At 35.8% G+C, this 72,089-nt stretch overlaps 1 protein-coding gene and 2 pseudogenes across 2 annotated transcripts; 2 read left to right on the forward strand and 1 right to left on the reverse strand.

The window, feature by feature from the left end:
• Positions 1-24,304: 24,304 nt before the first annotated feature.
• LOC102130727 (U6 snRNA-associated Sm-like protein LSm5 pseudogene) lies at positions 24,305-24,575 on the reverse strand (annotated as a pseudogene).
• A 6,728-nt stretch (positions 24,576-31,303) lies between these two features.
• Positions 31,304-53,042, forward strand: AGR3 (anterior gradient 3, protein disulphide isomerase family member). Of its 2 annotated transcripts, XM_005550047.5 has the most exons (9): positions 31,304-31,343; positions 32,529-32,560; positions 33,991-34,126; positions 38,477-38,540; positions 49,780-49,832; positions 50,373-50,449; positions 51,007-51,070; positions 51,850-51,933; positions 52,829-53,042. In XM_005550047.5, the coding sequence occupies exons 3-9, from the start codon at positions 34,021-34,023 to the stop codon at positions 52,876-52,878; spliced, it is 498 nt and encodes a 165-aa protein (XP_005550104.2). In that variant the 5' UTR covers positions 31,304-31,343; positions 32,529-32,560; positions 33,991-34,020; the 3' UTR covers positions 52,879-53,042. The 2 variants fall into 2 exon arrangements, with proteins under 2 accessions (XP_005550104.2, XP_005550105.2); XM_005550048.5 differs by lacking the exon at positions 32,529-32,560.
• Positions 45,935-48,244, forward strand: LOC141409885 (cell cycle checkpoint protein RAD17 pseudogene; annotated as a pseudogene).
• Positions 53,043-72,089: the final 19,047 nt, after the last annotated feature.

Consider the following 72,089-nt stretch of genomic DNA (forward strand, 5'->3'; position numbering starts at 1 on the left):
GTTATCAGGTTAAAATAATGGGTTATTATTTGCAAACCTCATGGTAACCTGAAACCAAAAAACATACAATGGATATACAAAACATAAAAAACCAGAAACTAAATCATATCACCAAAGAAAATCATTTTCACTAGAGGATGACAAGAAAGAAGGAAGAGGAGACCACAAAACAACAAGAAAACAAATAACAAAATAACAGTAGTAAGTCCTTACTTATCAATGATAACATTGAATGCAAATGGACTAAACTCTGTAATCAAAAGACATAGACTGACTGAATGGATGAAAAAACAAGACCCATTGCTCTGTTGCCTGCAAGGAACACACTTTACCTATAAAGACACATATAGACTGAAAATAAAGGGATAGAAAAAGATACTTCATGTCAAAGGAAAGCAAAAAAGAGCAAGAGTTGCTATATTTATATCAGAGAAAACAGATTTCAAAACAAAAGCCATAAGAAGAAGGGGTCACTATATAATGATAAATGGGTCAATTCAGCAAGAGGATATAACAATTTTAAATACATATGCACCCACCACTGGAGCACACAGATATATAAAGGAAATATTAATACAGCTAAAGAGAGAGATAGGCCTCAATACAATAATAGCTAGAGATTTCAACACCACACTTTCAGCTTTGAACAGAACTTCCAGACAAAAAATCAACACAGAAACATCAGTCTTAATCTGTACTACAGACTAAATGGGTCTCAGCTATTTACAGAACATTTCATCCAAGAGCTGCAGAGTACATTCTTTTTCTCAACACATGGATCATTCTCAAGGATAGACCACATGTTAGGTCACAAAATAGGTCTTACAACATTTGAAAAATTGAAATACTATCAAGTACATTCTCTGACCACAATGGAATAAAACTAGAAATTAATAACAAGAGGAATTTTATAAACTATACAAATACATGGAAATTAAACAATATGCTCCTGAATGACCAGTGGGTCAGTTAAGAAATTAAGAAATAAATTGAAAAAATTCTTGAAACAAATGACAATGGAAACCAAGCATACCAAAACGTGTGGGATACAGCAAAAAATAGTACTAAGAGGGAAGTTCATAGCAGTAAGTGCCTACATCAAGAAAAGAGGGAAAGCTTCAAATAAATAACCTAACAATGCATCTTAAAGAACTAGAAAAGTAAGAGCAAACCCAAACCCAAAATTGGTAAACAAGAGTAATAATAAAGATCAGAGCAGAAATAAATGAAATTGAAAAAAACACAAAAGATCAATGAAACAAAAAGTTGGTTTTCTGAAAAGTTAAACAAAATTGACAAACGTTTAGTAAGACTAAATAAGAGAAAAAGAGAGATCTAAATAGGTAAAATCAGAAATGGAAAAGGAAACATTACAACTGATATTGAGGAAGTTCAAAGGATCATTGGTGGTTACTATGAGCAACCATTGTGAAAGACAAATATTGTATGTTATCATTTATATATGGAATCTAAAAATCACAACAATTGAACTCATGGACATAGAGAGCTGCTTATCTTAACTTTTTCTACCATGAAGACATGGGTAAATTTAGCATAGTTTGACAGATGAATAAGACCTACTATTTGATAGCACAACAGGGTAAGTATAGTCAATAATAACTGTACATTTTTAAATAACTTAAAGAGTGTAATTAGATTGCTTGCAACCCAATGGCTAAATGTTTGAGGGGATGGATACTCCATTATTGATGATGTGCTGATTTCATGTCACATACCTGTGTCAAAACATCTCATGTACCCCATAAATATATACACCTATAAAGTACACACAAAAATTAAAAAAACAAATACATAAATAAATAGTTGATGTTTTCTTAAAAAGAAGTAAATGATACCATTCTGTTCTTGCATTCACCTTATCTGAGGGAGCAATTTTATTGCCAGGTGAGAAATTGGCATCTGAAATAAACTATTTTTCTCTTAAAGTCAGAATTTGCAGCACAACAGAGTGATTACAGTCAACAAAAATTTATTGTACATTTAAAAATAAAAGTATAATTGGATGCTTTGCAACAATAAAGAAAGGATAAATGCTTGAGATGATGGATACTCCATATGCCCAGATGATTATTACACATTGTATGCCTGTATCAAAATATCTCATGTACCCCATAAGTATATGCACCTACTATGCACACACAAATTTTTTTAAAAGAATTTGCATTGGTGACACCATTAATCTCTAATTCCATTTGTTTCCAGCAGTGGCTGACCTCTGTTCTAAATTCCTGAAATGACACCTGAGAGCAAGACTTCATGACCATCCACTGAAGATCCCTGAACAAAAATAAAAGCCTTGGGTATCTCATGTCGATCACTCAAATCGGCACCACTTGGTCATTTTTTTCCTCTCTTTGGATATAATCATAGACACAACTACAGAAATTAGAGAATGTCTAAGAAACAAATCAGAGTTAAATTAATAGCCTGTTGAAGAATGAGAGAAATTAGGAATTTATTCCTCGCTTGATTGCCTCTTTGGTTGTAGATGTTGACAAGCGGATATCAATTGTAGTCACATAAGGAAAATTGAAGCTGAAACTGAAAGACAATAATCCAGGTGATCAATTTCTGTACAATCCACCATTCATGGCATCATCAATCCAAAATCCAAAGTGTTACATATTAAAGTGCTGCCTGTTTTGAGATGAGACTTTTTGTCCCCCCAAATAATTAGCTAGTACCACTTTTCTACTAGCAAGAGGCAGAGATAAAGATATTCTCTATTGTCAAACTTGTTTTTCCACGTGGAACTTTGACCTAAAGTTTCAGAATCACTGTTTTCATCAGTCCAGATTTTACTAACTACACCTAGCACTTACGATACTTGCAAGTTGTAGTATTAAGAGCAGAGGCCGCTTCTGATGTCAGTTTTAAACTTTATGAGGAACTTTGTTTCTTAAATATGTGGATCTTGAATATTCTAACTACAGTCTGTCAAACTATGCTAAAATTTACCCAAGACTTCATGGTAAAAAAAAGTTAAGATAAACAAAGTTAAGGAATGATGCTAAAGCTTCAGCCAACCTGCCACCACCAGCACTAGCTTATGAAGATTCAGAAAGACAATGTATGTTTTCAGTACTGTAAGGCACTGAAGTCAAAATCTTATGTAAAACAGCCAACTCTGGTGAGGCACTGAACTGCTTTGGTAAAGACTTTACTAAGTCTTTTTTATTTATTTATTTTTTTTTAGTTCCTTGATATTTATTACCAAATTATTTTTTTTAATTCACCTGTTTTTCTACCTTTTTATTTTTTATTTTCCCATAGGTTACTGGGGTACAGGTGGTATTCGGTTACATAAGTAAGTTCTTTACTGGTGATTTGTGAGATTGTCATGCAACCATCACCCGAGCAGTATACACTGCACCCTATTTGTAGTCTTTTATCCCTTGCCCCCCTCCCACCCTTCCCCCCAAGTCCCCAAAGTCCATCATTCTTATGCCTTTGCATCCTCATAGCTTAGCTCCCACATATCAGTGAGAACATATGATGTTTGGTTTCCATTCCTGAGTTACTTCACTTAGAATAACAGTCTCCAATTTCATCCAGGTTGCTGCAAATGTCATAAATTCATTCCTTTTTATGGCTGAATAGTATTCCATCATGTATATATACCACAGTTTCTTTATTCACTTATTGATTGATGGGCATTTGGGTTGGTTCCACAATTTTGCAATTGTGAATCATGCTGCTATAAACATGTACGTGCAAGTATCTTTTTCATATAATGACTTATTTTCCTCTGAGTAGATACTCAATAATGGGATTGCCAGATCAAATGGCAGTTCTACTTTTAGTTCTTTAAGGAATCTCCACACTGTTTTCCATAGTGGCTGTACCAGTTTACATTTCCACCAGCAGCATAGAAGTGTTCCCTGATCACCACCTCCACGCCAACATCTACTGTTTTTTGATTTTTTGATTATGACCATTCTTCCAGGAGTAAGGTGGTATCACATTGTGGTTTTGATTTGCATTTCCCTGATCATTAGTGATGTTGAGCATTTTTCATATACTTGTTGGTCATTTGTAACTAATAGTGTCTTTGGCCTTTAAATTTGCACCCATATCTTGGCCCTTTGCATTTTTCCACTCTATCAAGAAGAATCAAAGAAATATAAACTCAAGGAAAAGTTCAATAAGAGAAAACAGAGCTAAGCCAGCTACCACAATCTTCCTTGATAAGCCTCTGCCAACAAAAAAGCACCTTGGGCTGTTTTATCATGTCTGCTTCATGTAAACCTCTTGAGAGGAAGAGCCACACTGAACATACCATGAGGAAACAGAAGCTTTTAACCTCCTTGAGCTTCACCAATACATTTCACTCCTTTAGTACAAGAGCCCAGTGAAAATTTCACCCTTAACCCAAGTTGGAAATTTACTCTGCAGGAATAAATTAAGCAAAGAGAGTTTTAAACATCTCAAAGAAAGGGATCAGAATTCAGGGAGGCCAGCAGAACACTGTAAAGGAAGGTAGAGTATAATAGCAAAAGGGTAACTCAAGCTTAGTTTTATTCTCACAGTTGCATCCAGCCAGGCCAAAGAGATTTAGTAAATACATAATAAAATGCCTAGGATAGTATTTTTTTCCCAAAATTTCAATCAGCTTGAGATAATCATTTATACACAAAAAAAAGACCCAGAACAATATCACAAAGTAACTTTGACCTGAAGAACCACTGTAGGAAGAGATCATGCCAATAATGCTTGACCAAAAATGAAAAAATGAACGAGTCTCATCATGTACCAGGGACATTTTGACTAAAAAATTTTAAAGATATTCTTTTCTTATATCTAAGAAAATAACCACATGTGTACATTTATGGAGAAATCTATTATAAACTAGCTGTCAGCACAATTCTTAATAAGTACTTGAAAATTTTAAACCTCAAACATACAAAGAATTACTATAGAGAACAAAAAAAAGTGTGGTGGAAAATATGTGTAAAATCTGTCCAGTATAGATGGCAAGTAAGTAACCTGTGAAACATATTAGCATAGAATAAATGAAATAAGCAAGTAGCACATATGATATTTTTACATAGATTTAAAAGGATGAGGGGAAAAAAACCCAAGAGCATTATTTAGGAATAAGGAGGAAGAGAAAGAGGTAAACATTAACTATGCATAAGGCACAAACCTTCAGTTCTTTTCATAAAGGAGTACCTGTCACAAGATTGGACAACAAGGCAAGTAGACAAATACTGAAACAACTGTTTTTCATGAATTACACAATAGGCAATATGGGAGGCAATTCCTGAGAGGATAAACAATGAAGTGAGTTCGACAATCACCCCAGCTTTTTGCCTGGAGGTAATTTCTGGACCACAGCACAAGGAAGGATCATATTAACAGAGCTGAGGGGAAAAAGATTCAAGTTCAGGGAGACCACGAGGGTTAGAAATTGTGGACCAGAGGAGGGGTTAGGTATAGAAAGGGTTATATACTGAAAGAACTACAGAAATATGCATAAGGTTTTCCTTAAGTCTTTGGCTGAATGCCAATTTACAAACACATAGAGTGACATTCCCGGAGGCCAGAGAAGAACTACTGCTGGGAAATAACAAATATCAAGAATCTGTAAACTAAACAATTCACCGAGTTCACACAGGGCTGGGAATTGTTTGAGTTTCCACCAGTCAGAGTGAAAAGACCTCATTGAACATATGAACATTCACAAGAAAGCCCTTGGGTCACACCTTAATAGTGAGACTAAACTGCCCTAGAATAAAAGCCACACCAGGACCACTTTCAAAAAGCTTAAAAACATAGCCTGTAATAATCAAGACTGTCATGAAAAGATTCTACACACTTTAAATAAACTTGTTGAAAAAATCACTCAAAAACATAAAAATTTAAATATTTGTCATCCAATCAAAAATTACCAAACATGTAAGGAAGCAGAAAATTTAACCACTATACAGGGAAAAAGCCAACCAATATAAACAGATCCAAGAAAGACAGTGATGAAAGAATTTACAAAGAATAATTCTAAACAAGCTTTTATAAATATAAATAGGATATTTTTAAGAATATAAATAAAAACATAAATCTAGTAAAGAGGGAAATAGAAAATATAAAAATAATCAAAGGAAACTGTTGGAGATAAAAAATACAATATCTGAAATAAGAATTTCATGGGTTATGATTAACAGCACATCAGACACTTCAGGAAAAATGATCAACGATAATATATAACAACAGAAACTATGCATCCTGGAGTACAGAGAATAGCACACTGAAAAATGATGAACAGGTTCAGTGACTTCTAAAGAATGCCAAATACATATATATGTATATAATATATTAACATATTCACAAAGTGATAGAAGAGAGACAGGAAAGAAAGTGAAAAAAAAAGTTTAAGATATAATGGCTGAATATTTTTCCAAATTTGGTAAAATTTTGAATTCACATATACAAGAAACTCAATTTATTCCAAGCAGGAAGAACTCAAAGTCAATCACAGCAAGTCAAATTTCTGAAAAATAGTGATAAAGAAAAACATTCTAAAAACCAGACAGAACTAAAGGATTCAATATTTTAAAAAGAATAAATCTAAGTATTGTCATAAATTTTGTGTCAGAAACAATTTAACACAAAAAACAATGTAATGATATCCTATAGCTGAAAGAAAAGAATGTCTATCTAGAACTCTAAATCCAGTTTTAAAGAAACAGTCTTTAAAAACAAAAGGCAAAATAAAGACATTTTTGACAAGTGGGAGTGAAAAGAATTTATCAGCTGCAAACATGCACTCAAGCAAGTAGTTAAGGGCATTCTTCTGGCAAAAGGAAAATGATCACAATGGAAACTTCGTTCTCAAAGACAAAAACCACATGATTATCTCAATAGATACAGAAAAGGCCTTTGACAAAATTCAACAGCCCTTCATGCTAAAAACACTCAATAAATTCGGTATTGATGGAAAGTATCTCAAAATAATAAGAGCTATTTATGACAAACCCACAGCCAATATCATACTGAATGGGCAAAAACTGGAAAAATTCTCTTTGAAAACTGGCACAAGACAGGGATGCCCTCTCTCACCACTCCTATTCAACATAGTGTTGGAAGTTCTGGCTAAGGCAATCAGGCAAGAGAAAGAAATAAAGGGTATTCAGTTAGGAAAAGAAGAAGTCAAATTGTACCTGTTTGCAGATGACATGATTGTATATTTAGAAAACCCCATTGTTTCAGCCCAAAATCTCCTTAAGCTGATAAGCAACTTCAGCAAAGTCTCAGGATACAAAATTAATGTGCAAAAGTCACAAGCATTCTTATACACCAGTAGCAGACAAACAGAGAGCCAAATCATGAATGAACTTCCATTCACAATTGCTTCAAAGAGAATAAAATACCTAGGAATCCAACTTACAAGGGATGTAAAGGACCTCTTCAAGGAGAACTACAAACCACTGCTCAGTAAAATAAGAGGACACAAACAAATGGAAGAACATACCATGCTCATGGATAGGAAGAATCAATATCGTGAAAATGGCCATACTGCCCAAGGTAATTTATAGATTCAATGCCATCCCCATCAAGCTACCAACGACTTTCTTCACAGAATAGGAAAAATCTACTTTAAAGTTCATATGGAACCAAAAAACAGCCCGCATTGCCAAGACAATCCTAAGTCAAAAGAACAAAGCTGGAGGCATCACGCTACCTGACTTCAAACTATACTACAAGGCTACAGTAACCAAAACAGCATGGTACTGGTACCAAAACAGAGATATAGACCAATGGAACAGAACAGAGTCCTCAGAAATAATACCACACATCTACAGTCATCTGATCTTTGACAAACCTGACAAAAACAAGAAATGGGGAAAGGATTCCCTATTTAATAAATGGTGCTGGGAAAATTGGCTAGCCATAAGTAGAAAGCTGAAACTGGATCCTTTCCTTACTCCTTATACGAAAATTAATTCAAGATGGATTAGAGACTTAAGTGTTAGACCTAATACCATAAAAACCCTAGAGGAAAACCTAGGTAATACCATTCAGGACATAGGCATGGGAAAGGACTTCATGTCTAAAACACCAAAAGCAATGGCAACAAAAGCCAAAATTGACAAATGGGATCTCATTAAACTAAAGAGCTTCTGCACAGCAAAAGAAACTACCATCAGAGTGAACAGGCAGCCTACAGAATGGGAGAAAATGTTTGCAATCTACTCATCTGACGAAGGGCTAATATCCAGAACCTACAAAGAACTCAAACAAATTTACAAGAAAAAAACAAACAACCCCATCAAAAAGAGGGCAAAGGATATGAACAGACATTTCTCAAAAGAAGACATTCATACAGCCAACAGACACATGAAAAAATGCTCATCATCACTGGCCATCCGAGAAATGCAAATCAAAACCACAATGAGATACCATCTCACACCAGTTAGAATGGCAATCATTAAAAAGTCAGGAAACAACAGGTGCTGGAGAGGATGTGGAGAAATAGGAACACTTTTATACTGTTGGTGGGATTGTAAACTAGTTCAACCATTATGGAAAACAGTATGGCGATTCCTCAAGGATCTAGAACTAGATGTACCATATGACCCAGCCATCCCATTACTGGGTATATACCCAAAGGATTATAAATCATGCTGCTATAAAGACACATGCACACGTACGTTTATTGCGGCACTATTCACAATAGCAAAGACTTGGAATCAACCCAAATGTCCATCAGTGACAGACTGGATTAAGAAAATGTGGCACATATGCACCATGGAATACTATGCAGCCATAAAAAAAGGATGAGTTTGTGTCCTTTGTAGGGGCATGGATGCAGCTGGAAACCATCATTCTCAGCAAACTATCGCAAGAACAGAAAACCAAACACCACATGTTCTCACTCATAGGTGGGAACTGACAAATGAGATCACTTGGACTCAGGAAGGGGAACATCACACACCAGGGCCTATCATGGGGAGAGGGGAGTGGGGAGGGATTGCATTGGGAGTTATACCTGATGTAAATGACGAGTTGATGGGTGCTGACAAGTTGATGGGTGCAGCACACCAGCATGGCATAAGTATACATACGTAACAAACCTGCATGTTATGCACATGTACCCTAGAACTTAAAGTATAATAATAATTAAAAAACAAACAAACAACAACAACAACAACAAAAGAAAACTTGGTTCTACTCAAAGGAGTGAATAAAGCTTAAAATAGTGTGTAGGAAAACATTTTTTAAAATCTGTTTTAATTTCTCTAAATAGTAATTGACAGTATAAGGCAAAAATAATTCAATGTATTATGGAGTTTAAACACTTAGAAATATAATTCAACACATCTATTCCAACCACTGATAGATCAAGTAGGCAAAATATGAATAAGGACATAGAAAATATGAACACTATCAACCACCCTAATCTAATTAATATTTATAGACCACCTTACCCAAGAATGACAAAACATATATCTTTTTGTTATATATCTGTGATATATATGTATCTATATGTTTATATATTTATATATATACACACTCAAAAAAGAATAAATCTAAGTATTATCACAGTTTTTTGTCAGAAATAATTCAACATATCAAAATGAAATTAAAAATCAATAATAGAAATATACCTTAAAAATTCTCAAAATTTAGAAATTAACACATTTTACCAACCAATGTGTGAAAAAGGAAGAAAAGATGAGAAATTTAGAAAATCTTTTGAACTGAATGAAAATTCTTTTAAAAGGTCAAAATTTGGGGGGATACAGCTAAAAGAGTGTGTAAAGGGAAATCTGTGAATTAAGTGTTTTTATTAGAAAGGAAGATGTGAAATCAGTGTCCAAAACTCCTACCTTAAGAAGTCAGAAAATGAAGAGCAAATTAAATAGAAAGAAATAAAAAATAAGGAAATAATAAAGTATAAACCAGTAAAATATATAACTGAAAATAGAGAAAAATCAATGAAACGTTCAATAAAAAGATTAATGAAATTTATAAACTACAACATAGACTTAGCTAGAAAAAAGCAAGAAACAAGATGCCAATATTAGAGAAAAAGGGACATTATGGCAGAGATTTTAAGCATAAGAAAATAACTTTATGAAAAACTATATTCCAACAAATTTGAATATATACATGACATGGTCAAATTCCTTAAAATATTCAAATTACAACAACTGACCCAAGAAGAAAGAGACAATCTGCATAGAATTATCAATTTAACACAACTGAATTCCATAATCAAAAGTTTTTCATTCCACTTCTGCACATATGGAGTAGAAGAAGTACTTTTTCCTACTATTCCCACTAAGTACAACTAAACAGTCAGGACATTTATATATAAAACTAGCATAAGATGACTCTGAAAGATGGAGAGAAGAAAGCAGACAAGTTAGAGACCTCTGATCTTGAAAAAGATTACGTTCCTGAGTTTTGGGAATTTTTTTTATCCTCTTATATCCCAAACTTAGTGTCAAACAAGGCAGCAACACCACCTGGAGGTGATCAACAAGAAGTTTCATCAAAAGCCAGTTCATGTAACCAAAGAGCAGAAAGGGACAACCTACAAATACAGAACATTTTTAGACAATATCTACTCTACTCCACCAAAATACCATAGAAGAAAAACCCCTACAAATTCACGCTCACTAACACAGGTCAAATAAAGAATCTAGACTCCTATCACTGCCAGGCTGAAAGGAATCACTTCAACTTACCTGTGAGAGCGATGTCAAAGAAGGCCAAGGAGAAACCTGGATTTTTATATTCATGAGGTCACAGTGAGGTCTACTCTCACAGTGTCTGTGAAGACCACACAGGAAGTCTAGACTTTCACACCCACTAGGTCATAAGAAAATACTCTTTTCATTCACCTCCAGGTTAGTGTCAGAAACCTAGTAGAAAGTCGGGACATTCACCGTCACTCAGTGTTAATGAGGTCATCTCCCCTGTGGCCTCAGTGGAGGCTGCATGGGGAAAGTGGCAAAGTCCTCCTATTCTTCTCAGGCAGAGTGGTATTAGCAAGGCATAGTGAGGAGTCAGTACTCCCGCCCTCAGTACCAACTGAGGTCATTTAGGGAAACTGGAATTTCATCTTTCCCTAAAAATAAATGGGCATTATTTCCTAATTCCCTACCCCTACAAGAGTGGAGTCAGAGGAGGACCACTAAAACAGAAAATTTATTAAGATCGTTTCATAACATAACACCAAAAATGTCCAGGTTTCAGTGAATAATCATGCATCATACTAAGACCCAGAAAAATATCAACCTGCATGAAAATAGACAATCAATAGATGACAGAAATATTAAAATTATCTGACAAGGATTTGTAAACAGTGATAATAAAAATCCTGTAATGAGCCATTACAAACATGATAAAAACAAATTTTTTAAAAAAGACAGAAATGAAAGAGAAAGTCTCAATAGATAAATAGAAGCTATTAAAAAATCAAAAGGAAATTTTAGAGCTGAAAAATACAATCACAAAAATTAAAACTAACTAGATGGGATCAACAGCAGAACGGAGAAAACAGAAGAAAGAATCAGTGAACTAGAAGATAGAACAAAAGAAATGACACACTCCAAACAACAAAAAGAAAATCGACTGGCAAAAAATAAACAGAGCTTCAGGGACCTGTGAGACCATAACAAAAGATCTAACATCCATGTCATTGGAATTTTGGAAGAGAAAGAAGGTGAGGCTGGAAAAATATTAAAATAAATAATGGCTAATAAATTTCCAAAAATGTAAATGACAGAAATTCACAGATTCAAGATTCTGAGTGAACCTCAAACAGAAGAAAACCCAGAGAACTCCTCCTAGAGACATATCATAATAAAAAATTCTAAATAACTAAATACAAAGAAAAAAATCTAGAGAGAAAAATTATGCATTACCTAAAGGGAAAAAATATATTGTCAATTAATTTGTGACAACAATTCAAATGACAGCAGATCTATCATCAGAGACTACAGTGGACAACATTTTTCAAGAGCAGAAAGAAAAACGTTATCAATACAAAATTCCATCCAGTGAAAATACCCTTTAAAAATTAGACAGGTAATCAAAATAAGATGAAGAGAAATTGTTGCCAGCAGATCCACCTTAAAGAATGACTAAAGGAAGTTCTTGAAATATAATGGAAATAATAAAAGATAGAATCTGAGAACATCAGGAAGGAAGAACAACAGAATGAGTAAGAATATGAATAAATACAACAGACTTAACTTCTTGAGTTTTCTAAATTATGTTTCAAGGTTGAAGCAAACATTAGAATGCTGAAGTAGTTCTTAATTTATGTAGAGTAAATTTTTAAGATAATTATATTATAAGAAGAGGAAGGTTAAAGGCCATAAATGGAGATTAGTCATTGTCATGACTCAGAGTTGAAAGAGGGAAGAGGATAGGGGTGACTATAAAAGGATAGTATGAGGGAGATTTTTGTGATGATGGAATAGCTCTGTATATTAATAGCATAAAAACTGCACAGAACTATATACACATTTTGTGGCAATACCAGTTTCCTGGCATTGTTATTGTATTGTAGTTAGGTAAGATATAATCAACAAGGAAAACTGCTGAAGGTTACACAGAACCTCTCTGGACTATCTTTGAAATCCCTTGTGAATATATAATTATTTCAAAATAAAAGGTTTTTTTTATTTTAAACTTTCCACAAATAAAACTCTAGGTCCAATTATCTTTATGGTGAATTCTACCACATATTTAAAATAAAGAAATGGAGGCATGTTTGCACAACAAAATAGGTGGAGGCAAGATGACTGATTAGAAAGCTAGGGTCCATGGCACTCACAGAGAGGAAAGAAAAGGGATGAGTGAATTCAGTACCTTCAACTGAGGTATCCACATTCTTTCATAAACAGGCAAGCAGCTGGACCCATGGAGAACAAGGAGAAGCAGGGAGAGGCAGTGGCCTACCCAGGAGTGGCACAGAATCAAGAGAACCTCTACCCCTAGCCAGTGGAGGTGGTAAGTGATCGTGCAACCCTGCCCAGGAAGTCACACTTCCCCTATGGATCTTTGCAATCTGTGAATCAGGAGATCCCCTTGTGAGCCCAGACCACCAGGGCCTTGGGTCGAATACACAGAGCTGTATGGAGTCTTGGCAGAGCAGCCACTCAGGCATGCAGAGACCTAGGAGTTTTACATACTCTGACTCCCAGATCCCTGCCAAGATGGAAAATCCATCAAACAGAAAACACCACCACCAACAACAAAAAAACCCAAAAACCCCATTCAAAGGTCAGCAATTTCAAAAATTGAAGGTAGATAAGCCCGTAAAGATGAGAAATAATCAATGAAAAAAAAGACTGAGGGGGGAGGGGGGAGGGATTGCATTGGGAGTTATACCTGATGTAAATGACGAGTTGATGGGTGCTGACGAGTTGATGGGTGCAGCACGCCAACATGGCACAAGTATACATATGTAACAAACCTGCACGTTATGTTCATGTACCCTAGAACTTAAAGTATACTAATAACAAAACAAAAAAAAAAAGGCTGAAAACTCAAAGAGCCAGAATGCCTCTTCTCCTCCAAATGACCACAACACCTCTCCACCAAGGGCACAGAACTGGGCTGAGGCTGAGATGATTGTATTGACAGAAAGAGGCTTCAGAAGGTGGGTAAAAACAAACTTCACTAAGCTAAAGGAGCATGTTGTAACCCAATGCAAGAAGCTAAGAATCATGATAAAACAATACAGGACCTTATAGTCAGAAAAGCCAGTTTAGAGAGGAACATAACTGAGCTGATGGAGCTGAAAAACACAACACGAGAACTTCACAATGCAATCACAACTATCAATAGCAGAATAGACCAAATGGAGGAAAGAACCTCAGAGCTTGAAGACTATCTTTCTGAAATAAGACAGGCAGATAAGAATAGAGAAAAAAGAATGAAAAGGAAAAAAAGAATGAAAACCTCTGAGAATTATGGGTTACGTAAAGAGACCAAACCTATGACAGATTAGGATACCTGAAACAGACAAGGAAAATGGAACTGAGTTGGAACACATACCTCAGGATATCATTCAGGAGAACTTCCCCAACCTAGCATGACAGGCCAACATTCAAATTCAGGAAATGCAGGAAACCCTAGAAAGATACTTCATGAGAAGATCAACCCCAAGACAAATAATTATCAGATTCTCCAAATTGAAATAGAAGATAAAACATTAAGGGCAGTCAGAGAGAAAGACCAGGTCACATACAAAGGGAAATTCATCAGACTAACGGTGGACCTCTCAGTGGAAACCCTATAAGCCAGAAGAATTAGGGAGCCAATATTCAATATTCTTGAAGAAAATAGTTTCCAACCCAGAATTTTAATCCAGCCAAACTAAACTTCATAAGCAAAAGATAAATAAGATCCTTTTCAGACAAGCAAATGCTGAGGGAATTCATTACCATCAGGCCTGCCTTGCAGGAGCTTCTGAAGGAAGCACTAAATATAGAAAGGAAAAACTGTTACCAGCCACTACAAAAACACACTGAAATACAGAGACCAGTGACACTATGAAGCAATCACAAACAAGTCTGCATAATAACCAGCTAGCATCATAATGGCAGGATCAAAGTCACACTTAACAATACTAACCTTAAATATAAATGAGCTAAATGCCCCCAACTAAAAGACACAGAATAGCAAGCTGGATAAAGAGCCAAGACTCATCAGAATGCTGTCTTCAAGAGACCCATCTCATGTGCAAAGACACACACAGGCTCAAAATAAAGGAATGGAGGAAAATTTACAAAACAAATGGAAAACAGAAAAAAGCAGGGTTTGCAGTCCTAGTTTCTGAAAAAACAAACTTTAAACCAACAAAGATTAAAAAAAGACAAAGAAGGGCATTACATAGTGGTAAAGTGTTCAATTTAACAAGAGGGAACTATCCTAAATATACATGAACCCAATACAGGAGCGCCCAGATTCATAAAGTAAGTTCTTGGAGACCTACAAAGAGACCTAGACTTCCACATAGTAATAATAGGAGACTTTAACACCCCACTGACAATATTAGACAGATCACCAAGACAAAATTAACAAAGGACCTAAATTCAGCTACGGATCAAGTGGACCTGATAGATATCTACAGAACCCTCCACCCAAAAACAACAGAATATGCATTATTCTCATTACAGCATAGCATTTACTCTAAAATTGATCACATAAGCCAAAGTAAAACATGCCTCAGCAAATGTAAAAGAACTGAAATAATAACAAATAGTCTCTCAGACCATAGCATGATCAAATTAGAACTCAAGATTAAGAAATCCACTCAAAATCACACATCTACATGGAAATTGAACAACCTATACCTGAATGACTCTTGGTTAAATAATAAAATTAAGGCAGACATCAAGAAGTTCTTTGAAACTAATGAGAATAAAGAGACAATGTACCGGAATCTCTGGAAAGCAGCTAAATCAGTGTTAAGAGGAAAATTTATAGCACTAAATGTCCACATCAGAAAGCTAGGAAGATCTCAAGTTAACAACCTAACATTTCAACTGAAAGAACTAGAGAATCAAGACCAAACAAACCCTAAAGCTAGCAGAAGACAGGAAGTAACCAAGATCAGAGCCAAACTGAAGGAGATAGAAACACAAAAAAAACCCTTCAAAAAATCAGTGAATCCAGGAGCTTGTTTTTTGAAAATAATAATAATAATAATAAAATAGATAGACCACTAGCCAGACTAATAAAGGAGAAAAGAGAAAAGAATCAAATAAGCACAATCAGAAATAAGAGGAATCTCACCACTGACCCCACAGAAATACAAATAACCATCAGAGAATACTATAAACACCTCTCTGCACATAAACTAGAAAATCTAGAAGAAATGGATAAATTCCTAGACACTCACACTCTCTGAAGACTGAACCAGGAAGAAATTGAATCCCTGAATAGACCAATACCATGTTCCAAAATTGAGGCAGTAGTAAATAGCCTACTAACCAAAAAAGCCCAGGACCAGACAAATTCACAGTGGAATTCTACCAGAGGTACAAAGAAGAGCTGGTACCACTTCTACTGAAATTATTCCAAAAAATCAAAAAGGAGGGACTCCCCACTAAATCATTCTATGAGGCCAGAATCATCCTGATGCCAAAACCTGGCAGAGGTACAACAAAAAAAGAAAACTTCAGGTCAATAACCTTGATGAACATTGATGCAAAAATTGTCAATAAAATACTGGTAAACTGAATCCACAGCATATCAAAAAGCTTATACACCACAATCAAGTTGACCTCATCCCTGGGATGCAAGGTTAGTTCCACATATACAAATCAATAAATGTGATTCATCACATAAATAGGACTAAAGACAAAAACCATATGATTATTTCAATAAATGCAGAAAAGGCCTTCAATAAAATTAAGGATCCCTTTATGTTTAAAACTCTCAATAAACTAGGTATTGAAGGAACATACCTCAAAGTAATAAGATCCATTATTGACAAGCTCATAGTCAATATCATACTGAATGGACAATAGCTGGAAGCATTCCCCTGGAAAATCAACATAAGACAAGGATGCCCTCTCTCATCACTCCTATTCAACAGAGTATTGGAAGTTCTGGCCAGGGAAGAGAAAAGATACAGAGAAAAGATAAAGTGTGTTCAAATAGGAAGTAAGGAAGTCAAATTACCTTTGTTTGCAGATGACATGATCCTATATCTAGAAAACCCCAAAAGTTTCTTAAGCTGATAAGTAACTTAAGTGAAGTCTCAGGATATAAAATCTATGTGCAAAAATTACTAGCATTTCTATACACCAACAACAGGCAAGCAGAGAGCAAAATCATGAATGAACTCCCATGCACAATTGCTACAAAAAGAATAAAATACCTAGGAATACAGCTAACAAAGAAAGTGAAGGACGTCTTCAAGGAGAACTACAAACCACTGCTCAAAGAAATCAGAGGACACAAACAAATGGAAAAACATTCCATGCTCATGGAAAGGAAGAATCAATAGCATTAAAATGGCCATATTGCCCAAAGTAACTTATAGATTTAATGCTATACCCATTAAATTGCCACTGACATTCTTCACAGAATTAGAAAATACTATTTTAAAATTCATATGGAACCAAAAAAGAGCCCAAATAGCTAAGTCAATCCTAAGCAAGAAGAACAAAGCTGGAGACATCATGCTATCCAACTTCAAACTATACTATAATGCTACAGTACCCAAAACACTGGTACTGGTATAAGAACAGACACAGAGACCAATGGAACAGAATAGAGAAATCAGAAATGAGACCACACACCTACAACCATCTGATCTTCTACAAACCTGATAAAAACAAGCAATGGGGAAAGGATTCCCTATTTAATAAACGGTGCGAGAGAACTGGCTAGCCATATGCAAAAAATTGAAATTTGACCCCTTCCTTACACCATACACAAAAATTAACTCAAGATGGATTAAAGACTTAAATATAAAACCTAAAACTATAAAAACCCTAGAAGAAAATCTAGGCAGTACCACTCAGGACAACCATGGGCAAATATTTCATGATGAAAATGCCAAAAGCAATTGCGACAAAAGCCAAAATTGACAAATGAGATCTAATTAAACTAAAGAGCTTCTGCACAGCAAAATAAACTATCATCAGAGTGAACAGGCAACTTACAGAATGGGAGAAATTTTTTGCAGTTTATCCATCTGACAAAGGTCTAGTATCCAGTATCTATAAGGAACTTAAACAAGTTTACAAGGAAAAAAAAATAAAAAACTAAAACTAAAAAGTGAGCAAAGAACATGAACAGACACATTTCAAAAGAAGACATACATACAGCCAACAATCCTTTGGGAAAAAAAAGAAAACTCAGTGACACTGATTATCAGAGAAATGCAAATCAAAACCACAATGAGATACCATCTCATGCCAGTCAGAATGGCTATTATGAAAAAGTCAAAAATTAACAGATGCTGGTGAGTTTGTGGAGAAAAGGGAATCGTTAAACACTGTTGGTGTGAGTATAAATTAGTTCAACCATTGTGGAAGACAGTGTGGCAATTCCTCAAGACCTAAAGAGAGAAATACCATTTGACTCAGCAATACCATTACTGGTTATATACCCAAAGGAATATAAATCATTCTATTATAAAGACACACGCACATGGATGTTCATTGCAGCACTATTCACAATAGCAAAGACATGGAATCAATCTAAATGCCCATCAATAATAAACTGGATAAAGAAAATGTGGCACATATACACCATGAAACACTATGCAGCCACTAAAAAGAATGAGACTATGTCCTTTGCAGGGCCACAGATGGAGCTGGAGGCCTTTACCTTCAGCAAACTAACACAGGAACAGAAAACCAAATACCACATGTTTTCACTTCTAAGTGGGAACTAAATGATGAGAACACATGGATACACAGAGGGGAACAACACACACTGGGGCCTACTGGAGGGTGGAGAATAGGAGAAGGGAGAGGAGAGGGAATAATAACTAAGGCACACTAGGCGTAATACCTGGGTGATGAAATAATCAGTACAAGAAACCCCCATGACACAAGTTTACCTATGTAACAAACCTCCACATGTAACCTTGAACTTAAAATAAAAGTTAAAAAAAATAGAAAAAAAAATCAGAAAAAATAGGTGAGTGGCTAAACAAATTGAGATCTGTTTATATAGTGGAATAAGACTCAGCAATAACAAGGAATGAAATACCGATACATTAAATAACATGGATGAATCTCAAAAATATGGTTAGCATAAGAAGCTAAACACAAAAGACCACATTCTATATAATTTTATTTAGAAAAGACAAAATTAATTATACAGACAGAAAGAAGAGCAGTGGTTGGCTAGGGTTTAGGGTGGGCCATCGACTGCAAAGTGGCACAAGGAAATTTTGGGAACTGATGAAAATATTCTATATCTTGATTGTGCTAGAAGTTACATGAGTGTGTAATTTCTTCAAAAGTCTTAGAAATATAATTTTAAATGGATGCATTTTATTCAAATTAAATATCATTAAAGATGTAAAAGTATACACATATAAGTGTGTGTGTGTATATATATATTGTTTTCTGGATTCAAATCGTGCCACCTTCATTAACATCATAGGTAAGTCAGTCACCCATTGTTGACACTCATTCTGGCTCCTCATGTTTTCTGCCCCATACAGACAAAAGTCATTGCTATTTAAAAATAGCTACTGGCTATTTTGCCCTGTAGTGTCTCAGATATACCAACATGACTTTGAGCACCTTCTTTCTGCTGAGCCTCCTTTCCCATGTGCAACTCAGTCATCATAAGCCTACCATTAGCAGAGAATACTAATGAAGTGGAAAGGGGCAGGATATATGGACATAATGCAGCTCTGGATTTAAGTATTGTAGTCCCTCCTCATTTGCATCCCATCCAAGTTATGTTACTCTTTGCCACTTGCTTCTCACTGTGTTTTGACTCAATAAACCATGTAGTTTGAGGTCTTAATTTGGTCCATGAGACCTTGGATCCTGACTTCTGAAACAGTAGCATAGTTAGAAGCTATCATGGCATCATGGTAATTTCTCATCCTGACAAGACTACAGCCTAACTATATACTGTGAAATCCAAAGATGTACAATGGAATCAACCTTAAGAATTGGAATTTTTAAGACATTGGAACAACAACAAAAAATGCATGTAACAATGAAATAGAAAACCCCTAAGTAAAAGTGGCCAAACAATGAGAAATGGTGGAATTAAACAGTAGAAAAATACAGTTCATTGTGACATCAATATGTGTCAGGTATTGGTGAAACAAGGTCCTTAATCATGATGGTAATCAGTGATTGTTAAAGTTATAGCACCAAATATTAATAACATGTTCATATTTTTAAATTGTATGCTCCATTCATCCTTTTGTCAGTGAACACTTGGCATAATTAAAACAGAGTGGCACAGACACATTGAGACATATATAAGCAGTAGTCCTCTTTCCTTCCATTATAAAAACAGCAGTTTTAATGCATGCAAAGATTAATATAACCCAGATAATTTAGCTGTAAGTTTGGTTCGGAATCACCAAGAAAATGATACAAGTATTCAGAAGAACAGCTTCTGAATACTTCCATTTCTTCTCAATGAGAATAACCAACAGAAAACAAAAATATCAACCAATTGTCAAATAACAATTAGGTAATTACTATGGACTCAGTAATCTAAGCACTGCACATGATGCAAAAACACCTTGAACATGAAAACTGCCTGCTCTTAGGCCCTTGCAATCCAGTCTTTCTTCTTCAACCTATGTACATGAAACAGTTTACATATATTGCATTAATTCTCACGTAGAGCAAAGGAAAAAAATCAAGGTACTTTAAAATAAACTTTGTCACCAGTACTGAGAACCCCACTCCTATCCCCAGTATCAGTCTACTTCCTGGGATCACCAAGGTAATGTAGTTATGTTAGACACGCATCTGCCTTTCTGAATCTTCAGAGCTGTATCCGCCTGTTGATGCCCATCAGAATCAAGGCCTTCATCATAGCTTGAAAATAGATGTAGACATGTAAAGACCAAGCTTCTCTCTGCATATTTCATAATATTTCTCTCCATGTGGGACCTTCCCACCACTAAAGCAATGTAAAAATTAGCAGCTCAGACCATTATCAAGAGGGTAATGAGAATGAACTTTGATACTTGTACTTGGAACCTAAACCAGAGATCTTGTGGGCTCTTGATAAGCCAAGTTATACATACGCAGGCTGATATTCAACCAATAAATACTGGTACAGTCATCCCAGTTATTAATATGTCAAAGTACTTCCCTCAAGAGTTGATAAATAGGTACTACAGCAGTTGTTCCCCATCGGATCCTCCCTACACCCATATGGAGTGCCCTTATTTTCCACTGAAAGCACTAGCCATGACTAGATTTAATTCATTGGTACCTATGCCGCATCAATTGTTAGATATTCTGAATCTATTCCAATAGTGTGTGCCAGTTCACACACATAAAAAGATATATTTAGTACAATATCCCTTGGGAGGATGGACTTTTCAGTTCACCCAGTTGCCTAGCAATAAATGGAAACATTAGTTTGGTCCCCTGCCCTCCAACTGTTTGTAGATATTTTGCTTAAGTAAACAAATGTGAATGTATCTGGTAATTCTACTTTTAACACACAAATACTAGTAACCTGGGGTTCTTCACATCTTTAAGCAAAGAAACTTTGGAAATACCTGATAAAGTATATAATTGAAGAATATTTGAAAGACAACTTAAGTCTTAAGCATTAAGCTCAGAAGAACTAGACTTGGTGATCTGGTCCGTAAAATTCTCATTTAGAACGTGTTAGGAATATTCTGCACTGAAAATCCTTGGGGGCCTCTATCAGTTCTATTATCTATTAGGCGAAGAAATACCAAGATGTGCAAAGTGGTTAGGAGTTTTTCCTAGTCAATGTCTCAGGAAAATGAATGTGGTTGCCATACATATATTAAAATGCTCCTTTTTCCCCCATGGCAAGGTGGATACGCAAATCATGTCACAAGTTCTTATCCAGGAACTTTGCACCACAGTTTAAACACTTCTCTTTCCTCTACCATGTTCAAGTTTCACTTCACTGCTAGGTTGCCCGCTCTGCTTTCCTTTGATTGCAGTGACATCTAACGTCAAAGTCAGAGAGTAGCTCAACTCAGCCCCTGTTGAACTTTCAAATTGACTCTTCAGGTTGTAAACCCACCTCCTTGGCAGACAAACAGTTCACTAGGATAATTTATTGGGCCAATAAAACCATGAACAAAACTGAATTAAACTTGTTTAAAATTGAAATGGAATTAGTACTTGAATCATGAATTTTCAAAACTGGCTCCTATTCATCTTGAGAGAAGTCTACCCTCTAAAAAATCATGTTTTGGGAAAATACCTAATACATCAGCCCATCTTATTGCTAAAAGAGTTTTCTCACTAGTTTCTGGGCTTAGTGGGCTCACTTGAATAATAGTTATATAATAAATAAGAGAAGCTAATATTTATTGGGAACTCATCAGCTATCATTTTTAAAATACTCATTTATTTTCTTTTCCAAAAAGAGGGCAACTTGACCTTTGTATTTGCTGTTTTATCGTCATTAACTACCAAAGAGACCAAAGAGCCTGCTCTAAGGTAGGCCCACATGTTTGGGAAGGTACTGACTGCTGTCACTTTTCATGTTCTCTCACATTTCATCATTACAGCACTTCTGTATGATAAACATTATCATCATTTCTAATTGCATTAGTAATTTGTCTGTGGTCATGGTGGCTACTGAGCAGGATTGGAACCCAGACATCCTAGCCCCAGAATAGAAGGACCACTGGAGGCTGGATGCTCAGGGCAAATGGCCCCATGATCACTTCTCCTCACATAACTAACAAGTCATGACAATTGTTAAGGCAATGACAACATTGTTAGAGGAAGCATCACAAAAGGTGGGATTGAAATCAGTGGCCACACTGTAAGGTAAAGTGTGAAAAGAAAATTCTCTTTTCATGCTCATGCTTGACTGGAGAATCAATTCCTTGTCATGGTCCCCTATAGGCCCACTCCTCCAGATGTGAGAACCTGTCTACTCTGCTTCTGTAGGACTCCCACTCTTAACTACTATGCATACTGCCTTCCTAGTGGAAAGAACACAAAATTTGGATTCAAATGATCTAAGTTTAAGACCAGTCTCTGCTACTTACTGTGAGTTTGGACAAGTCACTCAACCTATGTTAGGTTCAATTTAAAGTAGAGTAAATGGTAGCATTCTGTACAAGATGCCAAACTCAGCCCACATTCTTCTTTTTTGAACATAGAAAGGAAGCAATTATACCCTCTTGAAAATGACAGAAAGAAGTACTTAGTCAAACTGAAAATTCAAGAAATCTAAGACAGCACAGACAAGATCAGAGTGTGAGGACTGACATGTCCATAATCTAATATGTATAAAAGACAGCCTGTAGGGTGTAAGTGAAGGGACACCACCTGCCTCCAACAGGTTTGCAGTGGGGCCTGAAAATAAAGCTAAGTCATGCGATGATTTGTGGGAGAAATTGTTCATTCTGCTGGCATTTCCAGGAAGTGCAATAAAACCTGGAGTCTTCATGCAGTGGGGAGCTACAAAGGCACCCACAGTGTAAACCTGGCAAAGGTGCAGGCTTAGGAAATGAGGTCACTCTGGAGGCTTAATAGCTGGCTACACCCCTTACAGAAGCATCTTATCATACAGATATAAAAACAAGATCTATAGTCATAAACAAAACAATTTGAAGCTAGAAAAGAGGTTTCAAAATGAAAAGTGTGACTGCTAACCTTTTTACTGTAATGGGAACAATAAAGAATAAACTGACTACTACAAGGATCAAATCAGTTAAAAAAAAAAACAACAACAACGAGAAATTCAGGCCTCTGTGGAGGCAGGCTAGAGAGATGCAAATTATAAAAGACACATAGAAAATAATGTCAGATTTCCAATACAGATGGTCCCTGTCTTACTATGGTTTGACTTACAATTTTTCTATTTTATAATGGTGCAAAAGCGATATGCCTTTAGTGGAAATCATACTTTAAATGTTGAATTTTGATCTTTTTCCAGGCTAGTGATATGTAGTAGCAGACTCTCTTGTGCTGGGCAGAGGCAGTGAGCCCCAGCTTCCAGTCAGCCATGCAATCTGGAGGGTAAACCAATACTCTACAGTGCAGTGTGTTGCCAGATGATTTTACCCAGTTGAAGACTAATATAAGTGTTCTGAACATACTTAAGGTAGGCTAGGCTAAGCTATAATATTCAGTAGTTTAGGTATATCAAATGCATTTTCAACTTGCAATATTTTCAACTTATCATGTGCTTATCAAGATGTAACTCCACCATAAGTCGAGGAACATCTCAAATCTGGAAAACAAGTTTTCCAGAAATAAAGAGTTGATCATAATGAAACTCAATAACCAGCTAGATGATAAGAAGAAACACTTCTAGAAACTGAACACAGCCTTGGGTGTTTATAATTAAACACATTTATTGAGTCTTAGGGAAAATTAAGAAGTAGCAATTTATATTTTATAATATCTTGATGAAATTTTTTAACCAAAACACTTCCATTTTAATCTTCAAAGAAACTCTTTTCTTTTTTTCCAAGATAATCATGATTAACTTACAAAAATGGGTATATGCCTTCAAAACATTTCCCTTAATAGGAAACTTAGTTTTATAAGATCTAAACACTAAAAGGCGAAAAAAAAATCTATTTTCTTTTCATTACAAGACAAAACAGAATCCAGCACAAGTCAAGGAAACACATTCATACTTCAGGTCCTCCTCCTCCATGAACCAACATTATTATATTATTTCCATTTAGTGAAATCTGATCTAATTTAGTATTCTTTCTTCTGGGAGGATTTCAAAATCAGTGATATCTTGCAGTACCGTATTGACAAAGTTATCAAATCCTAGAAGAGTATCAACAATTTCTTTATCACTCTTCATCACAATGAGAATTTTTGATTCTTAGATTTGTCTATAAGCTCTAGCAGTAGCAGCTGTAAGGAGCTAGTACTAGTGTTAGCCGCCATACCTGTGATGGAAATGGCCTGGATCTTGATTAACATTTTTTTTTTCTTTGAGACAGAGTCTCGCTCTGTTGCCCATGTTGGAGTGCAGTTGTGCCATCTTGGCTCACTGCAACAGCCGTCTTCCAGGTTCTAGCGATTCTCCTCCCTCAGCCTCCTGAGTAGCTGGGATTACAGGTGTGCACCACCATGCCCAGCTAATTTTTGTATTTTTAATAGAGACTGGATTTTGCCATGTTGGCCAGGCTAGTCTCGAACTCCTAACCTCAGGTGATTTGCCCGCCTCAGCCTCCCAAAGTGCTGGGATTACAGGCGTGAGCCACCACACCTGGCCTTGATTAACATTTTTAATTTTAAGAACAAGCAAATAATTCTACAAGCTTCTGGACAAGAAAAAAAAATAGGTCACACAATAACGACAGATGGTCCTCAAACCTTTCTTCCATGCCAAGTAGAAAATGGTGCACACTAAATAGGCAGAACCCTCAACAGCTGTATCTAAAATGTACTGAACTATGAATAATCTAACATTCACACAAGCTCCCATCCCCAGGAGATGAACAAAAAGGCATTTTAGACTTACAAAGATTAATTAATATCACCAGTGTACGCTTCTTCTAAAATTATACGCACAAAAAAATTTTACCCAGCCTATTAGTAAAGCAAAATAAACAATGATAAAGATACGACATAAAAGAAAAATCAATCAAAAATGAAACTAAATGTCAAAAAAGTTAAATATGTAATTATGAAATAAGCAAATGCTAAATAATATTATCAATTAGGATACTGCCTGATAGCTAAAAGTAACAAAAACTCAGTTGGCTTAAACAATGGGAAGAAAATTTTTTTCTTAGAAAAAACACTAAGATACGACAGCTTCAGGCTGGAGGCTGATTAAAATGGTGATTCTGATATTTAGACACACACACAGGTGCGCGCGCGCACACACACACACACACACAGATTTTCTCCATCTTTCACTCAGGTTCTTTAAGGTACATCAACATGGTTTTTCCTAATCATCCTCATGAAACTACGGTGGGTGTCAGAGTTCAATACACTGCATCCAGATATGACCATATCAGTGGAAAAGGGAGCCATTTTCTTTACATTTATTGATTTTTATTAATGAGAAGAAACTTTCCTTAGATTTCCCCTATTTCATCAGCAAGAATTATATCACATGTTTATGCCTAAATCAACAGTGATTTAGAAAGGGGATCACCACGATTGGGTAAAAATAGACTAGGAGTTCAGCCTCATCACCAATGACATTTGGGATGGATAATTCTTTGTTGGAGGGAGCGATTCTGTTCATTGTTTAAAATCCTCCTTGCTCTCTACCCACTAGATGCCTATAGCACCCTCCCCAATCGCAACACTCAAAAATGTCTCCAGACATTGCCAAATGTCCCCTGGTTAAGAACCACTTAAATACACTAATCAATCTAGCCCCTGAGTCTGGCTATGGGGCCCACCTTAAATATAAAACAGCACAGTAGAAAAGGAAAAGCTGAACCAACTCAGTATGTTTCAGAAAAGAGAGCTATATGAAAGAAAAATAGTCTTAACTAAATAACCAACAATATTTTGTATGGTAATTCTATAAAAACAATATATAGCAATGGCAAAAAATATGAACTTAAAATTCTGTATTAATCAACTAAGAGGGGTCGGGTGTAGTGGCTCACACCTGTAATCTCAGCACTTTGGGAGACTGGCCAACTTAGTGAGACCCTGTCTCTACAAAAAACACAAAAATTAGCTGGGTATGGGTGGCATGTGCTTGTAGTCCCAGCTATTCTGGAGGCTGTGGTGGGAGGATCACTTGAGCGCAGAAGGTAGAGGCTGCAGTGAACTGTGATCATGCCACTGCACTCCAAGTTGAGAAACAGAGTGAGACCGTGTCTCAATAAATAAATAAATAAATAAATAAAATCAAGAGGGAAATGAATGAAGAGTTTTAGCAGGACTAAGGACTGTTAATGTATGGTTTAATCATCAAGCACAGAAAATATCAATTTGTACTTATAAGAATATACAATTTAGTTGACTTTTAAAATTCATCTTTGAAAACTAATTTTCATTGTGGATTTGTGTATACAATATTTAGCCCTAAAGAATAAGATCAACTAGAGGAGCTATATTCTCTTTCAGGAGATAATCTTCTATTAGAATTCTTGAAGCTATCAAAATAAAATGGTTCCCTATGGAAAGACTCATAGTTTCCCTAGAAAGATTCTTTATTCTATGGCTTGGTGCTTTTATGTCTGCAGCTTATGAATATATTTATTCTTTTAGATTAAAACATAACTTTTAAAATGTGGACCATATTATAACACCTTATTTGCCATCTTAAAAAGGTTCTTTATCCTCTAATCTCACGGTACGACCACATCCATATTCTCCAGCCTGTTGAATAGAGCCAAATGCCCCGCACATCACTCAAGAGCCCTACCTCTCTTTCCTCCTCAAATCCAGTGGGTACTCCCTCCTTTCCCTCCTTCGGTTACTCCCTGGCTCTGCTTTCTTCTTCCCATTATCTGTATCTATTCTTCATCTACTTGAGAACTATTTGGAGATCTCACTTCAGATTTACTGTGGCTGCCTCCCAGCTACGCACAATTCGTTTTAATTTTATTCATGTCTTCCAAAACAGGCCCTCCCTGAATTGGGCTGAGGAAACTGGCCAGGCTAGGTCCCTGATCTCCACCATGGGAGGAAAAAATGCTATGCCTGTTTAAGATATAAGAGCATTTTTATGGGAAAAAGTACAAAGTTTATCACCACAAGCTACAGGTAAGAGCCTGATTGAAGGACTTGAATCTCGAATCCAAAAGCTACATGCACAATTCTACTTAATCTTATTTAGCTCACAGGGCAAATACCAAGGAATAAATCTCATTTACATTTATATTGTAAAAATACCACAGGTTTATCAAGTGTTTGGATGTACTACCCTGTAAGTTCAGAGACTTTATGCTTAATGGAAATAAAGCATTATTATTTTGCAACAGGAAGTGTAACTAATTTTGACAGAGCAAGAACCTGTAGGTTACAGACATTGATTATGAGAGGCTTATAAAAACACTATTCATTTAAATGTTTGGTATAAAATTACACTGCTCAGTAACAAATTGTGGAGCTATCTATTCCTGTAATCCAAAGAGTCTTCTTTCTCCAAACCCAATATTTTAAAAAATAACTATTTGCCTCTACAAGATTTAGAAAATAGCGATATATAAATGCTCTCGGCAAGACATTATTCTCTTTCATTTACTGAATAATTTCCAAATACCTGTCCTAATATGGTACAATCTTCAATATTATTACATAAAAAAGAGGTTCAGAAGTATTAATAGAATGGCACCATTTGTGTTAATATACAAATATAAATAGGTAGATAAAGAGATAAATAGATAGATTATTGAGAGATGATAAACAGATAGAGACATGCTTTAACAGAGAGAAAGTATTTCTGGAAGGCTCAGAAAGCAATCATTATTGCCTCAAGAAGACCCATAGACTGGGAAAGAGGAATATCTACTTTCCACTGTCAGCTTTTTAAAATATATATAAATTTTCTTAGTAAGAGACTGATAAACTGAAATACAGACAAACAGATGGACACACACACACACACACACACAAAGTGAATAGGTGATCCTAATCCTTTATTTAACTAATGACTTGTGTGAACAATTAAACTTGTAAAAATATAGAACAATGTCTTCAAAAGAATCAACTCCAAGAGAAAAATAGCTTTTATTATTAAAAGAGTATATAGTTAGACACACTTATATTCTGTTCCTGAATACAATGAAATAGAGAGACCCTACAATTTTGTAGCTTGGAAATTTAATGAAACATTTAAAATAATTATAAGGCAAGATGAATTATTTTACTTGTTTCATCTTGTAAAATTTTCTGTTGAAGAAGATACTCTAAGCAGAGGCTAAAAGACAATATTTGAGATAATATTTCATTAAGATTAAAATTAGAATTAAAACTGTCCTCTGGTGAACTGGACTTTCTCAAATACCACGTAAACCATCAGCTATAGAAAGATTATTTTCTTAATTAAAAATAGGATGTAATATGACCTACAGGAAGAGTAAATTGAAGCTGCTGACAGTTCCAAATCCATTAACCATAAGATTGACTTTGAAGATTATTGCAGGCAATTTTATGAAAAAATAAATATGAGGTCACATTGAAAAAATAAAGACAGTTAATGCCAGAAAAAATACCACCTACCTGGTATCAGATAGGTACAGTTAAGAAAATGATTAACATAAATATATACAAAGAATAATTTGTATAATTTGCCATCATGTACACGAATATACTTTAAATAATTTTACTTTTAAGAATAATCTTTCATAGAACTGTTTGTGATCTATTATACAATAAAACCAATTTTGGCTAACAAATATACATTTCAAAATATTATTTTAAGATGCCATAATTCCAATGACTTATTACCTCCTTTTACTTTCAAAATTGTCCTGGGTTAGAGGACACATTGCATTATCACCCTAGTGGGAGAGACCTAAAGACACTGATCAGCTCAGACATTACAGGATCTAGTTTCACTACCCCACAGGTACTCGACTTCCTGTTTTTCACTCTTATATTTATTTAAATGAATACTATGTGAGAAGTTGAACAGGGATGCAGAATATTTTGAGATTTTTCCATAACCACTCTCAGTCAACAAGAAGTTGAAAGCTTTCCCAGACTTTTCATTATCAGAAATTTAAGGATCATTGCCCAGCCATTTCTTTGCTTTGCAAAGACTGGCTGGATTTAAAATTAAAATTATAGGTCAAGTTTCTTAACTTTCAGCAAGAAGGATTCCATTTGAATAGCATGTTCCAGGGAAGGTTATCTTTGAGAATCCTGTGTAAGGAAGAAAGCATAGTTAGACAAGTACACAAATCAGCAGTACAGTTAAAGAATATACAACCTAGCTACATGAGGTTTCTTTCAGGACCATGGAAAGTTTAATTAGGAAAACAGTAAAATTTTCTATATCGAATGAGAAAATTCATATACCCATCTTCATAGAACAAAATCCAACATTCCTGCTTTTAAGAGATGTAGTTTAAGAATAATGGTTACCTTCTTAACATGGTCAACTCAGCCAAATCCAGCACTACGTCTGAAGTTAAAATACTAGAAGCACACCCCCTTTAACATCAGGAGCAAGACAACCATCACCCCCATTCCTGCACAGTACATTTGTTAATATATTCAGAGCAATTAGACCCTCCCTCACAAAAAAAAAGAAACAAAAAAAAGAGTGAGAGAAGTGAGGGATGGAGGGATGGAGGGATGGAGGGATGGAGGGATGGAGGGGGGAAGGGAGGAAGGGAGGGAGGAAGGAAGGAAAGGAGGAAGGAAGGAAGGAGGGAGGGAGGGAGGGAGGGAGGGAGGGAGGGAGGGAAAGGAAAGGAATTTATAAACAATACCCTGGATTACGCTTCAATAAACATTTTCTGTAAACATTTACTAAAGATAGTAAACATTTTCGGTTTTGCAGATCATACAGTCCCTGTCACAAGCACAGCTGACCCTTAAACAACATAGGTTTGAATCGTGTGGGTTCACATAGAGGAGAATTTTTTTTTAAATAAATACAGTCCTTCATATGAGCAAGTTCTGCATCCACAGCCAAAGTGGATCAAAAATACTGTGTTCACGGGATGCCAAACCTGCACATATGGAGGACCAACTTTTCGTATCTGTGGGTTACGCAGGGCCAGATATGGGACTTAGTGTGCACAGATTTTGGTATCCACTGTCCTGGACTGTACCGGACTTTGCTGTTGCAGTGCAAAAGTAGCCATAGACACTAGTAAGTAAATGCACATGGCTGCATGCCATCCGCCAAATCTCTCTCTATTTATGGACACTGAAAGTGAATTTCATATAACTTTCACATATCACAAAATATGATTATTTTGGTTTTTTTCCCCAACCGTTTAAAAATGTCAAAATCGTTCCTGTTTCCTGGGCTGTGCAAAAAAACAAATCTGATGACATCCTGCCCTACATTATTTTAACAGTAATTAAATAATTACTGTCAATTAATTAAATAGTATCTATTAGATAAATTTAAACTCATCTAATTGCTGTTTTCTATTTTGTGCACAGTAAAGGTTTTATAGAAAAATTGTAAAGAATAATCAAATGATGAAAATGTTCAATTTTAAAACAGAATTATTTCCTTCTCTCTCTCAAAAAAAAAAAAGGACTCAATCTCTTTAGCTGTTAATTATATTCCTGTAAACAGAGTAACCCTTAGGAATTTCTATTTGCTTTCTTTCTAATCTGCAAGCCTCACAGCACTCACATCAAGAACAATGGCATGCACACAGTTCTTAAATTCAGTCCGGTTTCCTTCTTCCTTTTTTTTGTGTGTGTGTGCTGAACTTCAGCCAAACATTAAATTACCTTGGGAAATAAAAAGTAAAAGAGAAAGAACCACAAAGATGGTATTTAACCTCATTTTATGAGGACATTCAATCTGAATTTAGACAAAAAGAAAAGCGCTTTGTTAGTGTGAGAAGCATGAGAACTGGAAAGAAGCACAGAGTTTTTCAGACCAGCCTACTTTCTAAAGTTTGTTTTCCGGTAACTATGCTCTTGTTTCTATGCAGGTGAGGTTGTAGGTCAGGTGTGTGTGTGTGTCTATAAATCCACACCCATTTTTAACCAGAAACATCCAGAGTACATTTCCAACAAGAGCACTGGCCAAGTCAGGTAAGCAAGCAAAGTTTCCAGATTACTTAATCAGTGGTCAAGCTTTGCAATATTTAAATAATCACCTTTTGCTATATAAAAGTGAAGCTTTCAGTAAAGGCTGGGAAAGTGAAATGAATTTTTAATTTTCTTCTTTTACCGAACTGGATTTCCTTTGCTAGTTTCATAGTTTTATCTCTATTTATATTAATGGTATTAGAATAAATTGACATCAACCACAAAAACAACTCTTTAAAAATTATTCTACAAGTATTAATAGCTCTTCTTTATAGTCTTTTAAGTCTTGTTTTATTTTAAAATATAGGTGCTTATAATATCAGTTACTTATGTTAAATTACTTTTGAAAAATAAAATACTAATGTCAGAAAATGCTAATTGACCAATGTTTATACAACCTAATTTCTGGCATATGGTTATATGCCTCCCAAATGCATTTTAAGCTGCTATAGGCCTGTAACCATGCCATATTTATCTGTGTTCCCCCAAGTATCTTAACCTTGCAACTGATTCTAAAGGACCCTCAGCAATTTACAGTGTATGTTACCAAGGAAAGCATTATTTATTCAAAATCTATAATGTACAAGTTGTACTGCTTTGTCACAGAATATATTTAATACCTATTTTATAATTTATCAATGTAAAACCAGAAAACCAAGATTTTTATTTTTTAATTAGAAAGTATTTGACAATAATACATAAATATTTGAAATTTTAAGGAAAAAAATGTTCCCACCTAACTCTAAGCTTGGCAGCTTTAAAATAGCAAAAATGATGAAGTTATGCTTTTTCTTTTTTAAAATGCAGATTCCACCTGCTTGTCTCTGTACCTAACATAGAAAAATCTTTCTAAAGTGCCCTCCAGATTGACTTTTCTTAACTCTTCTTTATATCCAAGATCCCTGGAAGAATTTTAATGAAGTTTTGGACCCTATTCCCATGGAAAAGGAACAGGCAGATAAAATTTTGCACGCAATTTCCAGGGGTTTTGAGCCTTCTGTAGCTCATCCACAGGCCTTCTAGAAGCCTGCTGGATTCAGGTTAAGATCCTGTCCTAGATGGTTACTTCAGTTCCTCCACTGCAACTCCCAACCTGTCTAACTACGGCTGCCTTTGCTGGGTTGGGTTTCATGTTCCAGAGTCAAATGTCCCTGTCCTCTACTAAAATCCACCCTTTCTTTGTTTCAGTCTTTAAAGTACAAGATGACCGAGGCCTTAAGGTACAAGATGACATTCTGAAATGTTTTATGGCTTAATAAGTTATGGAAACTTAAACTGAAATCCTTATCAGGCACCATGATCATTATTTAACAGGGTTTTTATATGCCTGGAAAGAAAGGACGGAAGAGGACGGGAGGGGAAAGGAGGGGAGAGGAGGGGAAAGGAGGGGAGAGGAGGGGAGACGAAAGGAGGCCGGGAGCTGTGGCTCACCCCTGTAATCCCAGCACTTTGGGAGGCTGAAGCAGGTGGATTATTTGAGGTCAGGAGTTTGAGACCAGCCTGGCCAACATGCTGAAACCCCGTCTCTATTAAAAATAGAAAAATTAGCCAGGTGTGGTGGTACACACCTATAACCCCAGCTACTTGGGAGACCAAGGCAGGAGACTCGCTTGGCTAAGGAAATTTTACTATTTTGGTGACAAATTCAATACTAAATAATGTAAGTCAATAGGAAAGACATCTTAAAGGAACTTTAAATAAATGTGAAGGATATCTGTATATTTATTTTATATTTTGAGGTAAAGTTTCAAAACTGCATGCGCCAACCATTTTCAAATGAGTTTTATATGCTAATGCTGTAACTAAACATCTCACAAGTATTACAGACTTCCTGTAATATATTTATCAAGTGGTTTATGACCAGATCCAGATCAGGTCCAACTTTGGACTTTAGTTTTTATCTTAATGCGCAAAGTATAAAAGACTCACATTGAGTTAAGAATCGGTTTGAATTCTAGCTAACCAGGAGAGAATGTAATCATGGCACGTCTACGCTTCTCTATACATATGTCTAATGTATAGTAATATGACAGTATTTTATTTTTATAAAGAGCTGTATTATAAACTGAAGGGCAAAATTCTGATTAATTGTTGAAAGGATGAGAAAGGTAAGAAACTATAAAGGAACTGAAGGACAAGAATCCTCCATATTCTATTTTTCCTCTGATTTCTATTTTAAGCAATATTTGTTCATGTATAATCTTATCTTGGTATAGAGTCAAAATGTTTTGACCTACTAGATACAGGAGAATCAAAAGGCAAAGAATATTTCTGCATGCTAAAAGTCACTTTATAGTTTACAAGACATTAAAAAACATAATCTTATTTGAGTTTCATCTTGGTGGTGTGAACACTACAGGGCGATTCAGAAGCAGGCTTTGTGTGCCCTGAACCAGCTGTCTTTTAATTATACAGCACTATGCCCAGGATGCTCAGAACGTGACTTCTCACCAACTGAGCATGTATTGAGTTGATTAAGTATTTTAAAAATAAAATGTGAATGAAAGTTCTATGTGGTTGGTTATACCATGTCAAACCAAAAAAGCAGAACAGTCTGTCGTCACAGTATTGGTCCAACTCTTAGCAAATATCTTTTAATAATAGCTTGAAGCAACTCACTAGATTCTGAGAATTCCTTTCTGTCATCTAGCTTCTTCTGAGAGATTCTCTAGAAGACACGATGCTACACTCAGCTTTGGCTCTCTGCCTCTTACTCGTCGCAGTTTCTTCCAACCTTGCCATTGCAATAAAGAAGGAAAAGAGGCCTCCTCAGACACTCTCAAGAGGTGCTGTAATCTCATTTTATTTTCTAAACTCAGTCATTTGGATTGCTTTTTAAAATATCTCATGGTCTAATTATAAAATTATAAAACAAATTCAACTAACTGAATGATTTTTGTTGTGTGTGACTTCAAAATGGATTTTTAAAAACAGAAGGAATCAGTTTATTTTAGGCAGTGAATCAAATCAACTAGCAAACAATAACATAAGTTTGCATTATCTTTTGCTAAAATAATGGAGAATTGACTTGCTGCCTATAACTTTGATAGGCAGAGTCCTAGAAAATAATGATTGATTGCTATGTCATATTGGTGTCCTAATAGCAATTTAAGGTTCCTCAAAATTTGCTCCAATTCCCAGTCCTCTATTTCCCAGTCCTCCAAAAAAAAAAATAATAATAATAATTTGGAATGATTTTATATAAGCCTTCCCTGAAAATTATACTGTACCCCAAACCCTGAGAATTTGGGGTACCCAAGTCTTTGCTATATTGACTCTGGAAGACAGTGGTTTTAGACATAATCAAGGATTGCCATTGGCTACATGTTTAGAAAACATTTCTTTTTGTATTTACTGTTTTACTTTGGCCTAAGAAACAAATACATATTCATCTGTAAAGAAACATTTTATAAAAGAAAAAATTCTCAACATTGGTTTCTATATCTCTAAGTAACAGAAGTAGGAACAGAATTATTTGTCCCCACATAGCTGTTCAAAATTATCAGTATTACCACCAAGTACTTGACTATTTGTTTGCTCCATTCACATTACTACTGCAAATAGTGGTCAAGTGCCTTGTAGTAATACTGCTAGTTTTGAATAACCATGTGGGAACAAATAATTCTGTTCCTATCTCTAATATATATATATCATATATTATAATAATAACATATAAATTATATATAATATACAATAGTATACATTTGTTAAAATATATAATAAATTATATATAAATATATGCTATAGTTATAGATATATATTATATAATTTCAAATTCTAAAAGATTGACTTGCTTCCCAAGTACATTCATTTCTTAACAGATGTACTGAGTGCCAGCCAAGTGCTCATCAATGTTTACCTAAGCTAATTAACTCTACTTCAGCTTAACAAGCACACAAACTATATATACAGAAAGTCAATATATTTTTGCAAAAGAGATGAATGAAAAAGTTGAAATATTTTCCTAAACATAACTCTGTCTCTCTATATAAGCATAATTGTTGCAAAACAATGAGCTCAGTAGCCTTAAAGTGCCAAAGACTAAACTAGTTATTGCCCTTAAAGATTTTCCAGGTCTGCATTAAGCAGCACTGTGATAACTGTACCACAAAGCATCAACATTCTGTGTGCTCACTTCTAAATATTTATTTAAAACTCTTGTTGAATGTTTTGAAAAATATATTACATTTGTATGCTCTATTTTAAACAACTTAAAGGTTCTGTTATTTCAATTGATAAGAAACTAATTTAACACAGAAGATTACTGATATTAGCTGAGAACACCATTACTGAGAATTGGTTTATATTTGGCAAAGTCTTTTACCATCTATTGCTACATGGTAAACAACGGAGAGAATGAGGCTCAGAATGAATGAAGATTAAAGGTAGGGGTGAGTGGGAGGAGTTTGGATACAGTACACAGAGTAGCATATGGAGCCCCTTAGAGCACAGGGTAGCACCAGTTAAGTAGAGAAGGAAGTAAGAAGAAAAGGAAGATTAATTAGAAAAAGGTAGTAGAAGATTCAGGGAGAAAAAATACATACGCATACAGTGATCCAAGAAAATCCCAACTTCCTTTGAATCAGAATTGCTGAGTACCTAGTCCAGTGCTTGGCAGATAGTAAATACTTAATAAATATATGTTAGATAAATGAATAAAATCTCAAAAGACAAGAAAACATAGCCAGGGACAGAGATAGGGATAGAATTAGAGTAATGAGCAGAAGCCATGAGGTGCATTTAAACTGTACCAGCTTTGACCTATTGTGATTATAACAGAGTATATAAAAAATTATTATAATGCAATATGGCTTTCCTACAGGGCTTCGGAGAATTTTTTGAGAATAGGGATTATATTGTCTATATTTGTATTCCCACTGCTTTGTGGAGTAAGTGATGCAGCAGATGTTCCTTTACTGTTTGTGGAACCAAATTGAGCAGGAGCAGAGAACAGAAATTTTCCCCACTGCTAATACTCCAGCATTGAATGATATTTGCATCAGAAGAGGGAAAATTAAGCAGATGCCTAGTCTCACTTGCTGTTTTAGAATAACTTTTACTTAACGCAAAATGTGGTGTATAGATATTGCATGTGTTCAACCAAAGTTGGAAAGAGCATCTTTCAGGATTATTACAGAGAGCAAGAGTTCCTGTTAAGATGTGGCATTAAACTAACAAGAGATGTTTTTCAATGTTAAGATTTTAAATCAGGCCAAAAAAAAAAAAAAAAAAACCCAAAAACATTGCTGGTGAGAATATAAAATGATGCAGCCACTTGAGAAAATAACCTGACAGCTCCTCAAAAACCTAAATATAGTGTTACCATTTGTTCGGCAGTTCCGCTCCTAGGTGTATACCCAAGATAAATGAAAACATATACCACTCAAAAACTTGCCTATGTATGTTCACAGTGGCATTATTCATAAAAGAGAAAAAGTGGAAACAACCCAAATATCCATTAACTGATGAACAAATAAAATGTGGTATATCCATACAATGGAATAATATTTGACCATAAAAAAATGAATTAAATAATAATACATGTCACTATATGGATGAACCTTAAAAAGGTTATGCTGAGTGAAAAAATCTAGTCACAAAAGCCTACATATTGTGTGATTCCATTTATATGAAAAGTCCAGCATAAGCAAATCTATAGAGACAGAAAGTAGAGTAGGGGTTTCTTAGGGCTGTGGCAGTTGAAGAAAATGGGGAGGAGGTGATAGCTAAATGGTATAGCGGGTTTTTTTGAGGAGATGAAAATGTTCTAAAATTGATTGTGATGATGGTTACACAACTTCGTGGATATACTGAAAAAAGTATACATTTTCTTTCTCTTTTTTTTTTTTTTTTTTTTTTGAAATGGAGTCTTGCTCTGTTACCCAGGCTGGAGTGCAGTGGTGCAATCTTGGCTCACTGCAACATCCACCTCCCAGGTTCAAGGGATTCTCTTGCCTCAGCCTCCCAAGTAGCTGGGTCTACAGGTGCATGCTACCACACCCAGCTAATTTTTGTATTTTTGTAGAGACGGGGTTTAACCATGTTGGCTAGGCTGGTCTTGAACTCCTGACCTCAAACGATCCACCCACCTCAGCCTCGCAAAGTGCTGGGATTACAGGCATGAGCCACCACACCTGGCCAAAAGTATTCATTTTCAATAGGTGAGTTGTATTGGTGTATTAATTTTATTTCAATAAAGCTGTCACCAGAAAACAAACATGAAAAACAAACAAGCAAAAATCATGGAATCATATTTTTCAAATTATTATCATATTTACCATGACATTAAAGCCAGAAACTGTGGTCTGACAACATTTGAAATGTACGTGAAAATCTGGGCCCAAACTGACTTCCAAATATTGCTAATTTTCACATTAATTCAATCTCTCTCATTGATAGACTGAGACACTTTCTGAAAATACTCAGTAATGTTTTTGGAGGTTCTGTGCATTCTTCTCCTTGATGATCTTATTCTTTAATTGCTAATACACATTCCCAAATAATCATACCATTTCTTTAAGGCTAATGGGTTCTCTCTATATTTATTGCTTTCTGTTTTTTCTCTCCATTCTTTTGGGTGTTTCCAAAACACATGTGTTTTATTATGTCTCTCAGCCATGAAATTCCCACACAAGAATTTTTTCCATGTCAGAATTCAAAGCAAAATTCAGAATTCCTTTATTTCACAATGTATACTGACTTAGAAGAGGTCAGCATCTCTTGGGACCCAAAATAGGAGGGCATTGTAGAGTATAGCCCAAAGGATTCCTAATAATCTTACGAAGTATGCAAAGATGAACTGTTACTTTCCAAACATTCCTAAAGCCAGAGCTTTTACATTATCCAAAGATGTCCTTTCAATCAGCTCTAATCATAACAATATTTATTAAGCACTTACTGGCTTCAAGGCCATGGGCCTCAAGGTTTGAAATACAGTAGCAAAACCTCAGTACTACAACATAAAGGGAAACCACCTCCATATCTAGTGAAAATTGTGGGTCCTCTGCACCATATATCAGCCAACAGCTTAAAGGCTTAGTTAAATATCTGTAGGTAGATATCTGATTATTAGATACCCATTTCAGAGCTCGTCTCTAGTTCTGGGTTACTGCATTGATTTCTCTCTTCTATTTCAGGATGGGGAGATGACATCACTTGGGTACAAACTTATGAAGAAGGTCTCTTTTATGCTCAAAAAAGGTAACATGTCTCTCAGCTCATTTTTTTTCCTTTTATCTGTAGTAGATTCATAATAATTGTACATATTTATGGAATATAGAGTGATATGCTGATACATGTACACAATGTGTAGTGATCAAATCAGTGTAATTAGCATATGTATCACCTCAAACATTTCTTTTCTTTCTGGTGGGAACACTCAAAATCCTCTCTATTCGCTTTTTAAAAATATACAATAGACTATCGTTAACTGCATGTACCCTATAGTGCTGTAGACTACTTGAACTTATTCCTCCTATCTAGCTGTATTTTTGCATCTATTAATCAACCTCTCCTTATTCTTCCAGCTCTGAACCCTTCCCAGCTTCTAATAACCAGAGTTCTACTCTCTACTTCTATTAGTACAACTTTTTTTTAAGCTACCCTATATGAGTCAGAATTCATGGCATTTATCTTTTTATGTCTGACTTATTTCACTTAACACATCCTCCAGGCTCATTCATGCTGCTGTGAATGAGAGTATTTCATTATTTTTTATGGCTAGGTAATAGTCCACTGTGAATATGTAACACTTTTTCTTTATCCATTCATTCATTGACGTACATTTAGGTTGATTCTATAAATCTTGGCTATTGTGAATAGTAATTCAATAAATATGGAGATGCAGATATCTCTTTAATATACTGATTTTTTAAATAAATACTCAGTAGTAGGAAAGCTGGACCATATGGTAGTTATATTTTTAGTTTTTTGAGAATCCTCTATATGTTTTGCATAATGGCTGTACTAATTTACATTCCTACCAACAGTGTATAAGAATTCCCTCTTCTCTGCGTCCTCACCAGCATTTGTTATTTTTTGTCTTCTTGATAATATCAATTCTAACTGTGGTGGGATAATATCTCATTGTGGTTTGATCTGCCTTCCCCTGATGATTAGAGATGTTGAGAGTTTCTTCATATCCTTGGCCATTTGTGTGTCTTCTTTTGAGAAATGTCTATTCAGATCTTTTGCCCATTTTAAAATCAAATCATTTGGGGTTTTTTGTTGCTGAGTTATTTGAGTTCCTTGTGTATTCTAGATATAAGGTCCTTGTCAAATGAATAGTTTGCAAATAATTTTCCCATTCTACAGGTTATCCCCTTATTCTTTTGTTTCCTTTACTGTTCAGACGCTTCTCAGGTGACATAGTACCATTTGTCTATTTTTGTTTTTGTTGCATTTGCTTTTGAAGTCTTACCCATACATTTTTTTGCTGGGAACAATGCCCTGAAGGTCTTCCCTTATATTTTCTTCTAGGAGTTTTATAGTTTGGGGTCTTACATTCAAGTCTTTAGTTCATTTTGAATTGATTTTTGCATATGGTGAGAGATAGGAGTCTAGTTTCATTCTTCTACATATGAATATTCACGTTTTCCAGCACTATTTATTGAAGAGGGTGTCCTTTCCCTAATGCATATTCTTGGCACCTTTGTCAAAAATCAGCTGACTTTAAATATGTGGATTTATTTCTGGGTTCTCTATTCTATTCCATTGGTCTAGGTGTCTGTTTTTATACCAATACCATGCTGTTTTGTTTACCATAGCTTTGCAGTATATTTTGAAGTCAAGTAGTATGATGCCTGCAGTTTGTTCTTTTCACTCTGTATTGCTTTGAACTATTTGGAGTCTGTTGTGGTTCTATACAAATTTTAAGATTTTTTCTTTGTTTCTGTGAAAAATGTCATTGGAATTTTGATAGAGATTACATTAAATCTGTAGATATCTTCCAGTAGTATGGTCGTTTTAGCAAAAGTCATTCTTCCAATCTATGGCATGGGATGTCTTTCCACTTTTGGTGTTCTCTTCAATTTCTTTCATCAATGTTTTATAGCTTTTCTTGTAGGGATCGTTCACCTCCTTGGTTAATATATTCCTAGGAGTGTGTGTGTGTGTGTGTGTGTGTGTGTGTGTGTGCATGTATGTGTGTGTGTGGTTTTTGTTTGTTGTTTTTTTGAGATGGAGTCTCACTCTGTCGCCCAGGCTGGAGTACAGTGACGCGATCTCAGCTTGCTGCAACCTCCACCTCCCAGGTTCCAGTGATTCTCCTGCCTCAACCTCCTGAGTAGCTGGGATTACAGGCACACACCACCATGCCCAGATAATTTTTTATTAGTAGTAGAGACAGGGTTTCACCATGTTGGCCAGGCCGGTCTTGAACTCTTAATCTCAGGTGATCCGCCCACCTCAACCTCCCAAAGTGCTGGGATTGCAGGCATTAGCCACCACGCCTGGCCTTTCTGTGATTATTGTAAATAGCACTGCTTTCTTGTTTCTTTTTTTCAGCTAGTTTGTTATTGTTGTATAGAAATGCTACTGGTTTTGTGTGTTGATTTTGTATCCTCCACTCCCCGTTAATTTTAACAGATCATATAGATACCTCAGAGAAGAATCAAAAGAAGGCATTTTAGTTTTCAAAAAGATGTCACAAGTATTTGCTCTGCTATTGTATGCCAGTGGGACTAATAGTTGCTGTTAGAATGCATTTTATAAACGAAAGCTCTAAATACCTCTGTATTAATGAATTTATTACTCAATCAAGCTTTTGAGTATATTATATAAACAAAGTAGTATTACTTATTAGGCATTACACAAGCTTAAACAGAAAACAGGTTTAGGGCAGCAGTTCTAAGGCCTGCCTGTTTGAATATCAGAGCAATTTGAGTAGCTTTTTTAAAAATCCAAATTTATAATTAATCAGTCAAGTATTCCTTGAACGTCCATTGCTATGTGCCAGACACTGTTTTAGGCTCAATGACCAAGTATGATACTGTTTTTATTCTTAAAGGCCTACTGAGTCTTTGGGAATAAAGCTGAGAAACATATTATTAAATTAATGAAATATCTAAAGAACATTCTATTGCAATACTCTTTAAAGATGAAGAAAGATTTCAAATTAACTATTGTTTCAATATTGGACAAGTATTAGAAAAGAAAAAAGTCTACAGAAGAATCTCACTTCCAAATATCAGTGTAACAAACAAACAACATATTAGTAAGGAGCACCAGCAGAACATTTGAAAAATATACCCTGATAAACTGAGGTTTGGTCTGATAATGCCAGCGTGGTTTAGGATTAAGAAATGTACTAATTAAAATAATTTAATATTTATAAGGAGACAACCCATACAAGTATCTCTCATCTCCATAAATTCTGAAAATGCATTAATAGAATAAAACATCTATATTTGAATTTTTAAGACTTTGCATTTGACAATATTAATTTCTTTAAATTAACCCTAACAAAGAAATAGCATTCCAACAGTAGCAACAACAAAAAAAACGAACACGTTATGTTTACTGGGAAAACAAATAGAAGTGTCCCATTAAAGTGTGGATAAGACAAGTATATCTATAATCACAACAATTACTAACATTTTTCTGGAGGTACTAACTAAGGCAAGTATAGGAGGAAAAAGTAGAAAATGTAGAAAGGAAAAGTTAAAAGTATCTTTATTTGCAAATGATAATTTATATACCTGAAAAACTTTAAAAATTTAAATGTTCAGAATAACAAAAATTCTGTTGAATTAGATGGGAATACACTGATATTTAAAAATTGACTGTATTTATATATAGAAAAACACATCCAAAAAAAACTTGCAAAATACCTCATTTACAATGACAAAAAAGGAAATACTCCAGAATAAACTTGACAGAAGATGTGCAAAATCTATATGAACCTAAATACACTGAAAAGAAAAAAGAAATTTCCAAACCAATGGCAGTGCATATTATATTCTTGGATTGCAAGACTTAACATCATAAAAATGCCAATTCTCTCTATACTTAAAAAACTTTTTAAGATGATCACAATAAATTGCAATAAGATTTTTTTAAGATAATTCTAAAATTGAAATTAAAAAATAGACATGAGTATTTAGGATAGTTAGGAACATTCTGAAAAGAGAGCAATAAGGATTAGGCCTTAATCATTATTAAACATTTTACAAAGCAATAATAAACAGTATGTTACTTGTAAATAAACAAAACATAATAAAAGTATAGAAATAAAACTTTGAATGTAAATGGATTTGGACCTCCAGTCAAAAGACATAGAGTGACTCAATGGATTAAAAACACAGATTCCCCCTGCCCCCTGAAAAAAAAAAAAAAAAAACTCGTAAGACCCAACTATAGGCTCAAGCGATCCTCCTGCCTCAGCCTCTCAAGTAGCTAGGACTTCAAATGTGTGCCACCACATGGGCCAATTTTTGTACTTTTGGTAGAGACAGGGTTACACTATGCTGCCCAGGCTAGTCTCAAACTCCTAAGCTCAAGCAATCCTCCCACCTTGGCCTCCCAAAATGCTGGGATTACAGGCATGAGCCACCATGCTGGGCCTCACTTCACCTTGAAGGATGCTTATTAACTGCAGTTGAAAGGATCAAAAAACATATCCTATACAAATGGAAACAAAACAAACCAAAAAAAAAGTAGCTACACTTACATCAGATAAAACAGACTTTAAGTCAAAAAATGTAAACAGAAACAAAGAAGGTCATTATATAATAACAAACAGATTAATTTACCAAGAAGGTATAACAATTATAAATATATATTCATCTAACATCACAGTACCTAAATACATATATCAGATATTAATAGATCTGAAAAGAGGGATAGATTACAACACAATAATAGTAAGGGACTTCAATACCCCACTTTCAACAATGAACAGATCATCCAAAAAGTCAATAAGGAAACATTGGACTTGAACTACACTTTAGACCAAATTGACCTATCAAACATATACAAAGCATTTAATCAAACAGCAAGAGAAGATACATTCTCAATAGCATAGGGATTATTTTTTAGAACAGATCACATGATAGACCACAAAACAAGTCTAACAAATGTAAGAAGACTGAAATTATATCAAGTATCTTTTCTGACCATCAACAGATGAATTGATAAAATATGGTATATGTACATAACAAAATACTATTTAGCCATTGGAAGCAAGGAAATTCTGAATAGCTATCCAAAGAGCCTATCTCCTTTGATGCTCACAATTCACTTAAAATTAAAGCAGTATTTAAAAATCATTCTATATACCCAGACATTAGTCTGGGCAATGATTTTTTTTATATGACCTCAAAAACATGGGAAACAAAAGCAAAAATAGACAACTGAGATTACATCAAACTAAAAAGCTTCTGTACAGCAAAGGAGACAATAACAGAGTGAAGAAATAACCAACAGAATAGAAGACAATATGTGAAAGCCCTACATCTGAAAAGAGACAAATATGTAAGGAACTCAACTCAATAACAAAACAAAAATGGAATTTGTGTTTTAAAAATGGACAAAACACCTGAATAGACATTTCTTAAAAGAAGACATACAGGCTGGGCGCTGTGGCTCACACCTCTAATCCCAGCACTTTGGGAGGCCAAGGTGGGCTGATCACTTGAGGTTGAGAGTCTGAGACCAGCCTGACCAACATGGAGAAACCCCATCGCTACTAAAAATTCAAAATTAGCCAGGCATGGTGGTGCATGCCTGTAATCCCAGCTACTCGGGAGGCTGAGGCAGGAAAATCACTTGAATCTGGGAGGCAGAGGTTGTGGTGAGCCGAGATCTCACCGTTGCACTCCAGCCTGGGCAACAAGAGCAAAGCTCCATCTCAAAAAAAAGGAGACAAACAAACGGCCAACAGGTAGATAAAAACAATACTTAACACCACTAATCATCAGGGAAATGCAAATTAACTCCACAATGAAATACCACCTCACTCCTTTTAGAAAGGCTATTATTCAAAAGATGAATAATAGCAAGTGTTGGCAAGAATGTGGAGAAAAGAGAACCCTTTTACACTGTTGGTGGGAATGTAAATTAGTACAGCCATTATGGAAAGCATAATGTATGGAGATTACTCAAAAAATTAAAAATAGAACTACGATATGATCCAGAAATTCCCTGCTGGGCATATATCAAAAAGATAAAATCGGTATGTCTAAGAGATATCTGCACTCCCATGTTCACTGTCATTTGCAACAACATAGAAGAACCTGGAGGACATTATGGTGAGTGAAACAAGCCAGATACAGAAAGACAAATGTCACATAATCTCACATGTGTAATCTAAAAAAGTCAAACTCATAGAAACAAAGGAAAATGGTGGTTACTAGAGTCTGGGGGTAAGGATGGGGAGTTCTTGCTCAAAGGACACATTATTCAGTTAAGTGAAATAAGTTTTAGAGATCTGTTGTACATTGTGGGAATAATAGTTAATAATAATATATTTTACACTTGAAAATTGCTGAGAGTAAATTTTAAATATTCTCACCACAAAAAATAAGTATGTGAGGTGATGCATATGTGAAATAGCTTGATTTAACCACTGCACAATATACATACATCAAAACAGCATGCCGTACACCATAAATGTATACAGCTTTTACTTGTCAAATAAATAAGTAAATAGATTATTGATAACTGACAAACTCCATAGATAAATAGATACTACAGGAAATTTTTAATACAGGATGTGGTATTTTAAATCAGGAATAGGGGAGACAGGTTACATAATAGTTAGTGTCAGAGAGAAGTTGATAGCCATCTGGGAAAAACAAATAAATTTGTATCCATATCTCACATTTATGCAAAAATAAATTAGAAAGATATAATCATGAAAATTAAATCATTAAGGTGCTAGAAGATACTACTGCAAAATTTTATTTCTTTAAATGCTTGGAATAGGGGAGAGCCAAGATTATAGTGAGGCAAGAAAGATACCTGGGATATAAAAATAAAGCCTCTAATTTTAGTCTTCTAGATGCTTCCCTGGCCTTGTGCTAGTCCTGTCTGCTAGGCTTGAGCATAACCAAAGAAAAGGAGAAGAGAAAAGAAAAAGTCTGAAAGAAATGACTAATATTTTCAATTACACGGAATTTTCCGCATAACCAAAACCTTACAGTAAACAAAGGAAAAATATTTTTTAAATGGAAAACTGCAGCACATATTACAAGGGTGGCTTTAATATACAATATGCTCCATATTAATATGAGAAAGGTCAACAAGTCAACAGAAAAAAATGAGCAAAGAATATGAAAGTTCACAGAATAGAAAAATAAGTAACGCAAATATATAAGATTGACTATTTTTTATAAGAAAGACAAACCACATTCATTTCCCTCTTTTCACCTGTTGGATTAAAAAAAAATTTAAACTAATAACCAGCTTTAGTGAGAATAGCAAAAACAATTACTGCTCACACTACCAGAGAGAATATGAATTGGTACAGCTTCTATGGAGGGTATATATCAGAATTATAAATGCACACACTCTTTGACCCAGAAATTCTACTTCTGGAAATGTATTCACAAACATACCCATCTATGTGCAAAATCATTTTAAAAAAACAGCATGGTCTCTCATTTCAGGAATCTGGCATCTTCAGGAACAGTTACCTGCTTTTTAAAGGAGGTGAATTATAGTTTAATGTACTACAGGTCCTATACTATGGATGGGAACTATTACAGCTTATAATGTCAAAAACTTTTCTTAGACCAAAGGTATCTTCCACAAAGGTAACAGACTGGATGACCCATCTTTCAATGATTTTCTAGAGTGTAGAGTCATCTCTACTATTACTGCCACATCATTAGGTGTGAATAACTCAAATCATAGAGAAAAAATTAGCCTTCTACATTAGAAAGTAGGATTATTTCCAGCTAGAAAAATAGGAAGTCTATCTTCCTTAGAACAGATTTATGGTTTAGAAAATTCAAAAGACTATCTGTCTGAAAATGAATCATGGGTAGATAAATATAAACCAGAAATTTAGCATGCACTTGCTGTGCATAAAAAGAAAACTGAAGAAGTTGAAACCTGGTAAAAAGCTCAAGTCTTAGAAAGGCAACCATAACAGGATGGATCTATTTTATTAATAACAGGTCCTCCTGGATGTGAAACAATAACTACCAAAAAATACTATCAAATAAGCATGGTATTCAAGTACAAGAGTGGATTAATCCAGTTTTACCAGACTTCCAAAAAGATGATTTCAAGGAAATGTTTCATACTGAATCAAGCTTCGGTACGTTTCCCTATCAGTCTCAGAGAGCAGTTTTCAAAGTTTCTACTAAGAGCAACAAAGTATAACAAGTTACACATGCTTACTGATCTATCTGAGAGCTGATAAAAAGATAATTCTGGTTGAAGATTTATCTAACCAGTTTTATCGGGATTCTCATACTTTACATGAAGTTCTAAGGAAGTATGTGAAGATTGATCGATGTCCTCTTACATTTATAATCTCTGACAGTCTCAGTGGTGATAATAATCAAAGTTTCTTGTTTCCCAAAGAAATCTAGGAAGAGTGTTCTATCTCAAATATTGGTTTCAACCCTGTGGCACCAACAATTATGATGAAATTTCTTAATCAAATAGTGAGTATAGAAGCTAACAAGAGTGGAAGAAAAATTACTGTCCCTGACAAAACTTCTCTAGAGTTGCTCTGTCAAGGACGTTCTGGTGATATGAGAAGTGCAATAAACAGCCTCCAGATTTCTTCTTCAAAAGGGGAAAACAACTTATGGCCAAGGAAAAAAAGAACGTCTTTAAAATTGAATGCTGTGCTGTCAAAATCAAAACGAAAAAAAAAAAACCTGATAGGGTTTTTGAAAATCAAGAGGTCCAAGCTATTGGTGGCAAAAATGTTTCTCTGTTTCTATTCCGATCTTTGAGGAAAATCCTATACCATAAAAGAGCATCTTTAACAGAATTAGACTCACCTCGGTTGCCCTCTCATTTATCAGAACATGATCGGGATACATACTTGTTGAACCTGAGGAGGTAGTAGAAATGTCACACATGCCAGGAGACTTATTTAATTTATATCTTCACCAAAACTACATAGATTTCTTCATGAAATTGATGATATTGTGAGAGCCAGTGAATTTCTAAGTTTTGTAGATATCCTCAGTGGTGACTGGAATACACACTCTTTACTCAGGAAATATAGGACAGCTATAGCTACGAGAGGTGTGATACATTCCAACAAAGCCCGAGGATATGCTCATTGCCAAGGAGGAGGAGCAAGTTTTTGACCCTTGCACACAACCCAGTGGTTTCTAATAAATAAAAAGTATCGGGAAAATTGCCTGGCAGCAAAAGCACTTTTTCCTGACTTCTGCGCACCAGCTTTATGCCTCCAAACTCAGCTACTGTCATACCTTGCTCTACTAACCATTCCGATGAGAAATCAAGCTCAGATTTCTTTTATCCAAGATATTGGAAGGCTCCCTCTGAAGCAACACTTTGGAAGATTGAAAAAGCAACACTTTGGAAGATTGAAAATGAAAGCCCTGACTGACAAGGAACATGGAATGATCGACCCTGACAGTGGAGATGAAGCCCAGCTTAATGGAGGGCATTCTGCAGAGGAATCTCTGGGTGAACCCGCTCAGGACACAGAGCCAGAAACCTGGTCTCTTCCTCTGAGTCATAATAGTGCCAGTGAACTGCCTGCCAGCCAGCCTCAGCCCTTTTCAGCCTAAGGAGACATGGAAGAAAACATAATAACAGAAGACCATGAGAGTGATGGGACATAGAAGCCAGCCTGCCAATCCGATTGCTACTTCACAGATTCATTTTTGTTTCATTCAGTGGTACTTCAGCAGAGTTAATATGCTTCTCTGATGAATTACACAACAGTTTGTTAATTCTCCATTCTCGTAGTATTTCATCTCGAGAAACTAACTATTCTGTCATCTTGAAGTAAATAGAAGATCAAGCCTTCCAATAATCTCTGAATGTTTTGCTGTAGGATCTATTAAATCTGTGAGTGATTGAAGATCAAGCCTTCAAATAATCTCTGAATGTTTTTCTGTAGGATTTATTAAATCTATGAGTGGTTTAAGGAGAGGTCAGTGTGTATAAAGTGTGTTTGAACATTATGCCAAATATCAAAATATGAAGGACTAATTCAGAATGCAAAAATGTTACGGCGGGTTGTAAATATGAACTATATAAGAGTTTAGTATGCAATTATGAGTGTAAAGAAACTGTGCCTTAAAAAGAACCAGCATGTTTACCAAATAAGTGTACAAATGTAAATGTTTAGGAACAATCTAAATACAAGAGATTGGAAACAATTTAAATATCCATCTTTGGGGGGACTAATAAGATAAAATATATTCATATAATAGAATATAATATAAAAGAATAGTGGCATAACTAAGATATATGTTATATTTTAAAAGCAAAATGTAGATACTTGTGTGCTAGTATTTTTGTTTTTTAGAAAGAAATACATGCACATAAATATGAACATGCATCTGGGTATATACAATATATATATATTCATATAGATTTTCAGTTATATGACCTGAAAACCTCTGGGAGAAAATATAAAGAAAAGTAATACAGCATAGTTATAGAAGTCAGCAGTAGGAGGAAGAATTTTTATCTTTTTCACTTTTTTATGGTTAAAATCAAAATGACCCCCCAAAAATGTATTAACTAGGAAACTTCCACTTATGTTGTCTGTACATTCTACAATGTGCCAGAATGAAAGGATATGAAAATAGCCAAATATTAACAGCTTTTTTGTAAAACTTTTTTAAAAACTACATTTAAGTCTTTGACTTTCCTGAAATCTTACACTAAGTGTTCATTGGAAATGAATACATTGTTCATAATATCCCTTTATCTCTGGATACACGATTGATTTTCTCTAACTGCACTATAGAGTACATAGGAATTACCTAATAAGCTTGTTAAACTACAGATGCCTGAAACCACCCCTCACCCCAAAGATTCTGATTGAGTGGGTCTGGGATGAAGCCTTTGGTTTTTTGTTTGTTTGAGACAGAGTCTCGCTATGTCGCCCAGGCTGAAGTGCAGTGGTGCTATCTTGGCTCACTGCAACCTCACCTCCTGGGTTCAAGTGATTCTCATATCTCAGCCTCCAGAGCAGCTGGGACTATAGGCTCACGCCACCACGCCCAGCTAATTTTGGAATGGAGCCTTTGCTAATTTTGGAATGGAGCCTTTGAATTTAAGTTCCTAATAAGCTACCTAGTGATACTGATACTGTCAGTTCTGGGGCCACAAATAGAGTAACACTGCTATTGACTACAGTGCTATGATTTGTAAATCTGAGTTACTACTGTAAGTCTTATTGAAACTAATAAAACTTCAAATCTAACTCCACTGTATGTTTTGACTCAAAGTTAATCATTTGACTTAATTCCATACTTTCTTTGTTTAGTAAGAAGCCATTAATGGTTATTCATCACCTGGAAGATTGTCAATACTCCCAAGGTAATTTTAGTCCCTGAGCTCTTATTATAATACATAATATTTCCAATATAAAATAGGAAAAGTGACCTGGTAATAATAGCTAAGAAGGCACTCAGCAAATCTCATTAAAAAAAAAAATTAGACAACTGCCAGAGTACCATCATTTTATTAAAGTGCTTAAAGACCACAATGATTGTTACCAATCTACTGAATGTTTCTATTATATCCCCTTAGAAATTAGATATTCCTCTTCTTCCCATGAAAAGAGAGGGGTGAGCTGAGAGGGTGGAGAAACACTGAAAGAAAAAAGTTGTTGTCTTAACCAATGAGTCAATGAGTTATATAAAATTATAAAACTAGTGTCTTCACTGTGATTATCCTTTGATGTCTCCTTGAACAGACTGTCCCTCATTGCAAAGTGGCAATAGGCCAATGAACTATTAATATTTACACTTGAGTTATATATGCAAACAAATGCTAAATATTAGCTTTATTTTGCTATGCTACATTAAAGTTCTCTTGATCCTTAAAACTAACTGACAATTTTGTTTTCCCCTATAGCACTAAAACGAGTATTTTCCCAAAATGAAGAAATACAAGAAATGGCTCAGAATAAGTTCATCATGCTAAACCTTATGGTACATAAACTTTATGATGTTTTCTTAATATTATAATTTCATGGAAAATTTGAATCCCTTTTTTCTTTTTTTTTCTTTTTTTTTTTTTTTTTTTTTTTTTTTAGATGGAGTCTCGCTCTGTCGCCCAGGCTGGAGTGCAGTGGTGCGATCTGGGTTCACAGCAACTTCAGCCTCCCTGGTTCAAGTTATTCTCCTGTCTCAGCCTCCCGAGTAGCTGGGACTACAGGCACCTGCCACCATGCCCAGCTAATTTTTGTATTTTTAGGAAAGATGGGGTTTCACCTTGTTGGTTAGGCTGGTCTCAAACTCCTGACCTCAGGTGATCCACTCACCTCAGTCTCCCAAAATGCTGGGATTACAGGCATGAGCCACCGCACCCGGCCTCCTTTTTTTCTATTTTTAAAGCACAAAGAGCTAAATGTTGGTTAATAGAGGAAGTTATGTGGAATTATAAAAGGCCAAAATAGAATTTACTGACAGTCTAGTTCACACAAAATCATCTTGAAACTATCAAAAACAAATGAATCCAATAACATTGTTTTTTTTTCTTCTGCTAGCATGAAACCACTGATAAGAATTTATCACCTGATGGGCAATATGTGCCTAGAATCATGTTTGTAGGTATGTATGTGATCTCATTTCATCGGATCTACAAAATTAGTAGAAGTCAGCATTCTTGCTTTTATTTTTAAATGCTGGTTCAAGTACTATTCTTTTTAAAGAGAAGTCATTTCTAATCCAATCAATATCAGCTCTTGTCAGTTCTACAACCAAAATCCACTATCTCTGCAATTTGAAAATTTTAAATATTTTTTCAAAGCACGTATGCTATTAAATCTATATCCCAATGTACTTTCAATACACTGCCCCAGACTAGATTGACAGAGATCTATGACACACTAAAAGGAGAATTCAGGTTAATTCATCATGAACCGACATGTATGAAAACTAATTCTGCTTATAAATTTGCTTGACATTTGTTTTAGATTAAGAAATAAAAATGATTTTAAGAACATTTTATGGATGTAGCCAGAGGCCATTATCCTAAGCAAATTAACACAGAAACAGAAAACCAAATAGTGCATGTTCACACGTATAAATAGGAGCTAAATACTGGTTACACATGGACATAAAGAGGGGAACAATAGACAACAGGAACTCCAACACAAGGGAAGGAGGGATGGGGCCAAAGGGTGAAAAACTAACTGTTGGGTACTATGTTCAATATTTGGGTGTTGGGTTCAGTTGAAGCCCAAACTTCACCATCACACAATATATCTATGTAGCAAATTTGCACACATAACCCCCAAATATAAAATAATAATAATAAAATTTTCACAAGAGTGAAAAAAAAGAACATGCTAAATTATACTTTACTGACTCGGTTTTTTTCTTGACAGACCCTTCTTTAACAGTCAGAGCTGATATAGCTGGAAGATACTCTAACAGATTGTACACATATGAACCTCAGGATTTACCCCTATGTAAGTATTCACAAACGATCTGAAACAGTGGTCATAGCTGACCCCTGACTGTTAGTTAAGGGACAATGATGCCCTACATCAGTGCTTCTCCACAAACAGTGCTATCTACACACCAGAATCACTGAGGCTAGTGGTGGTGTTTAAAACGCCAACTTCTGGCTCCCACCAAAATCAGAATTTTGGGGGTAGCTCAGAATCTATTTTAACAGGGATGCCTAAGGGCTTTTATGATTACTAAATTCTGAGATCACTAAAAAGAATATAGTACACATTAAAACGACAGAAACTTGAGAGAGTCCATTCTCCTAGTATCAAAGATCTCATGTGATTTCCTCAAATGATAGTAAAATCATTTCATCTTTCTTTAATGCCTATAAGCAAGGAGGTACAGTCTTACTTAGGACTTTAATCCTCTCTTTTTTTTTTTTTTTTTTTTTTCGTAGAGACAGGGTCTTAGTCTATTTCCCAGGCTGTTCTCAAACTCCTGGCCTTAAGTGATCCTCCCACCTCAGCCTCCCAAAATGCTGGGATTAGAAGCATGACCTACCATGCCTGGCCAAATCTATTTTTTACAACATTCATTGTCAACCACATTTAGTAAGACAACTGTGCCTGTAAGATCTGGCAATACTAATACAAAATGATCCATTAAAAAATAAAAGAGGTATTCCTCAAAACCCCTCTAATGAAATTATTCAACATAAAGTTGACCAACCAGCTCTCAATGGTCTAATCCCTAAATTTACATGTACACTTTTAGCATATTCCTTAATGTCACAGATGAATTCCCAAGTTTTCAAAGCTATTGGGTCAATTTCAGGTTCTAGAGTTAATAGATCATAGCATTTATACTTTCATTTGTTAATAGCATAATATATATTAACTCTTATTTCAGTGATAGAAAACATGAAGAAAGCATTAAGACTTATTCAATCAGAGTTATAAGGGATGATGGAAAAATGCCTTCACTTCGAAGAAGTCAAATTGAATGAAGAAAACCTCTGGCACATTGACAAATATTAAATGTGCAAGTATATAGATTTTGTAATATTACTGTTTAGTTTTTTAATGTGTTTGCAATAGTCCTATTAAAATGAATGTTTTTTAAATCTGAGACTGACAATATAGTTTTATTTCTGCCTCATCAGTAGCAAAGAAAGCCTGCCAAGAGTAATAGTGGAGACAGGAGGACCTAAATAAGAGGTTCCTATAAGGTTTGTCTCTATTTCTTCACCTCTCCTTCACTCCATCAACTAATCTAACTTTATTTTTAATTTTCTAATTTTTTTTTTTTTTTTTGGTAGAGATGCAGTCTCACTATGTTGCCCAGGCTGGTCTCGAACTGGGCTCAAGCAATCCTCCAACCTTGGCCTGCCAGAGTGCTGAGATTATAGGCCTGAGCCACTGTTCCCGGTCCAACCACCAACTAATCTAATTTTAATTCTGTCTCCTCCACTGTACCATACCTGCCAACCCAGGTCATAAATGATCTCCATGTTACCAAAAAAAGTAGATAAATCTCTGCCCACTTGTGATTTTAAATTTTAGCTACATATTGCAGCATTAACCACTTACTTCTTTTCTTACTTTACACTAAGACAGACATTTAAAACCTAATTATATTTTTAAAATTCAACTACATTTATTTATTTATTTGAGACAAAGTTTTGCTCTGTTGCCCAGGCTCGAGTGCAGTGGTGCAGTCTTGGCTCACTGCAACCTCTGTGCCCCCGCCGCCACCCATCAAGTAATTCTCCTGCCTCAACCTCCCAAGTAGCTGGGATTACAGGTGTGTACCACCACACCTGGCTAATTTTTGTATTTCTAATAGAGACAGGGTTTCACCATGTTGCCAGGCTGGTCTGAAACTCCTGACCTCAGGTGATCCACCTGCCTCAGCCTCCCAAAGTGTTGGGGTTACAGGCCTGAGCCACTGCATCCAGCTACATGTTTTTCTTAATTAGTGGGTAGATACTTTAAAACTTCTAATAATTTTAAGAAAGTGTAACTACTTCAGGAAAATTGAAGAATTCTCCAATTAACTAGTAGGGAAGGATTATATTTATTCTGAAATGATCAAATATCCAATCATCAACTCAGTTCTCCACAGGAAGCCTCCAGAGAGTTAATACCATGTCTTCTATTTATTTAAATAACAACAAGAAGAAAAAAATTCTGCTAATAGAAATCCCAAAATCAGCTGGGAGTAATTATCAGAAGGTAGAAAATATTTTAGAGGCTGGGCATGGTGCCTCACACCTGTAATCCCAGAATTTTGGGAGGCTGAGATGGGAGGATCACCTGAGATCAGGAGTTTGAGACCAGCCTGGTCAACATGGTGAAACCCATCTCTACTAAAAATACAAAAATTAGCCTGGCATGGTGGTGAGCGCCTGTAATCCCAGCTACTCAGGAGGCTGAGGCAGGAGAATCGCTTGAACCTGGGAAGTGGAGGTTTTAGTGAGCCAAGATCGTTCCATTGCACTCCAACCTGGGCAACAAGAGTAAAACTCCATCTCAAAAAAAAAAAAAAAGATAAAAAGAAAGAAAATATTTTAGATGGGCAAAAATTTTCCTAACTCATAGGATTTTATTGCATTTAGCAAAATTTGAATTGCTTTATGATATAGAACTACACTTTTATATGAGATAGATATGCAATGTCTATGATATTATGTTATAGATCCCTGTAATTTCAAAATTTGATGAGTCTGAGAAAAAAAATGATTTTCTTTGGGTGTTATTTGATCACTATTCTGTTCATTTTAAGCAGGTTTGTAGTAAATTGATCTATTTGAATATAAATAGGTTATATGATTATCAGTACTAGATACCCATTATCCTATTTATTTACAAAAGAATATTAAATATCCTATTTTAATTTTTATATTACAGACTATTTTGGCTTTTTAGATAAAAGTCTAGAGTTTTTATCTTAATGGATGCTAAGAGATCAGAATGCACTGGCATTCTCTGATTTAATAGTTTAACATATGAAGACTAAAGAAATATAGCTGATTCCATGGTTGCATAAATAGTTCAGAGGATCCAAATGTTAGCAGTTATTTGCAGTGAACTATAAAAGAGATCAGTTGACAATTTAGTTTTTTTAAGAATAAATAAAATTGATTATTCATTTATCTTGCTTCAAGTAGCATAAAAATGTTACTAAGTGATAAATTTTTACATTTTAATATGCATATTTTATTTAATATGCATATATTGTTATTTTGTTATGTATATACTTTTATTATGCATGTAATTATATGCATGCCAACATTTAATATGTAGATATTTTACATATAAATCTTCGATAATCAGAGTTTCAGTCATTGTAATCTTGTAACCCATTTCGTTTTCCTTCTCTCCTCACTTTAACAAACTCTATAATCCTCGCTGGGTACAGTGGCTTGTGCTACTTGTGAAGCTGAGGCAGGAGGATTACTTTAGCCCAAGGGTTTGAGGCTGCAATGAGCTATGATCAAGTCTATGAATAGCCACTGTACTCCGGCTTGGGCAACATAGTGAGACCCCAACTTGTTTTTTAGAAAAAAAAAAAAAAACTTTCTATATTGTAGTTGATATTTCTACCCTATTTTATAAAATTAATTGTTTGGATTCCATTCCTTCTTAGGTTACCTCTACTTTGGAAATGTAGGACTATGTTTACTGAATTTGTGTCTATGTATGTACATATAGGCATATGTGTCTGTGTGTGTGTGTGTGTGTGTGTGTGTATGTGTATAATTTTACTTCCATTTGTTTTTACCCTTATAACCTCCAAGAAATTATTCCTTTCCTAACACATCCAACGTTTTAAAAAGTTACCAACATCAACTACCTGAAATAGTATGCAAAGCATTTTAATGCAAGCTTTCAGAGTTTTCATTTGCATTTCAAAGAGATAACAGTCAAAAAAGTTATACATTCAAAAAGGATTAATTAGATAAGGTCCAGCATTGCCACATAAAGTACAGGTCATCCAGTTAAATTTAAATAAGGGATAAACAACATTTTCAAAATATAAGCATGTCCTGTTTAATATTTGAGATATACTAAAATGTATTTGTTGTTTATGTGATATTTTAAATTAAACTGGGTGACTTGTATTTTTATTTGCTAATATTGTCAATACTAGTTTAGAATTACTGCACTAGATCCTTCACCTCTTCCTTGTCCTCCTTCCCATTTGTTTTCCTAAAATAGCAACATTTCTATTCAGATCAAGCTCTCAATTCCTGAGATCAAAATAAAACCTAAATTATTTCCTAGCATTTAATCTTTCCCAATTATTCAATGATTAATTTTCACTCTGCCAGATACTAACCGCTATGGATCCAAAGATAGACCGGTTAAAAGAAATTCACAGTCTAGTGGTAAGATATATCACTGGTGGGACATAACTCCTTACTAAATAAGCTAATAAAATAATGTGAAATCAGTAGAGAAACAGCTCAACCTTCTAGTAGAACTGTCAGGCTTTACACAAGATGCAGTACTCATGAATCCTGAATGAGAGGAGAATGTATTTCAACATCATGGAAAACAACATGAAAAAATAGAAAATCAGGTATATTATAAGGGCCAAAGAAAGTATTGTTCATTGGTATAATCTTAAAATACATAAGTATACAAAGTTTTCTAGGTAGCATCTTTCAGACTTCTAGATTAGAGTTAAAAAGAGTAGGCCAAGCCTCAGGGAAGCGTACTTTCTTAACCCAATGATTTCACACACATAAAGATTACTTGAGTTTACAAGTAGTACTTCTTAAAATGCAATTACATACAGTATGTATATTCATGAACCTCCTTACTGAGTAAAGAAAGATAAGCATTTTTTTCTTCTTTTAAAATTTGCTTTTTGTGCAACATCCATCTTTTTCACTAAATGGAAAGTCCTTGGGAGCAGAAAGTCCCTGTCCCCAACCCCCTTCTCTTTCACACACCCACGCCCACACACAATCTCACAAAATAAGTCTTGTGAGTGTTAGGAGGGCAACAGAATTGTGGGGAGCACCCACAATAGGAGGTCATTAAACACTTGACTCCCCTGGTGTTAGCAGTGAATCAGTTTCTGAACATTTTTTCTGGAATGAATTAACTGGAATGCAATTAGATTTTTGCTAAGTAGTGATTACTGCAACTTCTGGAAGTATATCATAGTTACTTTCCAGGATAGGATACTGTAACAGGTTGAATTGTGTCCCTTTCACACATACAAAAAATTATAGGTTGAAGTCCTATCCCCCAGCACCTCAGAATGGAGGTATTTCCTATTTGGAAATAAGGCCATTAAAAATGGGAATAAGTTTTAGTGTACTTAGTACTGTAGGATGGCTATAGTAAACAACAATATACAATTTCAAATAGCTAGAAGATATTGAATGTTCCCAATACAAGGAATGATAAACCTTTGAGATGACCGATATTGAATGACCCTGATCTGATCACTATACATTATATGTGTCATAACATTATGTACCCCATAGACATGTATGATTATTATGTGCCAATTAAATTTTTTTAAGGAAAATGTTATTAGATGAGGTAATACTAGAATGGGCCCCCAACCCAGTATGACTGAGTTCCTTATATAAAGAAGAAATTTGGATACAGAGACATGCATACAGAAAGAATGCTATGTGAGCACAAAGCAGAGAGTGTGATCATGCAGCAGAAGCCAAGGGAATGCTCAAGGTTGTCAGCAAACATACTGCATGACAGGCACGGAAAAGATTCTCCCTCACAGCCCTCGGAAGGAACTAACCCTGCCAACACCTTGATCTCAGCTCTCTACCCTCCAGATCTGTGAAACAATAAATTGATTGTTTAAGCCACTCAGTGTGTGGTACTTTTTATGGTAGCTCTAGCAAACCAATACAGATGCTCTTTCCCTGCCTCTCCAATTTACATGATTTCCACTATGGGTGGGGAAACACCAAAACTTCCTATCACACACTTCAAAAGGAGCTATGCTAGAATGGCCAAATCATTTCTCATAATAAGTTTGTCAGGTTTTTGTTCTATCTTTCAAACAAACTTCTACCCTATTAAGTATTATTTCAGTACTCAAAGAGTTTTGTGTCATTGTTTAAGTGAATCAAGTCTATGAAATACCTGAAGTCAATGCTGTAGTTTTAATTCAGAAGAAACAGTCATTCTCAGAGAAAGAGCTCATTACCATCGGCCGCGGTGGCCCATGCCTGTAATCCCAACACTTTGGGGGACTGAGGTGGGTGGCTTACTTGAGGTCAGGCATTTGAGACTAGCCTGGCCAACATGGCAAAACCCCATCTCTACTAAAACTATAAAAAAAATTAGCCAGGCGTGGTGGCATGCACCTGTAGTCCTAGCTACTCAGGAGGCTGAGGCGTGAGAATCGTTTGAACCAGAGAGACGGAGCTTGCAGTGAGCTGAGATCACAATACTGCACTCCAGCCCGTGCAACCGAGCAAAACTCCATCTCAAAAAAAAGAGCTAATTACTATATTTGGAATTTTTGTTATTATTAAAACCAACATATATTGAACCCTTTTTATGTTCCAGTCACTGTGCTGAGGCATTTGCATGGATTATCTGATTAATACCTTACTATCAATGTGAAATATTGTTATACTTATTTTACTACTGAGTTAGCTATGGACTGAAGATTTTCAGTAACGTGGTAAAAAGGTTGCACAGCTAATGAGTGGAGCCAGGGCTCAAACCCAGCAAGTTTGGCTCCTGAGTTTATACTATTCTGCTTTATTTTACATATTGTGAAAAACAGAAGACAATCAAAATTGACATTGTACAATTTTTACCGGTGCCTCTTTTTTCTTAGAGCGCCCAAGATGGCAGCAAGCCTTTCGTTCTTTGATCTGGGGTCTGGGCCTCACGCTTTCCAAGGAATAGAACCTTGCGCCATGCAGTGAGTGTTATAGCTCTATTAGAAGCCGTGGGTCACGGAAGAGAACCGTGGAACCCAGTGACCGGTGTTAAGCTTGATTAGGATGAACCCGGGTGCTTAACTCACGCAGGAACAATGGTGAGCCTCTAGCTGGATCGGGAGTGGCAATGAGGGCCTTGCTGGATCAGAAGCCCAGCGGACACCCTGCCAGATCTGGAGGGGTTAAAGTCAATGGCGGGTCTGTGACTGCCACGTTCAGCAGTGGTGGACTGTGAGTGAAAGCTCAGTTTGAGCCGGAACAAACACGGACCAGAAGAGTGTGCAGTTGCAAGATTTAATAGAGTGAAAATGGAGCTCCCAAACAATGGGAGGGGACCCAAAGAGAGTTGCCGATCCCTGCTCAAAGGCCTGGGTTTATATCCCGATCATTGTCCCTCCCCCTGTGCTCTCAGGTGATAGATGATTTGATTATTTCTTTACCTCCTGCTTTTAACCTAATTGGTAATTTAGTGAGCTCTCTTTTTACTACCTGATTGGTCAGGTGTGAGCTGAGTTACAAGCCCTGTGTTTAGATGGATGTGGTCACCTTCCCCAGCTAGGCTTAGGAATTCTTAGTCAGCCTAGGAAATCCAGCTAGTCCTGTCTCTCACAATGACTGAAAATCCTTAGAGTATATCTTTTATTAAAGAAAGGCAGTTAACATCTATTTTAATTGTTTTATAGCAAAATCATAGGCAATTCTTCTTTCCCCAGCCCCGAGTTTCCACTACGCCCCCCAACAAACCAAAGGGCGAGGTTCTATCAGTTTTTGGCGGATCAGTGTAACTGTGATGCTCAAGATGAGAGGCTTGGGGGCCAGGAGAGGAGGGAGAAGGTAGTATTGTTTTAATATCATGTACACATGCACCCTCATTTTAAAATCCCTTATCTAAATGCCCCAGTGTTCTTACTCTATAATGCTACGCAATGTTACCCATAAAAGAATTTTTAAGAAGACAAGTGATCTTTGGCAGCATTCTTAACTTTCTTTCGGACCTCTTCCCTAGACATTCATTGCCCTGTTAACGTCACTCACCTCTCAACCCCATCCCCTCCACACTTGCTCTAGGTAAACTCTTACTTTGGGATCTTTTGCTCTCCTCAGTCTCTTTTGCTTTTCCTCAAGCCTCCTGCCCCCTCCTCGCCACCCCTGCCCCAATCTCTCTCAAAATCTTATCTGCCCTTTGTCTAGATTCCCCTTAGAAATCATTCACGATTAAAGTAGCAAATATCTTCTGTAAGGTATTTGCAATTGACAGTATTCCCACCTGGATTTCTATATTTAACAGTGGAAAGCTGAGGAAATCAAAGCTTTTGAAGTTCCAGGTCCCAATATTAAGTGATGAAAGAGAGTAAGTGAGGCTTTCAAGTACCTCTATGATATAGTTTGGCTCTGTGTCCCACCCAAATCTCATGTGGAACTGTAATCCCCAAGTGTTGAAGGAGGAGCCTGGTGGGAGGTTATTGGATTATGGGGGCTCAGATTTCCCCCATGCTGTTCTCCAGATAGCGAGCTCTCACCAGATCTGATGGTTTAAAAGTGTGTGCCACTTCCCCTTTCGCTCACTCTGCCACCTTGTGAAAAAAAGGTGCCTGCTTCCCCTTTGCCTTCTGGCATGATTGTCAGTTTCCCGAGGCCTCCCAGTCATGCTTCCTGATAAGCCTGTGGAACTGTGAGTCAATTAAACTTCTTTTCTTCATAAATTACCCAGTCTCAGGTAATTCTTTATAGCAGTGTGAAAACAGACTAATCCACTCTAAAATCACCTATTCTATCTACCAAAACCTGGATCTTGTACCATATTGAAGTCATACTCTTCTGATTTTATTACCTGTATGGAACACTTAAGAATCTTACTAATACTAATCACAGAGCTCTGGTATTCAAAAAAAAAAAAAAATAGCAAGAATTTATGAGAAAGACCCCAAAAGCAAACACAATAAAATTAAAAATGAGACTTAAAGATCTCTGCAAAACAAAAGAAACTATCAACACAGCTGAAAACAACCTACAGAACGGGAGAAAATATTTGCGGACCAGCTCTTGGCCTGTGGACTATGTGGCCAGCCCAGACTCACGGCCTACAGTGACTTGTAGTCCCAGCTGCTCGGGAGGCTGAGGAATGAGAAACACTTGAACCCGGGAGGCAGAGTTTGCTGTGAGCCGAGATCACATCACTGCATTCCAGTCTAGGCTGCAGAGCAAGACTCTGTCTCAAATAAATAAATAAATAAATGTGTATTTTTCTGCAGAAACTAGAAACTACTGCTTTTAAAATTCTTTGGTTTTCAAGGCACTGATACTGTATGTGTATGAAGTCCATGCTGCCTGTAAAATAAAATGCCTTTTTGCAGAATTAACCATCACACCGGAAAAAAACAAACAAATAAACAAACAAACAAAAAAAACCTCCATTACAAAGCGAGCAAAGGATATGAATAGAACAAACACTTCTCAAAAGAAGACATACAAGCGGCCAGCAAAAATATGAAAAAATATTCAGTACCATGAATCATTAGAGAGATGCAAATCATAACCACAATGAGATACCATCTCACACCAGTCAGAATGGCTATTTTTAAAAAGTCAAAAAATAACAGATGTGACTGAAGCTTTGGAAAAAAGAGACTGTCTATACACTGTTGGTGGGAATGCAAATTAGTTCAGGCACTGTGGAAAGCAGTTTGGAGATTTCTTAAAGAACTAAAAACAGAATTACTTTGTGACCCAGCAGATCCTATTACTGGGTATATACCCGTAGGAAAATAAATTCTTCTGCCAAAAAGACGTCTGCACTCCTGCGTTCATCACAGCACTATGCACAATAGCAAAGACATGGAATCAATCCGGGTGCTTATTAACAGTGGATTGAGTAAAGAAAATGTGGTACATACACACCATAGAATACTACACAACCATAAAAAAGAACAAATCATGTCCTTTGTAGCAAATGGATGCAATAGAGTCTGTCATCCTGAGCAAATTAATACAGAAACAGAAAACCAAATACTGCATGTTCTCACTTATAAATGGGAGCTAATTATTGGGTACACATGGACTTAAAGATAGGAACAATAGATGCTGAGGACTCCAAAAGGTAAGAGAGGCAAGGGTTGAAAAACTATCTATGAGGTACTATGTTTGCTACTTGAATGATGGGATCATTAAAAGCCCAAACCTCTACATCATGCAATGTACCCATGTAGCAAACCTGCATAATAAAAAATTAGAGTAAAGCACTACACCTCAAACGAACAGGTTTTGCTTGATTTGCTTTCTTACCTAGATTTGGCAAATAACATGTATAAATTTGTCTAAATCACCCAGGAGTCATAGACAACCAACTTTCAAAATCTAAAATACAATCACTAGTGGATTTTTGGCCTCCATTTTGTATTAGGGTTTTCCTAAAGAATAATCTCAGAGGCAAACCCTTTAGGGGAACACTTAATGTGTTATGGTGAATCTGAAACTTTTGTCTTCTAAAGAGCATTTTTTTTTTTAAGAGACAAGGTCTCACTGTCACCCAGTAGTGCAGCGGCACAATCACAGTTCACTGCAGCCTCGACCTCTCAGGCTCAAGCCACCTTCCCACCTCAGCCTCCCTAGTAGCTGGGACCACAGGTGCATGGCACCGTGCCTAGACAATTTTTTATATTTTTGTAGAGACAGGGTCTCACTATGTTGCCCAGGCTGGTCTCAAACTCCTGGGCTTAAGTCATCCTCCTGCCTCTGCCTCCGCCTCCCAAAGTGCTAGGATTACAGGCATGAGCCACCACGCCCAGCCAGGAGGGCTTCTTTTAAAAGCAATAGTAGCTACTTCAAGGAACAAGCCTCCACTACAAATTCATTTTCCAGATTCTATAAGCTTCCCGTTGAGTAGCAAGAACAAATATTTCATGGAGAATTCTAAGGCATAGTATCAGTCGAATGTCTGTCAGTTTAAAATGGGGACTTACGGTCATTTAAAAGATAAACTAGTGTGAGGATGGCTTGAGACCAGGGAAGTGGAGCCTGCAGTGAGCTGAGATCACGCCACTGCACTCCAGCCTGGGTGACAGAGTGAGGTTCCACCTCAAAAAATAAATTAAACAAATCAATAAAAAATAAATAAAATACTATGAGCAGAGTGTCTTTTTTTCTACCCTGCTGTTGGTACTTGCTAGGAATAAGGTAATGAAGATCCCTTTCTTGCTCAGTTAATGTGACAGCAGTCATGCCTGCTAACATAATCACAGAATGCCAAATGATCTATTCATTCGTTTCATTCCTTGCACTAGAATATCAGAGTGGAGAATCCACAAATGCACCCACATATCAGAAGCTGACAGCATTTTGGCCCCCATTACTGTGAAAAGATTTCTCCAAGGGAACCTGAAAGTAATCTTTGTGGGTTGCAGCAAACGTACACACCCTTTTGGAATTTTATCAGGCAATCTTAGCACAGGGCAGCTCAAACAAAGCAGGGCCCCACAGCGTCAGTGGCCTTCACTTAAGCACTAGAGGAACAGGATACCAGCCTGTAACCGTCTCCTTACAGGTGGGTGTTGGCTCATTTTAAGCAGATGGTGGGTTTATGATTCTAATGTGCCGTATATTGCTCAATGGACAAATATTTGTACTGGACCAGAATAAATAAAAAAAAATTCTTCAGCTTAGCTTCCAAAGAATATCAGAAGTTTTAGGACACCTCAGCATTTAAACTATAATAGGAAGTGAGTGAATGAGCCACAACTCCTATCTTTCCTTTTTCTTCTGCTTAAAATCTGCCCTGAAAAACGAAAGAAAATGTTTGAAAGGCACAAGCATAGTGAGTTATATTCAGGAATTGCTATGTTTCTCCCATTGAGAGAACTCTTAGAAATGTACAGTTTAAGCATATTTTAGCTCTAACAAAAAGAGTTAAATTTCCAACTGGAACCAGAAAATGGAGCCTTTCTACTTTTCTTTCTCTAGCAATTTCTGTTATTTCTTTCCATAGTATGACAGTGGTCATTTTTTTCCTCCAGGTGTGAATGTACTCATGAAGAAATCTGAGTAATGCTCAACAGATTTAACAGAATATTAGTTTCACATTACACCTTTAGGGCAAAGGTATCTGCTCTGTCTCTTCTTAATAGGCTTTTTCTTTTTGTTCTTCATATACTTGTTGAAGAGCTGGATACTTTTATTTGATCTGGTTTCCCTGCAGAACTTGAAAGGGCTGCCCCACTGCCGAGCTATGGGACAGATGGATTTCAACAAGGTGATGACATTATGGGAAGCACATTAACCTCCTCCAAAGCAGCAACAAAAGAAAAGCAAGATTGAGTCACTGGAATGAAAAAACTATTTCACAAATTCAGTGAATGTTTTAAGTCCTCTAAAATTTGGCATTTTGACTTTTGAAATTAACGAGTAGGAAAATTTATTTAAAATGAATATTCCCCCAAAAAGAGAAGGCATTTGAACCCTAAACTCTCTCATCCAACATGGCTAGAAAATTAGATTTAAGAAGAAAGATAATTTGATTCATCTGAGTTTCTCTGCAAGGAAATATCAATCCGAGTGAAAGAAGAATATACATTTTCCAAGGAGCTTGCATTTCCCTCCAGGAGGAAAGTCCAGACAAATGCAATAATTGGGTCTTTTAATCCTCCAAGAATGGTCTCCAATGGCTGGTACTAAGACCAAAAATCTCAGCAAACACGGGGAGATGGCAGTGTGGTAAGACATGGGGGAAGGTGGAATAAAAGAGAAACGAAAGAGATGGGTATCTGCAAGAGATGTGGGAAAAATATTAGGGACAAACAAACACACATATGTATACACACACATTCATTCTTCCCCTCTCCCCTCTCTCTTCTACAAATTTGAGAGAATTAAAGGAGAAAAGGAAAGGCACTTAAGAGAAACGAGGCTATGAACTATGGCATAGATCTCCATCAATGTTCTTTGAGAACTGCAAGTAAATATGGGAATATTTTCAATTCTTTTTATTGGATAGAGCCGTATTGTGCCTGACAGCTGTTTGAATTAGAATCATTACTTTGGTAAAATATTCTGCTTACTTACTTTATTTATTTTTCTTTGAAATATATGGACTTAAAAAGTCATTCTACCTTTAATTACTACAATTTATATATTATGAACTGAAATAGATGCTTCATTTAATCTAAAAAGTTACCTGTTATTTTTCCCTTTGAAACAAAAGGAAATTCTCAGAGGAGTGTAGAAGGAACCAATCTCTTGAAACCTTTCTTCCTCAGCAGACCAGAAAGTCAGTTGTAAGAGCAACAGCCCGAATAAAAGAAAGAATGCCACTTATATAAGTGACATTCTGCTTAATTATGATTCATCATTCATGAAATATTATCTTCAAAGCATAGATATTAGAACACACCCGTCTCAAATATAAAACATGATTAAATTATTCTTTGATTATTTACATATCTTTCACTCCCTGCTCAAACTCTCATCAGGATTTCACAGTGTTATTACCTCTCTTGAAACAATTCTTCTTTTTGTTACTGTAACTCTCCATCCTCCATTTCCCATCTGCCTTTCCGGCCAATTTTCCCTAATCTCCTCCCAAGCTCTTCTAGTCAACCTCCAAACTTTGAAGTGCATGAGCTCTATCCTAGGCTCTCCTTAACTCTTTATCTACAATCTCTCCATAGATTACTTCATTTCATTTCATTTATTTAAAACCCAATTACATGTTGATGCCTCACAAACCATATCTCCAGCCTTGATTTCTCCACTGAGTCACACACTCATATATAAAACTATATATAACTGACATATCCTCATCAAAGAAAAACATTTATTTTACACTTTAACATATCGTGGACTGAAATCCTTGTTTTCCACCCATCCCCAAACCAGCTACTCCTATTTCAGTAAATGGCATCATCTTAATTTTTTAAACCAAAACCTTCCTACGGTTTTAGAGAGGTCATCCATGATTATTTCTATTCCTTGTTTCCTAAAAGCAACCCTTTAACAAGTCCTGTTGATGCTAGTGCCAAAATACATTTTTCTCCATATGTATTTTTCTCTATTTGCAATGTCACTAGCCTGGGTTTAATCACTACTCGTTTGCATACATTACTACAATTTCATCTTACCCTTTCTCCATGCTGTGGTTTTTCCCTTTGTGAGTCAATAGATACCTTTATTATTTAAACTATAATAAGCTTTTTACAAATGGCACAAGGGCAATGCCATTCCCTGGCATAAAACCATGTAATTACTTTTCAATGGACTGTGACTCTACAGGCCAAAACAAGAAAATCCAAATCAAGTTGGCTTAAACAATTAAGGACATTTATTAACTTACATTTTAAAAATCCAGAGCTCAAAATTGTCATCAAAGTCCCATTTTCTGCTTTCTTCTGCTATCCACAATGTTGAATTTCTCCCAATGACAGCTCATAAGATGTCTACAAAATGCAATCAGGACAACAGGTTGTTTTCATGTCCAAAAGGAAGGAACAAGGGTCCTGTGGCTTTCCCTTATTGGCTCTCTTGAGTCACAGGCTCACCCTGGAAACAATGTCGTGACCACAGAGTTGAAATATGCTGATAGGCCCAAGCCAACCAGGACCCAATCATGGAGATGGAGAGAAGTCAGCTTCCTCTTGAAGTACATGATCAATGCATAAAGGAAGGTAATACTCGAAAAGTAGGGAACATCAAAAAGAGGAAAATGGAAGTTAAGGAGGCAACTAACAATATCAATGATTCCTAGCAGGTCAAGTGCTTATGATCCATTTCTGTTTCCCTGCTCTTCTCTCCATCAGTTGAATATCAGTCTCTCTCTTGCTTTCTTGTGATGTCAGGGACACTGGCTGCTTACTTTGTTCTATCATGCTGAGAATCTCTTTCCTACCTCAGATTATTTGCACTTGCTGCTCCTGCCTGAAATGCTTTTTCCCAGGCAGTTCTTCAAATGACTGGTTCCTTTTGTTCTCTAATCTAAACTCAGAACACTGCCTCTTTGGCTTTAGTAAACCCTGGCAGTTGTACATACCAACCATCTAAATGTGTAGTCTTAGAAAGTACTACATCTTTTTGGGATTGCATCACATGCAATATAATTACTTAAAAAGTCATTCTACCTTTAATTACTACAATTTATACATTATGAACTGAAATAGATGCTTAATTTAATCTAAAAATTTACTCGCTATTTTTCCCTTTGAAACAAAAGGAAATTCTCAGAGGAGTGTAGAAGGAGCCAATCTCTTGAAACCTTTCTTCCTCAGCAGACCAGAAAGTCAGTTGTAAGAGCAAGAGCCTGAAAAAAAGAAAGAATGTAAACAAAAAGATGTGGAGCTATTGAGTCAGGGATTATGGCTACAATGGCCCCAGTAGATCAGCCATTTACCACCTGGTTGGTCACTACAATGTCTTCCTTTTATAAGCACTATCTAAAAGAATCCCAACTCTTATTATAATGTGATCATTCTTTTAATGACTATCAGGACCTTGGACTGGCCCACTAGGGCACATGAAAATCACTAAACACATGAAAATCACTAAGTTAAACCCGTAGGAACATGACTGAACTCTGAAAATTGGATACAGTGGATGAAAACAAGAATCAGCAATGTTTAGCACTTTCACCACTACCAATGACGAAAAAAACTGTAAGTTGATATAAACGCTTACAAGGTACTCTGATATTTTGGAAAAAGCTAAATATAAGATAATCAATTTAGGAAAAAATATTACAAGAAAAATGTCAGAATAAAATGAGGTACCAGAGAACTTTGATGCAGGAGCTGCTTTTATGTACAGAAGAGTAGACTAATTGGCAACACCAGCAGTTCCCCAAATAAATTGGGCTGTGTTTGGGCTGTATCCCTATGAAACCTAATTCTAGCAGTGACTTTGTTAAATATTGATCACCAATTGTCTGTATATGAGGACAATTACCAAAGGGAAATAGGCTTTCATACATAGACTTTCAAGGTAACAATGGATGCTAACACTGGCCTTATTTCAGAGCCTGCTAGATCTCTGACACTTTTTCACTATTCAGTTTAACACTGCAGCAACCACTTAGGAGGGTTCTTGAATTATTTGTCCTGTCCTTATCTATGTATGCCACTGTTGCAACAATAGTGTATGTCAGATTCCAGTATCTAATAGGTTAAAAATGTAAAATATATGCATATTACCAAAATAAGACAGCATCAATTGTAAGAAGGATCATTATGTTACATTTAACACTAAAAATGACTTAAAATACTGCCAATTTAATGACAAAATATGACCAATTGTAGAAGGCACTCTCATTTCAAAGTTGGCAAAATGTTGAAAAAATGAGCATCTGAGGATAGAAGAAATATAATTGTAAAAGACAGAATTTAAAGCTAATCTTGATTTCTAAGCTTAGATTTACTAATTCACAGTTTCCTGGATCCCAGAAACTGTGGATTAAGTTACTAAACTGTTAAGCTACTAAAAAAAGGTATACAACTGTAACCCTAATACTTTGGGAGGCCATCAGGGGTGGATCACTTGAACCAAGGTGTTGGAGGCCAGGCAGGGCAACAGGGTAAAACCCTGTGTCTACAAAATGTTTTTTAAAAAACAGCTGGGCATGGTGGCACATACCCATAGTCCCAGCTACTTGGGAGGCTGAGGTAGAAGGATCACTTGAGCCCAGGGGTGGAGGTTGCAATGAGCTGAGATCATACCACTGCTCTCCAGCCTGGGCGGCAGAGTGAGACCCTGTCTCAAAAATAAATAAATACATAAAAAGTTTTTAGTATATTTGGAATTTAACATTTTCAATCTATACACCTAAAAAGTAAACTGAACTCTCCCTGCCTAGAATTTTAATATTACTTTCACTTACCTCTATACATTACAATGTTCAAGTGAGGGTTTTGGAGCCAAAGCTTAGTAGATATTTGACATTGACAAGTTATACAATCTTCATGACCCAGTTTGTTCATTTGTAGGTAGGGATAATAATACAGGTAATAGTAGTTCTCTTGTAGTATTATTGGAAGATTTAAATATATATACACACATACACACACACATATATATATATACAGTGTTTACAATGCATGGTGCCTAGCACATAGTATGCTCTGAGAAAAGGCGAGCCATTTTTATCACTGCACATCCATTCAAATTATGCACCTCAGTAATGCAGAATTAAGTTCCATTGACATGCCCGTGGAAGGAGGAACAGAGAAAAGGAAAACAAAGTGTTCCAGATGCTGTATCTAAGTAACAAACTATCTCTAAACACAGTTCTGTACCTTAAAAGAGCCATTGTTTAATGTTCACTGACTTTGTGGGTCAGTATTTCACACAGAGCACAGTTCCTGATGTCAGAGACCTCAGCTGGGTAGATTTGAAGGTGAGGAGAGGAGGGTGTGACTCAACAGCTGAGGATTAGAATCGTCTTAAGCAGTCTTCACTAACATGTCCGGCACTTGATGTTGGCTATCAGCAGGGACCTCAGCTGGTCTGTCAGCCAGAAAACATACCTGTGTATTCTCCATGTGGTCTCCCAACGTGGACTAGTTTGGGTTCTCACAGCGTGGCAGCTGGGTTCCAAGAGCAGACATCCCAAGAGAGCCAGACAGAAGTCTTAATGCTTTTATGACCTCATGTTGGAAGTCACGTAGTGTCAAATAGTACCACCAGATTTATAAAGAGGAAACAAGAAACCCACATTTCAAATGGAAGGAGTGTCAAAGTCACATTGAAAGAGGAGCATGTGGAATGAAAGATACTGTTGTAAGCTATTGAGAAAACACAATCTGACGGAGAGTAAGAGAGATAGTGAGAGACAAACTTTTAAAACAACCTGAACGATGACTGCCTCTAATGGCACAGCCATATGACAAAACAACTGGAGGATGCACTTAATTTTGAAGGGTCAAATAACGATTGCCTAAACACAACAATTCATTCAGAACTATTGAAAGCATAGTAGGCTTCTATACTTTGAAAGAGAATGGACTATCACAAAGTTTTCAAAGCCACTTCTCAAATTAAGCAATGCAAAGGTAACAAACAAAGGTTTTTTCAGACATATAGATAATCAGGACTTATCATAAACTAGGTAGGGAGAAAAAATCAGTCAAGCTAGCATGTGCCTAGAAAATGAATATAAACAACTCTATTTGTAAGCATTCTGCTCATTTTCAGGATGAAATTGTAAAATTCTTATGATTTAAAAATAGTGGTCCTTTATTGTGCACTCGTGTGCAAAGAGTGGAATGTGCACTTTTTAAATACCTAATCTTTGTAACTTTATGAAATTAGTATATTTCTCTCCAATTTATAAATAAGAAAGCTAAAGTTTAGTCTAAATAATTTAACTAATTCTACCTGCATCCCAAATTCACGCACATTCTATTATCAAAGACTACTTTTGGTTTGTTTATAAAATTATATTCCAGAGGACACTTAAGTTAAAAATAACCCAGACACTTCTGGTCGGAGTCTGAAATAGGGCCAGGTTAACTTTGAGTATTTTTGTGAAGATTATGAACCAGGAGAAAAAAATTAATTAATTTGAAATGGGTGGATAGCAGATATCTTCAGGAAGATTTCTTAACGTGACAAAACACAAATTTTGAACAAAAAGAAATAAATATTGAGAGATAGTTCCAGAAATCAATAAAGACAAAAAAGTAATAGATATACACATCTGAAGTTGTCTGCATCGATTGGCTGGAAGAATAAATATAAATGTTGAACCAGTGTTTCTGAAGCTTAATATTGCCATTAAAAAAATAGACATTTACAGGAAAATGTTTCAGAACTTTTAACATAGAAGACTTTTTCATTTTTCTTTATTCTTCTTTGACTTCTCCTTAAGTAGTGACCTGAACCTCCCTCAGGGACACCTTTAGATTTGTATCTTTCTTTTCTTTTCTTTTTTTGAGATGGGGTCTCACTCTATCTCCCAGGCTGGAATGCAGTGGCAGGATCACGGATCGCTGCAACCACCCCCTCCGGGCCTCAAGAGATCCTCCCACCTCAGCCTCTCAAGTAGCTGGGACTACAAGCCCACGCCATCACATCCTGTTAATTTTTGTTTTTTTGTTTTGCTGTTCTTGTGGTTGTTTGGTAGACACGAGGTTTCACCGTGTTGCCCCAGCTAGTCCCAAACTCTTATGATCAAACAATCTGCCCACTTCAGCCTCATAAAGTGCTTGGGGTTACAGGCGTGAGCCACCAGGTCTAGCCTACATTTTTCTTATTGTCTAGATTATAAAGCCCTTTCTTTCCACTTTCTCTCAGATAATAGAGTATTTTATTGAGCTAGTAAGATTTTGTTATTTCAAAAGATTTTCAGTATAGTCAAATAAAGGGATTTTTGTTGTAGTTTGATATGTAAGCCAGAAGGAATCCTGAGTATTTCAAAAATGTGTCACAGCACAAAACAAATGATAAAACTTTATAAAAGATAATCTGATGCTGATACTTCCATCTAAGTAGTGCATAAAGCTCTCTTATGAAGTTGACTATTTACCTAAGATCTTGTTGAAGTTAGGAAAACACTTTTCCTTCTTAAATTGAGAAGCATGACCAACTTTTAATGTACAGACGCACAAGCAGAAAATCCAAAAGCAAGTTAAGAATATTAAACTACATTCTTTCCACAAATAAGCTAGTTCTGACTATTTAAAAGAAGAAAAAAGAAACACTCTTTTCTGAAGCCTTACCCAGTAAGAGTTTACATATCACTATCTTATAACAAAACGCCAAAATCACCCCGACTAGTTTTAGAACCAAATTATTAATTGAACACATTTGAGAGTAATTTTAAATGTGAACAAGTGAATAGAGTGAGCCAAGAAATAAAACAGTGGTGGGTGGTGGGAGCCGTTCTTGTTTTGGGGTTTTTTTTTTTTTTTTTTAACTGTCTTTCTGTATTACCTAAAGCTAGTTACCTTTGGTTTAAATCCTTCCCTATTCCAAAAGCTTCTATATCTGAGACCCTGATTTTTTCTTAACCTTTAGATTCAAAATTTGGAATTAAGAGTGCGGTCTTTACCATTTTACCATGGAGTAAATCGTCATTTAAAGAAAACCAGCAGTGAAAATATTTCTGCAGCTACCAACGATTACCAGGAGATCTGTTTCTGCAATTACCTCTAGGTCATCTGACCCAGGATGGATGAACTTAAACAAAATCACCAGAGGCCAATCAAGAGCTACCTACTTTATTTAAATACACTGGCTGCTTCAGACTAATACCTG

This window comes from Macaca fascicularis, chromosome 3, assembly GCF_037993035.2.
Source record: "Macaca fascicularis isolate 582-1 chromosome 3, T2T-MFA8v1.1".
NCBI lineage: Eukaryota > Metazoa > Chordata > Mammalia > Primates > Cercopithecidae > Macaca > Macaca fascicularis.

Excerpts from the sequence above, each read along its gene's own strand:
- AGR3 (XM_005550047.5), top strand. The coding sequence starts at position 34,021 with ATGCTACACTCAGCTTTGGCTCTCTGCCTCTTACTCGTCGCAGTTTCT. Across the intron at positions 49,833-50,372 it reads AGATTGTCAATACTCCCAAG|CACTAAAACGAGTATTTTCC; the intron begins GTAATTTTAGTC and ends TTTCCCCTATAG. Across the intron at positions 51,934-52,828 it reads ACCTCAGGATTTACCCCTAT|TGATAGAAAACATGAAGAAA; the intron begins GTAAGTATTCAC and ends CTCTTATTTCAG.